This window comes from Coptis chinensis, chromosome 1 (assembly GCF_015680905.1).
Source record: "Coptis chinensis isolate HL-2020 chromosome 1, ASM1568090v1, whole genome shotgun sequence".
Lineage (NCBI taxonomy): Eukaryota > Viridiplantae > Streptophyta > Magnoliopsida > Ranunculales > Ranunculaceae > Coptis > Coptis chinensis.
Genome location: NC_141456.1, coordinates 53,095,199 through 53,167,287, shown reverse-complemented (window position 1 = coordinate 53,167,287; position 72,089 = coordinate 53,095,199). Strand labels below are relative to the sequence as shown.

The window sequence follows — 72,089 nt, the reverse complement described above, 5'->3', positions numbered from 1 at the left end:
ATATAGTTCAACTTCCCCATACTTATTATCACTAGTTCTAAAGCAAATTGGCAAACAATATTCTTGAGCTGATAGTGAGAAATTAATTTCCTAAAGGCTTAGTCCATTGTGGATAACAAATAAAAAACGTGCAAGGAATAAATTTGATTGCAAGGTGAAGAACTTTATTGATGACTGGAGATAATAAATAATGCATAACAAAGCATGAAATAACAATTTTAATGATAGTACTTGCGAAGGTGCTGTGCGTCCCATGGTTTGATAAGAACGTCACCTTCAACAGTGCGTAGGTAGTAAAAACTAGTTCGACCAACCTTGTCGATGATGTATGGTCCTTCCCAATTGGGTCCAAGCTTGTCGTTAGGCTTTGGGATCTCGCACAGAACCAAATCTCCAGATTTGAAAGATCAAATATGGACTCTCTTATCGTATGATCTTTTCAGAATTTGCTGGTTGGCAGCTAAGGGCAATGCGGCAACTTCTCGCTTTTCATCTAGGAGATCCATTTCTCTGCATAACAACTCCTCATTGTCTAGGGTATGCACAATGTCAGACTTTTGAGTGGGAGCTACCAGTTCGGGAGGTATGACAACTTCAGTTTCGTAGGTCAGTGAAAATAGAGACTCACCAGTTGATCGTCTGGGTGTAGTTCGGTATGCTCATAAGACCTTATGTAGCTCCTCAACCCATAAACCTTTTGCGTCATCTAATTTGCACTTCATGTTATCTAAAATAACCCTATTAGAGGCTTCAACCTAGCCATTGCCTTGCGGATACCTTGGAGTTGAAAATAGACGGGTAATGTGAAACTCCTCACAGAGTTTAGTGACCAATCCTCCAGCGAACTGTTGCCCATTATCTGAGATGATAACTTTGGGTATGCCAAACCTGCAGACAATGTTGTTCCAAATGAACTTTCTGACATTCTGCTCTCAAATGAAGACTAGGGGAACTGCTTTTATCCACTTGGTGAAGTAATCCATTGTGACCAGTAAAAATCTGACATTGCCAGGAGCAGGTGGTAGAGGTCCTACAATGTCAGTTCCCTACTGTGCAAATGGCCATGGGCTGGCCAATGGGTGCAGTTCCGTTGTTGGAGCATGGATAAGTGGAGTATATCGTTGACACTTTTCACATTTGTGGGCGAAAACCTGTGCATCCTTTTGCATATAAAGCCAAACATATCCTTGCCTTAGGATCTTGAGAGCTAGTGTTCTGCCCCTAGCGTGGTTGCCACAAATTCCTTCATGAACCTCTCGCATAACCTGTTCAGTGAGGTCTAGGGAGAGACATCTGAGATGAGGTCCCAGAAAGGACTTCTTGTATAGATCATCTTCAACGAGGGTGAATCTCTGTATCTTTGCAAGCAAACACCTAGCTACATTCTTATCATCAGGGAGTATTCCGTCTTTGAGGTAGGACTTGTATGGATCCATCCAATTTGGAGTGGTGGCTGGAATAACACAAACTGTTATAACTATGAGTGCCTGGATGCTGGATTTCTCTTGGAACTCTATAATGATGGAATGAGACTCGTTGTTGCCCAACATCAAGGCAACATACACCAAAGCATCTACGTGCTGATTTTCGGATCGAGGCAACTGATAAAACTGAATGTTTTCAAACTTGCCCTGAAGACCCCTCACTAGTTCTAGGTATTTGGCTATTCGTTCATCCCTGGCCTCATATCCTCCATCAACTTGGAACACAACCAGCTGTGAGTCACTAAAAACTGTGAGGTGTGTTAAGCCCAAGTTGAGAGCCATTGTGAGGCCAGCAAGTGTCACTTCATACTCTGCCTCATTATTAGAGGCGTTCCAACCTAATCAGATGGATTTCTCCAGTCGCATGTTGTCAGGAGTAACTAACACAACTCCCACTCTCGTGCTTCTGCCATTTGAAGATCCATCCGCAAACAGTCACCATCCGGAGCTCAACTCCTATATGTCTGGACTGGTATTTGGAGATTCAAGTAGGATACCATCATCTGAACTAGGGGTGGTTGAGTCGTACCCAGTGTAGGTCATTGGGAAATCTCCCAAGAATTCTGCTAGTGCCTGACCCTTCTCTGAGATTCGTGGGACGAAGATAATGTCATACTCTGACAATTGCATGGACCATTTAGCTAACCTCCTTGACCTGTTTAACCTTTCTAGAACTGATCGTAACTGGTATTTTGTGATTACCCGGATAGTGTGGGACTAGAAGTACGGTTGTAATTTCTCTGATGCAAAAACAAGGGCTAAAGCGACTCTTTCAAGTTTAGGATATCTTGTTTCTGCTAGTAGAAGCGTTCGGCTCAAGAAATAGACAGGTCTTTCAACCTTCTTTTCATCCACACGTATCAATACAGAACCGATACCATAGTCAGATGAATAGAGATAAGGACGCAAGACTTCTCCCTCAACTAGTTTGGAAAGGATTAGTGGTGCCCGCAGGTACGTTTTGAGCTGATCGAATACTTTTTGGCACTCTTCTATCCATGAAAATGAGGTATTCTTTCGCAGTAACTGAAACAGAGATTTGGACTTATCTGAACTCTTGGAGATGAACTTGTTCAGAGCTGCTAGCCTGCCTATAACTTTTTGAACCTCTTTCATATTTTTTGGTGAAGCCATTTCTATGAGCGCCCGAATCTGATCTGGGTTTGCCTCGATTCCTTGCTTAGTAACCAGATACCCTAAAAACTTCCCTGATGGGATAGCGAAAGCACATTTTCGCAAAGTTGAGTTTCATGCGATACTCTAGGAGAACGTTAAATGCACATTTCAAGCGGGTGACATGATCTCCCCGTTTCAGGCTCTTGATCAAGAAATTGTCTATATACACCTCCACAATGTCACCTACCAATCTTTCAAACATTTTGTTCACCAAATGTTGGTACGTGGCCCCTGCATTTTTCAGTCCGAACGGCATGATCTAATAACAGTATAGGCCATCTGATAAAAGGTAAAAACGATAGTTTTACCTACAAATACAATTACGACAAGGTAAGTAAAACTAAAGCTAACTCCTATTCTATATATCAAAGTTTTACACTCTCATGCTATTGCAATAAGTGGAGTAAAGAATTCGTTCCACTACTAGTTCGAATTAACGTTAACGACGATTATCAGTTTTATCAAAGTCAATGAGAGTACGGATTAATGTAATTATGCTAACAACGAGGGAAATAACGTAATCGAAATGTTCTAAATAATAAGATGGCATTTAAAATACTAAGGTTCGAATCTAGATAAAGAATTAGGGGGATTTGATTCCACCTTAATTCGACTTAATAAACTAGCAAGAATTGTCGTAATCCGAATTGCAATGCTTTCGCATAACAATTGGGTCTTTCTAATCTCTAATTGTTCATGGTAATCTCTACCAACTAACAACTAGCATGTGAAGCAATCAAACCCATTCTCATGGTGAACTAACTAATTTCTAGAATGAAATAGATCATTACCAACAATTCTACGCTAATAACAATCAAGTTTCATCAAGGCTTCCTTAAACCCCTCCAATGGAGGTTTTAGCCTTGAATCATTATACAATCATTTCTAACACAAGAACAAATAGAACAACTCATTATTTAATAAATGATTAAACTTTATAAATCTAATTTAACAATAGTCTAAGAATTCAACTGAAATTAAAATTGAATTTAGGAATGAAAGTAAGACATACTAATTATGAATTTAGGACAAACTAAAGCTAAACAAGAATTGAATCATAAATCTAAATTGAATTTAGGACAAACTAAACCACGTTTTGGGCCGAAAAATCGAGCCTAAAATCTCAGTACTTCAGTCCACAAAGGCTTTTCAGTTGGAAATTACTTCAACAGCCCTTTTCGTCTACTTTTGCTCCTCTGATTGGGTCAAGGCTTAGACCATTGGAAAGCTCTTTCCAAGCCGGTCGTTTTGACAAAAGGTAGGCCCAATTCCAAGGTCTGAGTCCAAAGATACAGCCTTCGGAAGTTCTACTGACTTTTGTGTGTTGTTTATGTCCACGTTGACTTTGACTTTGACTGGGCTTTAAAAAGGTTTTTTCTCCTTGAATCTTGGCCTTTTATCATAGAACTTCTTAGCACCCAACCCTTGCTCCTTTATCTCGTAAAAGGGGCGCATTTTTGCACATATTCAACTCTAATGCCTGAAATACATAAGAACACGATAACAATACTAACTCTTACTTATTAATCATATAATTGGTCAAAAAGCAATATTGTTAAGGGGTTAAAACTACAATTTTGGGCTCTTAACAAACCACCCGCAAAGAGCATTTTTCTTGTCCTCAAGCAAATATGAGAAATTAAAATAAGTGACCAAAAATGGAGTTATAACTAATCTCGTTTCGCCGAGTGCGATTGCATTGACCATATGCAACAAGGCCTTAAACCACTAGGAATTCCCTAGTAGACGAGTTATAGCCTCATGAGAGTTTTCCAGTGAAGGTACTCATAAATTTCATTTATACTACAATAACTAAGAAATAAAACTATTGTTTCCTTATTTATTCTCAATATCTATCCATCTCACTATCAAAGAATACAGAATAATCAAGTTGAAACCTAAGCTAATATATGTATAATAATCAATCATCTACGAATAAACATATATACAATGAGTAATGCTATGTAATGCACTAACAGGTCCGCTTCAGAAACTTTGGAATAGTGTCCTTAAGTAGGTCCTCACATAAATGTCAAGACAAAAACACTCTGATTTTTTTGCTCAAGTTTCGCTACTCCAGTGTGCAGTGGGCATACTTTACCTTACAATCTCAATGACACACAAGGAAGCTGAAGTCGATCAACATGTCTGCCACTTACTATCACACTAACCTATTCCTAATTGAGCTAGAGGTCTTTATTAGGTGTTGCGGGGATTAGGTGATGGTTTAAAAATGAAGGAAATGGATATTCAAAAGAACCAGTCTAAGATAATAGAGTTTTCATATTATGTAACTAGGGAAAACCTTGTTCTTACTTTGCTTCTACACTTTGTTTCCATCTTTAGTCATTTTTTTTCCTTTTTCTTTGGCTTTTGACTCCTTTGATTATGTTTTTGGAGTTCTAACTCTTTATTTTATTTTATTTTTTTCTTTCCTTTGGATGGAAACTTTCTTTTCTTATTTGAACCAACTAGCAAATTTTTGATTTCAAAGGTCTTTCTCTTTTTTATTCTTCATCTTTATTCTCAGACTCATTCAAATAATGGGTAGGCTGATTTTTATTTTTATTTTGTTTTGTAAAAGGGTAAACGATTTGCGGGTTATGAAAGGCTAAAGAATGGCTCAGAGGGGCGACTAGCGGAAAATAATTTTATAAGGTTTGAATTTCTGGCTATATCAATCTAAAGAGGACCTAATTTCTCAGTTAGGATATGGTTTAGTGATCAAGCAAGTAGACGTGTGATTTCTCTATCTAGAATTTACTTCTCTCTTGTGTCATTTCTCAAATATATCACTCATATAAGATTTTAGGCTATATTCTCACAGGATTTATAGAATAAGTACTTTAGCCTAGATTTCATAAACTTACTGCCAAACAATTATAGATACTCATGTAATATATTTATAGAAAGATGCAAAGATTATTACCTACATATTAACCTAAGTTTCTAAAAACTATTCTAATGCAAAAGCTAACGTGAGACTTCTAGATTATTAAGAGTACAGAAAGAAAACAATACCAATATTCCTAAGTGTATAGCATAAACTTTTTATTTATATTTTTGATTTTTTTTTTTTACTAGAAAACAAGTACATATTATACATATCTATATCCTAACAGATACCTTAAATTACTCGTGTTTCTATGCCACCCCCAAACAAGAAGCATGCTTTGTCATCAAAGTATTGAAATAAAAAGCGTAGAAAAATACCATGGAAACGCGTGAAATTTTGGAACATCTACAAAACAAGGTTAAAACATACTAATATAGAAAAAGAAAAATAGACGCAACTATATATGAGTTCCACCCGCTATGGGGATAACAAGAATCAAATTGCTTGGGACATAAGCACACACTAACTGAAACTAAAAAAAAACTTACCTTAACTCCAGCGTTTAAGCGTCATCACTTTCCTCTTCATAGGACCAAGGTTCTTTTGCGTCCTGCCACGCTATGATAATTTGCCAAGCCCTTCACCGTGTATTATCAACCCGTGCTAACCTGTCAAGTGTTACTCGGTCTAAGAGGGTGTAAGGAGCAACCAAATGAGGTTACACCTGCCATCCCGACCAAGTCATATCTCGAAATGAACGAACCACATAATTGGTGGGTCTCATGATTTCAACCCTAACCCAATCCGTGAACTGGGTACAGAATTTAGGTAAACAACCGCGCATAATGCGGCAAACCAAAATAGACATAAGAAGATACTTATGCCTCATGCTATGGGCTCTCTTTAGACTAGCCACTAAAACTCTGGGAATGTCATATAGGCGGCGTCCCTCAGCTAAAGCAAGGAAAACGTCACCAGCGGTACTATTTGCAGAAGTAAACTGCCACTCCCCTAAAATATTCATCAAGATGAATAACATGGTGGTGCCTACATTCAGGGACAGACTACCAAGGGCTATGTTTATCGCCCTTGGTGCATTACACGAAACACCCCTCCCCCATAATACTCGTGGAAATACGTATAGTCATAGAGGTATGCATTATCAGTCATATATCCCCACATGTTTGTAGGACTAGGCAAAGGCAATCTCGAAACCAACGCTACCAAAACTTTGTTGAATTCCATTGTCGTGTCATTAATTACAACGAAGATTTTTTTTTTCTCCATCAGGTTGGCAAAAGAAATTAACATTATTGTAGAAATATGCAGTAAGTTGAGGTGAATACGAGTCGTCATCACTTACCAGTAGATGTCGCCATCCTAACTGCAAGATCCTATCGCGGAACCAACCTCCATAGGTCTCGCTTCCCAACAAGTATTCGAAAGACTGCTCAGGTATGACTATAGGAGATATCATCACAATAACTACTCTCTAAAAGTGCTGCAAATAACTCACAAAAAATCAAAAATTTCAGTGGCTACGAGGGCAGGGCGCGGGGTGCGCTCCGTAATGGCTTTTGAAGGGCGCGGGTTGCGCTCCTTTCTAACTCAAGTTCCAGGTGTTTCAGCACTAGGCGCGCTCAGAAGTAGCCTATATAGGGCGCGGGGCGCACTTCGTGTGCTCTTAGGAGGATGAAGTGAAAACAAAAGGAAAAATTTAGAGGTTCAAGGTGAGAGATGCAAGTGAGATGTGTGGGTTGTGAGTGTAGAATGAATCAAGTATATATAAGGTTTTAGTTTCTAAAATAAATATCAACAAGTTGCCAAAATTTTTAAAGCAATTGCTGGAAACAAAATATTTCGAAAACTGATAAGAGCCCAAAACTATAGTTTTAACCCCTTAACCATCATACTTTTAAACCAATTATGTGAGTAATAATTAAGAGTTAATACTGATTAAGTGTTTTTATGCATTTCAGGCTTCAAAGTCTATTATGTGCAGAAATGTGCCACTTTAGCGAGATAAAGGAGCAAAGGTCGGTTGCTAAGGAGTTCTGTGATTAAAGGCCAATTTTCAAGAAGACAAAGCCTCTGTAAAGCCCGGTCAAAAGATGAAAAGTCAAAGTCCACGCGGGCAGAAACAGTGCACAAAGTCAACAGAATTTCCGAAGACCATATCTTTGGACTCAGACCTCGGAATTGGGCCTACCTTACGTCAAAACGACCGACTCGGAAACAGCTTTCCAATGGTCTAAGCCTTGACCCAATCAGAGGAGGAAAGGTGGACGAAAAGTCTATTGAAGCCAACTGCAGCTAAAGAGGCCTTTTTGGACTGAAAGAATTGGGTTTTGGGCCTGATTCTCTGGCCCAAAAGATGGCTCCAAGCCCATGCACGATTTTTGGATCTGAAAAGATATAAAAACAAAAGCTTAGCTCTTGGTTAATGGTAGCTAGTTAGACCTAAAATAATAGATAATTCTAGATCTAGTTTTCATTTAATAAAATTAAGTTTAGTTTAATTCCAATTATTGTTTTAGATTAATCTTTAGAATCATTGTTCTTTATTAGTTTGATAAATAAAATAGTTAGTTTGTCAATTTTGATTCTTGTCATTTACAATTGTTTAGATTTAAATTCCCTTATTACGTAGAAAGCTAGACCTAGATTAGTTAGATTATTAAATTAGTATTTGAATAATAGTTTTATTATTCATTAGATTAATAAAATAGTGTTCTCCATAATCTAGTTTCATTTCCATTAATTGTTTAGTTTCAATTCGTAGATTCAATTATTTGTCAGTATTAGTTTAATTCAATTATTGCATGAGTAGTTTTGAATTGAGTTTAAACAAGTAAAGTTCAAATCTTTATATCATGTCTTGTTTGAATTCCATTGGGAATGATAGCGTGATGATTCTCGGCTAAACCTCCATTTGAGGGGGTTTATCTATATTTTTAGGTCTAATGAGTTTAATCGTTCATTTCGTAGGTAAACTATCATTTTTATGTTTTATCAAATGGCGCCGCTGCCATATTAGTTTCACTTTCGCATTGTTTTCGTAGTATAAGTACTTTTCTTAAAGTCCCATTAAACCCACCCACCCTTGTTTGATTCATACTGTGGTTGTCCGTTTCAGCATTGAAAAGTTTCGCGAAAAAATACACGGAGCGCGACCGCACCCAAAGCGACCGCACTGCCCAAATGCACGGAACCTCGAAAGACCACCCCCATCTCGAAAGAACCCGCCTAAAACACAAGAACTTGAAGTTACATGGATGAGCGACCAGCAAAAGTGAGCACCAGCCCTAAGCTAAATTTTTCCGGATTTCTACAGGTTTGTTTTGAACTTCGATTTTTTAAGTTTTTCAGTGTTCTAACTTGTTATATACACTGAACACGCGTAAACAAGACGCTATTCATAAGCGAAGCAAGGACGCAATCAGGTATTCCTTTCTTCCACACCTCGCATCTCCTGTTAGAGGTTTATACTAGTATATCAGGATTGTTTGGAGTGTTGACGTGTTTAGCTAAGTTAGGTCTTAACCATGTATGAGATTAAGGTCTGGTCGAACAAAAACACCGAACGTAATTACACAACAACATCAACAAACAATTCTATCTAGTATACCACCCACTACACCTCTAGCTCCTATTCCACATACTCTACCTGACACAATGCCCGACGAAGGAGAGACTCCTCTCTCGGACTTTTGTAAAGCCTTGAGCGATAGCCCCAAATCTTGCATCGTTCTAGCAGACCCAGTGGGGGATTTCCGAATCCCCCCAAATATTTTTAATTTGTTACCCGTTTTTCATGGTTTAGACCATGAAAAACCTTATCAAAGACATCGTAGGATTGAACAAGTCCTTACAACATTCCATCATCCTACGGTTGGTGCGGAACAAATTAAACTAAGGGTATTCCCTTTCACCTTAGCCGATAAAGGCGGCGTCTTGGTTAACGCCCAAACGCCTAATTAAATGGACTCGTGAGGCTAAACTTGTTCAGCTGTTTATGGAACATTTTTACCTACCCCTAAAGACGGATGAAATGCTTTCCAAGATTCATTTCTTTCGACAAAATCGTCATGAATCATTTTCAGAGGCTTGGAATCGTTTCACCGATCTCCTTATAGAGTGTCCACATCATAACTTAGCGAAAGACACATTAGTTCGTGCCTTTTTCAAAGGACTTCTACACCACCATAAAGAAGTCCTTGACATAATGAATGGGGGTAGTTTCTTAAGTATAGGAGCCTTGGAGGCTTATTAATTTTTAGAGGATCAAACTAAGCAAAATAACAACTGGGGGTAGTGACGATATCCACCGCTCCGCTAGTTCTTCTAATACAGTTAAGGCCTGCTGGTATGTTTGAAATTAAACACGATCCTGAGCTTAAAACTCTAATCGAATCACTCACTAAAAGGTAGAGGCCATTTTTGTTCAATAAAAGCCTATCCCCGTCATGAATGTAAATTCAAATCCATATAGTTTCTGTTGGAGCCCTGAGCATCCCGACTTCCACTGTCCTATAGCCTATGAACAGGCTTGTTCCATTAATAGTGAACCTAACGCCCCTTGGAGACAAAATCCCAACTTCGGTTGGAGAAATAACCAACACGTCACACCTCTAGGGTACAATAATCAATATGTTAGGCCAACGCACAGTTTTATCCAAGCTCCACCACGACAAGGACAGGGTCAGGGTAATTTTAATAATTACAACAACCAAGTGCAACCTCGACAAGGTCAAGTACAAGGTCAAGGTAGTTATAATAATTATAATGCTAATAGAGGTATCGTCCCGGTAAATAATAACTATCAAAATCCGCCCATAAATAATTCACGCGAGATAGTTCCAAATCCACCACCACCGTGACAACTACACCCACACAAACCGATCGTCTTGACACCTTCATACAACCGAGCCAAAAACTTTTCCAAACCATGGCTCAATCTAACCAACAGCTTCTATAATCCGTTAATAATTTAAGCCAACAGTTGGCCCAAGATAAAGCCCAACCCAAAGGTGTGTTTCCAGGTCACGCAATACCTATTCCTAAAACAACAAACACAGCCTTTGAGGTAACCGATAATACTAGTAATGAATATGAAAATGTATGTGAGCTAAAGGCCATCACCACTCTCCGTTCTGGCAGAGTGGTTGATAACAAAGTAACTATGCCTATAGTTACCCCACCAGTAACCCCTACACCTGCTATTTTACTAGATACCGAAATAGAAACTGAAGAACCTACCACTATAGAGGTACCAGTTATAACACAACCTAAGAAACAGAAAGCCAAGGTTAAACATCTAGGTGATACCATTGCTAAATATAGACAGAAGCCACCGTTTCCACAAAAATTAGCCATGTTAACTAGGGATACTAATTATGAGGAGATTAGGGACATTTTCAAGAATCTAACTATAAACCTTCCCTTCCTCGAAGCTATTAAAAAGCTACCACACCATGCTAAGTTTCTTAAAGAGTTGTGTACTACTAGGCGTAAGACCAATATACCAAAAGACACCTTTTTAACAGAACAATTCCCAACTCTATCTGAACATAATGGAATTGTTAAGTACAAGGACCCTGGTCGATCCCTATTGTCATAATGCACCTTAGGAGATTCTTATACGACGACGACGTTATTAGACACGGGGGCTAGTGTTAACTTACTCCCATTTTATTTGTATAGACAAATAGGTCTAGACGAGATGCAACCTACTAAAATGGCGTTGCAATTAGCTGATCGGTCTATTAAGTATCCTAAAGGTGTGGTCAAAATGTTTGCCGTAAAAATTCAGGATTTCTACTATCCTGGCTGATTTTTTGTAATCCTCGATCGAAGTCGCTAACGACTCTGTCCCCGATCATCTTAGAGGGCGCCCTTTCCGGCAACTGCCAATGCGCTCATTAATTGTCGCGATGGTTCAATGTCCATGTATTTTGGCCATCTTGTCATTTGAAGTAAATGTTTTTAAAACAAAGACACATTTACCTGATTCGTCTATGGATGGAGAGGTTAGCATGATAGAGAGCTTCGCTCGAGATTATTTCAACAACACGTTCCCTGATAATCATATGCTCAAATTTCTTTCCTTTGGAAGTTCAGACTCCAACATTTTCATCCCTACACTAGTCGATACACATATTATGGATGATGACGAGATAGATGACTTTCTCAAAGATATTGTGGACTACCATAGTAATGTGGATATGACCAATCTAGATGAGGAATTCAAGGAGTTTTTTATAGCAGGTGATGATTCACCCTATCAAGAACTACTTTGCACAACATCTACCTCGACTCAATCCTTTCACCCTTTCAAAGGAATCTCGAGTTTGCACCCAATCCTTTTGTTTCTTCTGTGCTTCATAATTTTTTAAATCCACCTAGTAAACAAATACTTCAGAAGAACAAAGCATTTGACATCTTCATTTTCAGACTTGAGACAGTCCCTACCTACACTATGAATGAGTTTTGTGCTAAACCCACATCCTCATTGTCTACATGCTTTCCCTCTACAACTTATCCATATCCACCACATTCTCCACAACCATTCACTTTTCCACACTTATTCACTAGGACACCCACTCGTTCAAAAATGAAAAAGAATGTGAATGCTAGGTTACGTTATAGGGTTATCCGACTTCGTTTTCAGTTCACTAGGTTGCGTCATAGGAAATCTTGGTGCTTGATTGTGTTTGGATATATTTTCTATGATATTTATTTATGGAAAGATCCACAACTATTTCGGTTGTTGATATATGATAAACTGCATGTTCATACATATGTTAGATAAAGTCTCGAGTATCTGACTATAAATTACTCAATTTTTTTTGTGTTTGGTACATTCCTTTCATTTCCAGATATTGGTGAGTGCACCATTAAGGTAACCGGGCCCTCCCTATGGAGTGTGTGGCTGTAAGTACCGGATCCTAAGTCCACGTTTAACATAATTCACGTTTTAAACTCATGCATGTTTTCTCGATTTTTGAGTCATGTTTCACTACTGGGGTGACTTATGTCCTTATTGCTTATTGTTTTTAAATATATTAATCAGTATTTATAAAAAAAAAATATATATATATATATTAAAGAATAAACATAGTAATCTAGGAAGTCTTGGGAATCTGACTTTAAAAAAAAAAAAAAAAAAAAAAAAAAAAAAAATTTTCTAAACTTTGTTGTAAAAAATTTGTTTGGGGGTGAGATGTTCGTATTTCCGTCCTAGAATGTTTTATACCCCATTAGAGTTGTTTAGGTCGTTTAATTTTAATTCAATTCGGGTTGACATATTCTATAAATTTATAGTTCATTCGTTCGCATAACGTATGTCATGCACGCACTTCGAGGCGTTTTCCACTACCTTATATGTCATCCACGGTCAGAATAGAGTGTTTTATGGATCATTGGATTGGAAATTCTCTCCTGATCATTTATATATCTGATTCGCAAAAATCGGACCGGTAACAAAGCGGCAATTTTAGTTTGAAGTTGTGCGAAAAATCGAAAAATTCAAAAATTTCGAATTGGGCTTGGCCCAACCCGCACGCACCGGCAGTGCACCTGCGCCCTTACCTTTGCACCAACAGTCGCGTTCTTCACTTCCAACCCACCATTAACGACCACCAAAGCTTCAAAACCTAAAAAAAAAAAATTAAAAGAAACCTAAACTAACCCACGCCAACCATAAAAAATCCACTTCAAATCTTCTCTAAAACAAAACAACCACCAAATCCACCAACTTACATTACCAAAAACCACCGAAATTTAAAAAATTCAAGATGTTGCGCCACCACCACTGTTTGTTTCATTCAGTCGACTCAAATTCCAACACCACATCCCATTTAAACCCCCACTACAGTCCAAACACTCCAATGGCTCAACAACGTCGAATTTTGCCGGAGCAAGCATTTATTGGCGACCACTTCGCGCCGTTTTATGGTGACAAAATGATTAGTAGAGACTGGAATAGCTTGTGGTACTCGACCGAAGCCTTTTACCACGAAGACTTAGTCAGACGGTTTTACAACACGAGGGAGTTGGAGGGCAGTAGAATTTTTGTTATGGTGGCAAAGAGGAAGGAAGTAACTGCTGGGTTGTTGGCTGAGATTCTAGGCATTCCACCTAGAATCCATTTGGATGTCACGTTACAGGAGTCCTAATATAATGGGGTAGAGCCGTTGATGAACGTGACACTTACCGAAGGGAACTACAATGCAAGCTCGCATTGTGTTCGCTAGGCATCCCTTAGAACCAACCAACTGGCTGCAGCTCAGTGGATTGGTCGGAACGTCCTAAGAAAGGAGAAGGTTAGCGACATCGGTCTAAACTGCCTCCACATTTTATGGATACTCTAGGAGCAGAAGTACGAGTTCTGTATCTTGGAGTTTATGCTTAACATGATTAGGGAAGTAGGGAAGTCTGTTGCACCTCTCCCTGTGTTGATAACCAAGATCATATTGAAGTTGAGGGCAGCTCCAGCGTCTGATAGGATTTACCTCACCCTGCACCGAAATCCTCGTATCTAAAAGGATTGTGTCCAACGAGTTTGGAGGTTGCCTGAGGATAGGGAAGAGGATAAGGAGGATGGTGGAAATGAGAATGCCTCGGAGGATGAGGACTTGACTTGTTTTGATGCTGATGCCTTGGAGAGGTGTTGGTCAGATGCAGAACGCATGGCCGTAATTCATCGTGGCATGCGTTCACTCAACACTATCTGCGAAGACCTCCGGACTCGACATGCTACTATCCATCATAACTTCGAGATCCGATCCCAGAGGGAGGACGAGCGGTGGGAAGAGATGAGGACTGAGCTAGAAGCTCAGCGCCAGTTCCGGGTCGACATGCTTGCACGATTCCCACCTCACGGGGATTCTCCTTCTGAGGACACACCATCGAGGCACGAGCGTCGTCGCCAAAAGACGAATGGTGCTGGCCCATCGGGAGCTCAGGAGCCATCTCCTGAGCGTGTGCCCTCCGCTACCAGTACCGAAGTGGTTAGGGATAGTATAGTTTGATGTTTTTTATTTGCAGTTTTATTATTGTTAGTTATTTTAATGTAAGGTTTAATTCCGTAATTTGGATTTTGTAGTAAAAGGGTATTTAATGCCAATTTTAATATAATGTCGTTATTTTTATTGTGCGTGGTTGTTTAATATTGATCCCACCTTCCCAAATTGTTTGGGGGTGGTGTTATCTATTCGAGCATGATTTTTATATGACATTCGTTTTAGAAGTTATTGCGGAGTCAGGGTGAAAATATGGCCGTTTAGGCATATCTATGAATAAGTATCATGGTAGGATGAAATCTCGCTAAAATAGGTAGATTCTATCATAAATTCAACCTAAAAGATACTAGGTTTGTTTTAGAATCAAGAAAATGAGTTGTTTCCGTTTTCGGGTTTGGAAATTTTAGTATTTCCGGAAACTGCCGTAAATACTTTTTGGCAACTTCCCTATCCGTTTTAGCAACTTAAAACCAATATAAACTTCATTCATTCTACACTCACAACCCACACTACACCTAACTTCCATCACTCACCTTTCACTCCCACGTTTCCCACGTTTCGTCTCATTTTTCGATCTTGAAAGACCTCCGGGCGCACTCGCGCTTCCGAGGAGCACACTCGCGCCCTACACATTTGTCAGAATTTTGTACAGAGCTCACTTTCGCTTCAAGGTAAAAGCGCGACGACTCGCTCGGTTAATCGGAATTCCAAATTATCGAGCGCTCGAGCCCCAAGAGCGCGCGCCTCGCATACTTCTTCGTGGACCAGAAAAATTCCAGTTTTCTACGGGTTGTTCCCGAGTCATTCGCAGCTATTCCAGAGCATCATTTTTAGATGACTTCTCCTACATTGATACCGGAACAGTCTTTCAAAGATTTGTTCCAAAGCACTACTTATGGTGCTTGGTTTCGCGAGGCGATCACATACGTTGGCTGGGAACCGCTTATGGTAAGACCAAATGCACTTTATTCTCCAACACTAGCATCTTATTTTTACGATAACTGCATTTTCTTTGAGAGACCAGATGGAGAACAAGTGTTCTCCATCAACATTGATGACGAACCAATGGAAATTACCAGGTTCTTGCTAGCATTTGTTCTTGGACTTGCTATGCCCGCGAAAATACAAGACCCATGGTGCTATTGGGTAGATAATATGTATGTCTACACTTATGAGTTTTTGCATGAGTCCTATGGGGCAGGCATTTTCCGTATCAAGGACCAAGGGGAATATAACGTCGCCTTTGGTAGCCTGTCCATCAACATAGGAACTGTTATGTTTTGGATCATGCTAAATATTTTAGGGGAATGGCGTTTTTCTTCTGTGAATGATGCCACTTGCAGCGTCTTCCTTGCTTTAGCCATGGGACGTATGTGCCATGACCTTCCCCGAACCTTGATGTCTAGTTTAGCACGAGCTCATAGCATGAGGCATAAGTATCTTCTTATGCCTGTTCTAATTTCACGTATTATGTTATGTTTCTTTCCTGTTTTTTGTACACGTTTCAAGGATTGGATTACGGTCGACACTGTACGACCCACTAATAGTATTATTCGATCTTTCCGTGCAATGACTTGGCAAGGGTGGAGGATACAACCTCATCAGGTTGCACCCTACACCCCGTCAGACCAAGTGACGCTTAATAGGTTAGCAATAATAGATGATAAATGGCGGGAAGCCTGGTAAATTATCATGGCATGGCAGGACGCGAAGGAACCTCACTTCTTTATAGAAGAAAATGATGAGGAAGATGACGAATAAAGTGGGAGATAAGGTAAGTTTTAATTCTAGTTAGTGTCTGCTTACGTCCCAAGCAATTTGATTCTTGTTAACCTCATAATGGGTGGAACTCTTATAGAGTTGCGTCAGTTTTTTATTTCCTATATTAGTACGTTCTAACCTTGTTTTGCAGATGTTCCTGAATTTCACGCGCTTCAATGGTATTTTTCCTACCCTCTTTATTTAAATGCTTTGAGGACAAAGCATGATTCTTGTTTGGGGCATAGAAACAGTGTAATTAAGGCATCTGTTAGGATATAGATAGGTATAATATGCATTTGTTTTCTAGTTAAAATTTCAAAAATTCAAAAATATAAATAAATAAGTTCATGCTATACACTTAGGAATATTGGTATTGTTTTCCTTCTCTATGCTCTTAATAATCTAGAAGTCTCACGTAGCTTTTGCATTAGAATAATTTTTAGAAACTTAAGTTAATATGTAGGTAATAATCTTTGCATCTATCTATAAATATATTACATGAGTATCTATGATTGTTAGCAGTAAATTTCTGAAATCTAGGCTAGAGTACTTATTCTACAAACCCTGTGATAATATAGCCTAAAGCCTTATATGAGTGAAACATTTGAGAAATGACACAAGGGTGAAGTAAAATCCGGATAGAGAAATCACACGTCCACTTGCTTGATCACTATGCCATATCCTAAGCGAGAATTTAGGCCCTCTTTGGATCGATATAGCCAGAAATTCAAACCTATGAATTATTTTCCGCTAGTCGCCCCTCTGATGCCCTTCTTTAGCCTTTCATAAACCACAAATCATTTACCCTATTACAAAAACAAAACAAAATAAAAAAAAAATCAACCTACCCAATCTAGATAAGTCTGAGAATAGAATGAGGAAGAAAGAAGAAGAGAAAAACCTGTGTAAACAAAAGTTAGTTAATTGCTTCCGAAAAAATAAAGAAAAGAAGTTTCCATCCAAAGAACAGAAAAATAAAAATAGAAATAAAATAAAAACTCCAAAAAAAAAAAAAGAATAAAAGGAGTCACAAGCCAAAGAAAAAGGAAAAAAAAATATATGGCTAAGGATGGAAACAAAGTGTGGAAGCAAAAAGTAAATAACAAGGTTTTCTAGTAATATGAAGACTCTATTATCTCGGACTTGTCCTTTTTGAATATCCATTTCCTTCCTTCTTAAACCATCTCCTAATCCCCACAACACCTAATAAAGACCTCTAGCTCAATTAGGAATAGGTTAGTGTGATAGTAAGTGGCGATGTGTTTGATCGACTCGCCTCCTTGTTGTCATTGAGATTGTAAGGTAAAGTGTGCCCATCACAAGACTTGAGTAGCTTAAACTTGAGTGGAAAAATCAGAGTGTTGTATCTTGACAATTATTGTGAGAACCTACTTAAGGACGCTATTCCGAGTTTCAGAAACGAACCTGCTAGGCATTTCATAGTATTACTCATTGTATATATGTTTATTGTAGATGATTGATTATTATGCATATATTAGCTTAGGTTTCGACTTGATTACTCTATATGCATTGCTAGTGAGAGGTATAGTTAATTTAGAGCATGAATAAGGAAACAATAGGTTTATTTCTTAGTCGTTGTAGTATAGAAGAAGTTTGTGAGTACCTTCACTGAAAAACTCTCAAGAGGCTATAACTCGTCCACTAGGGAATTCCTAGTGGTTTAAGGCCTTGTTGCATATGGTCAATGCAATCGCACTCAAAAAACGAGTAGATAGAACTCCATTTTTGGTCACTTATTCTAATTTCTCATCTTTGCTTGAGGACAAGCAAAATGCTGTTTGGGGGTGGTTTGATAACAGCCCAAAACTGTAGTTTTAACCCCTTAACCATCATACTTTTAGACCAATTATGTGAGTAATAATTAAGAGTTAATACTGATTACGTGTTTTTATGCATTTTAGGCTTCAAAGTCCATTATGTGCAGAAATGTGCCACTTTAGCGAGATAAAGGAGCAAAGGTCGGTTGTTAAGGAGTTCTGTGATTAAAGGCCAATTTTCAAGAAGACAAAGCCTCTGTAAAGCCCGGTCAAAAGATGAAAAGTCAAAGTCCACGCAGGCAGAAACAGTGCACAAAGTCAACAGAATTTCCGAAGACCATATCTTTGGACTTAGACCTCGGAATTGGGCCTACCTTACGTCAAAACGACCGGCTCGGAAAGAGCTTTCCAATGGTCTAAGCCTTGACCCAATCAGAGGAGCAAAAGTGGACGAAAAGTCTGTTGAAGCTAACTGCAGCTAAAAAGGCCTTTTTGGACTGAAAGAATTTGGTTTTGGGCCTGATTCTCTGGCCCAAAACATGGCTCCAAGCCCATGCACGATTTTTGGATCTGAAAAGATATAAAAACAAAAGCTTAGCTCTTGGTTAATGGTAGCTAGTTAGACCTAAAACAATAGATAATTCTAGATCTAGTTTTCATTTAATAAAATTAAGTTTAGTTTAATTCCAATTATTGTTTTAGATTAATCTTTAGAATCATTGTTCTTTATTAGTTTGATAAATAAAATAGCTAGTTTGTCAATTTCGATTCTTGTCATTTACAATTGTTTAGATCTAAATTCCCTTATTACGTAGAAAGCTAGACCTAGATTAGTTAGATTATTAAATTAGTATTTGAATCATAGTTTTATTATTCATTAGATTAATAAAATATTGTTCTCCATAATCTAGTTTCATTTCCATTAATTGTTTAGTTTCAATTCGTAGATTCAATTATTTGTCAGTATTAGTTTAATTCAATTATTGCATGAGTAGTTTTGAATTGAGTTTAAACAAGTAAAGTTCAAATCTTTATATCATGTCTTGTTTGAATTCCATTGGGAATGATAGCGTGATGATTCTCGGCTAAACCTCCATTTGAGGGGGTTGAGAAGCCTTGATGAAAGCTTGATCCCGATTATCGTAGAGTCGTCGTAATTTCCTTTCCACTCTAGAAATGATTATTTCATCATGAGAATGGGTGTAATCGTTCACATGCTAGTTATGAATTGGTAGAAATGCCATGTGTAATTAGGGATTAGGAGTAACCCATTTGTTCTCTGAAGCGATTCAATTCGGATTACGATGATTAAATTAGTTAGTAGGATTAAGTCGAGTTAAGATGGAATCAATCCCCCTCAATTCCTTATCATAGAATCGACGTAGCATTCCATAGTTGTTCTAATAGTCGACTAGTTGCATCTTGTGGGTAGTTGTATTGGCATGTAGTCTAGTTGCCATTTCGTAAATCTCTCATTAGACTTTAGTTAAGAGTAATTAGACTAGAAAACACAGCATGCGGAAGGACTAGGAGTGGAACAAATCATCTACTCCATTATATCTCATAGGATTGAGAGTAGAAATCTTTGATAAATATAGGCACATAAGATAGTTTTAGTTTACTTACGTTTTGAGTTTTATCGTTCATTTCGTAGGTAAACTATCATTTTTATGTTTTATCAAAAACCTAAAACGGAAACAACCCAGATTCATTATCCCAAAACAAACCTAATATCTTTTAGATTGAATTTAGAATAGTAACTTCCTAACTCATTGAAATTTCATCCTACCACAATATCTAATCCTAGCCATACCAATATTGGCAACATTCTCAACCAACTCATTGCAAAATTACTTCTAAAATGGTGTATTAGATAAAAGCAATGCTAAAAATAATAATACCACCCCCAAACAATTCGGGAAGGTGGGATTTACGCAAAACTCACCGCATGCTTGGACAAAACCCAATTTAAATTAAAATAGAAATTCAAATAACAATTAACTACAGAATTCAAATTTAACTACTGAATTTAACAACTTGACATCCAATCTACTAAAAACAATAAAAACAACATCAAAACAACAAATTTCCTAAACTACTAGCCACGAGATGAAGATGGGACCTGGGATGAAGATGGGCCCGAGCCATCCGTCCTTCGGCGACGACGCTCATGCCTTACAGACTCCTCTGAGAAAGAACCCCCCATGGGTGGCATGCGTTCTAGAATTTCCACTTGGAACCTACGTTGTGCTTCCATAAATGCCTTCATCTCTACCCAACGCTCATCCTCACGCTGGAAGTTTGTCTCCACAGTCTTCTGCAAGTTCACATGTTCATCATGAATGACAACCTGCCTATTCTGCAAGTCTTCACATATATGGTTCAGGGAACGCAAACCACGATGCAGCACTGACATGCATTCCAATTAAGGATGGAAATACCAACACCCCACCCCCAAACAAATTTTATAGAACAGAGTCTAGAAAATTTGCTTTAAACGTGGGTCTTTTAAAGTAAGATTCTCGAGACTTCCTAAATTACTATTTTTATGGTTTTGATATTTTTATGAACATAATAAGCAATAAAGACGTAAATCACTCCATAGATAAACATGACTCAAAAATCGAGAAAATATGCGATAGTGGAAAGCGTGAATTACGTTAAACGTGGAGTTATGATCCGGTACTTACAGCCACATACTCCATAGAGAGGGCTCGGTTACCTGAATGGTGCACTTACTAATATATGGAAGTGAAAAAAAGTACACCAAAAAATAAAATGAGTCTTTTATAGTCAGATACTCAAGACTATATCTAAAACATATGTATATAATGAACATGCAGTTTACCATATATCAACAACCGAAATAGTTGTGGATCATTCCATAAATAATGATCCTAGGAAACACAGCCAAGCACAATTAAGCACCATGATTTTCCAAAATGAGAGTGAATACTGATGGATCTAGAACCTAACCTAGGATGCAATTTCCAAAATGTGGCCAAGTGAATGATCGTGAATGAATGGATGGTTGTGGAAAATATGGTGGATATGGATAAGTTGTAGAAGTATGGAATGAAAAAAAGGAGCATGTGGGTTTATCACAAAACTCATTGGTGGTTGATAACCGTAAAAATGATAGAATCCTAAATATTAATGCTACAAGAACACTAATACGTAATCCTACCGTTCTTACGTTTAAATCAATTCTTCTTACTCTCAAGTCATAATCATGCAATATAATGAGTAAGGATTTCGTTCCACTCTTAAACCCTCAAGACTTAAATAGAATTCAATTATTCAAACACAAGGAACAGTGAGAGTGATGTGTTTGGTGTTTAAACTAAAACTAATTATAAATTTAAGACAACTAAATCTAAAGATTCTAACTTTATGAAATTTAACAAACAATAATTAAAATCTAACATCAATAACTACGAAATGACTAACAACCAAGAAATGAAATTAGATCTAAGCAATAGATAAATGACAAAAATCGAATTTGATCAATAATAAACTACTTGATTTATCTAATGAAGCAATAACAATATTTTAATACTTTAAATTAAAACAAGGGAAATGAAAAGTAATAAAATGGAGATTCAAAACTAGATCTAGATCTAAAAACTAATCTAGATCTATCTTTTTCTAACCCTAAACTCCATTAACATTAGCTTCCTAACCTAACTGCCATTAACAAAGAGTCAAGCTTTTGTTTTTATACTTCCAGATCCAAAAATCGTGCATGGGCTTGGAGCCATGTTTTGGGCGAAAATCGGCCCCAAAACCAATTTCTTTTTGTCCAAAATGGGTTCCTCAGCTGCAGTTGGCTTCGACAGATGTTTTGTCCACTTCTGCTCCTCTGATTGGTTCAAGGTTTGGTCCATTGGAAAGCTCTTTCCGAGCCGGTCGTTTTGACATAAGGTAGGCCCAATTCCAAGGTCTGAGTCCAAAGATATGGTCTTCGAAGTTCTCATTGCTTTTGTGCACTCAAGCTCAAGGTGGACTTTGACTTTTCATCTTTTGACTAGGCTTTACAAAGGCTTTGTCTTCTTGAATCTTGGCCTTTAATCACCGAACTCCTTAGTAACCAACCATTGCTCCTTTATCTCATCAAAGTGGCACATTCCTCGCTCATAATTGACTTTGAAGCCCGAAATACATAAAAAACACGAATCGATTAACTCTTACTTATTACTCACATAATTTGTCTAAAAGTATGATGCTAAGGGGTTAAAACTACAGTTTTGGGCTCTTATCAACCACCCCCAAACAGCATTTTGCTTGTCCTCAAGCAAAGATGAGAAATTAGAATAAGTGACCAAAAATGGAGTTCTATCTACTCTCGTTTTCACTGAAAGCGATTGCATTGACCATATGCAACAAGGCCTTAAACCACTAGGAATTCCCTAGTGGACGAGTTATAGCCTCGTGAGAGTTTTCCAGTGAAGGTACTCACAAACTTCATCTATACTACAACGACTAAGAAATAAAAATATTATTTTCTCATTCATGCCTCAACTATCTATACATCTCACTAGCAAATACATAAGAATAACCCAAATGAACCCTAAGCTAATATATGCATAATAATCAATCATCTAAAATAAACATATAACAATGAGTAATACTATGAAATGTAATAGCAGGTCCGTTTCTGAAAACTTCGAAATAAGCGTCCTTAAGTAGGTCCTCACATAAATGTCAAGACAAAACCACTCGATTTTTCCACTCAAGTTTCACATTACTCCGAAGCAGTGCGGTGGGGTACACTTTACCTTACAATCTCAATGACAAACAGGAAGCCGAGTCGATCAAACACATCCGCCACTTTACTATCACACTAACCTATTCCTAATTGAGCTAGAGGTCTTTATTAGGTGTCATGGGATTAGGAGATGGTTTCGAATGAAGGAAATGGATATACAAAAGGACAAGTCCGAGATAATAGAGTCTTCATATTATGTAACTTAGAAAAACCTTGTTATTTTCTTTTGCTTCTATACTTTGTTTCCATCATTAGCCATATTTTTCTTTTTCTTTTCTTTGGCTTTTGACTCCCTTTTATTCTATTTTTGGAGTTTTTATTTATTTCTATTTTTCTTTTTCTTTTCTTTTCTTTTCTTTGGATGGAAACTTCTTTTCTTTTTCTGAAGCAACTAACTAATTTTTGTTTACACAGGTTTTTCTCTTCTTCTTTCTTCACTCATTCTATTCTCAGACTTATTCTAGATTGGGTAAGTTGAATTTTTTATTTTGTTTTGTTTTTGTAATGTGGTAAAGGAATTGTGGTTTATGGAAGGCTAAAGAAAGGCTCGGAGGGGGCTTACTTAGCGGAAAATAATTCATAGGTTTGAATTTTTGGCTATATCGATCCAAAAGGGGCCTAAATTCTCGCTTAGGATATGGCATAGTGATCAAGCAAGTGGACGTGTGATTTCTCTATCCGATTTTACTTCTCCCTTGTGTCATTTCTCAAATATTTCGCCATATAAGGCTTTTAGGTTATATTCTCACAGATTTGTGTAGAATAAGTACTCTAGCCTAGATTTCAAAACTTACTACTAACAATCATAGATACTCATGTAATATATTTATAGATAGATGCAAAGATTATTACCTACATATTAACCTAAGTTTCTAACAATTATTCTGATGCAAAAGCTACGTGAGACTTTTAGATTGTTAAGAGCATAGAGAAAGAAAACAACACCAATATTCCTAAGTGTATAGCATAAACTTATTTATTTATATTTTTGAAATTTTTAACTTGAAAACAAATGCATATTATACATATCTATATCCTAACAGATGTCTTAATTACACGTGTTTCTATGCCCCCCCCCCCCAAACAAGAAGCATGCTTTGTCCTCAAAGCATTTAAATAAAGAGAGTAGGAAAAATACCATTGAAGAGTGTGAAATTCAGGAACATCTGCAAAACAAGGTTAAAACATACAAATATAGTAATATAAAAAAAACGCGAACTCTATAAGAGTTCCACCCATTATGGGGTTAACAATTAAATTGCTTGGGACATAAGCGCATTACTAACCTGAAACTAAAAACTTACCTCCACTCCAAATTTACTTTCGTCATCCTCCTCTTCTATAAAGAAGTGAGGTTCCTTTGCATCCCCGCCATGCCATTATAATTTGCCAAGCTTGCCGCCATTTATCATCTACGGATCCTAACCTCGTTAAAAGCCACTTGGTCGGATGGGGTGTAAGGTGCAACCTCGATGAGGTTGTATCCTCCACCCTTTGCCAAGTCATTGCACGGAAAGATCGAATAATAGAATTGGTGGGTCTCACAATGTCGACCCCAACCTAGTCCGTGAAACGGGCACAAAAAATAGGAAGAAACATAGTATAATACGGCAAACTAATATAGGCATAAGAAGATACTTATGCCTCATGCTATGGGCTCGTGCTAAACTAGACATTAAGGTCTTAGGAAGGTCATATAGCAGCGGTCCTCAGCTAAAGCAAGGAAAAACATCGCAAGTGGCATCATTCGCAGAAGAAAAATGCCACTCCCCTAATATGTTTAGCATGATAAAGAACATTACCGTATCACATTAAGGGACAAGCTACCAAGTGCTACGTTATATGTCCCTTGGTCCTCTACACGGAAAAATGCCGACCCATAAGCCTCATGCAAAAAGTCATAAGTGTAGACATGCATATTATCTACCCAATAGCATCATGGGTCTTGTATTTCAGCGGGCATGGCAAGTCCAAGAACAAATGCTAGCAAGAACCATAAGCGGTTCCCAAAATTTACGTGTGTGATCACCTCACAAACCAAGCACCATAAGTAGTGCTTTGAAACAAATCTTTGAAAGACTGTTCTGGTATTATTGTAGGAGATGTCATCTCAAAACTACGCCTGAAACAGCTGCAAAATCACCCGGAACAACCCGCTGAAAACTGGAATTTTTCTGGTCCACGGAAGTCGAGCGCGAGTGCGCTCGATAGAAGCGCTGGCGCTCACCAAGTTTTTAGAATTTTAGTTGTTTGAGCGCTGGTCGCCAAAGCTTCGCAATGCTGGCGCCAGTCTAGTCCAGATGAGGGTATGGTCGCGACTCGAGATGAGGGCGGTCGCGCTGAATAAATTTTCCAAAATGTGAAGGGCGCAGCGGGCTCGATGCGCCGGCCTCCTGAAGGGTTGAAACCGGAGTTTAGATGAAAAGAAAGTAAAACTTGGAGTGGATGGTGCGGGATGATGGTGGAATGTATTGTGGTTTGTTAGTGTAGAAAGAAGGGAGTTTTTATAGGTTTTTAATTGTTAAAACGAATCGGTAAGTTGCCAAAAAGTTTTAAGGCAATTTCCGGAAACAATAAAATTTCCAAACCCGAAAACAGAAACAACTCATATTCTTGATTCTAAAACAACCCTAGTATCTTTTATACTGGATTTAGACTAGTAAGGTCTAAACTCTCTTATATTTCATCCTACCACCACATCTAATTATAGGTATGCCAATTACGACAATATTCTCAACCTTCACTCCAAAACAAACTCTAAAATGGAGGATCTTCTACAAATCATGATAGAATAAATAATACCACCCCCAAACAATTCGAAGGTGGGATTAACAATAAAATCTATGCACAATTTGAAAAGAACCACATTATATTAAAATTGAAATTCAAACAACATTTAACTACCAAATTCAAAGTTAACTACGAATTTAACAACGTAACATCCTATCTACTAAAAATAATAAAAAACAACATCAAAACGACAAACAAGAAGAAATCTAACTACTCTTCAAGGGGAGGAGGTGGGGTAAGAATAGGAATTTGAGTGATCAAGAATGGAAAAACTAAACACCCCTCCCCAAACAAATTTTTGAAAACAGGTTTGTAAAAATTTGTTTTAAAACGGTCTTTTAAAGTCGATTCCCTAGACTTAAAGTGATATATATGTATTTACATGCAGGTTTCCCATATATCAATAATCTAAAAAAGTTGTGGGTCTTTCCACAAATAATTAACATGGAATGCACCATCAAACAGAATTAAGCACCAAGATTTCCTATGATGTAGCTTAGTGGAATGAGAGTAAAGCCTTATAGATCTAAAACCCTAATCGAAAGCATACGTTTCTTCTTTGTCCTCCTACTGAAGGGAATGCCAAGTAAATGAACATGAGAAAATTGATGGTTGTGGAAGATAATGTAGGGATGTGGATAATTTTGAGAAGGAAAAAATGGAAAAAATGAAAAAGTGTGTTGGTGGCTTGTCCTTGGGTGTTACTTCTTCACTAGTTGGTTTTAGATAGTTATGAAGCATAGGAGAAACACCAAGGTCAAGTACAAACTCAATGGTTCTTTGAAAAGGTAGAGGGCGAGGAACATTAAGTGATGGAAGGTGAATGAGTGACATGAGGATGTGAGGTGGGTGAATGGTGTTCAACTAGTGTTCTTAGGTCTATGTCATCGAGGCCTTGAGATATGCAAGACATTCCTCAATAGGTGGGTAAGAAGAATCACCGATAGAGGGCTTAAAAATTCTTCTTCCGTCCATGGCGTCAAGAGATGAATGGATGTCAATAGGAGAACTCAAGGAGTCGAAGGAAATCTTCCTCGATGTTATCTACGCCTAGGGAGTAGAAATTGTGATCCTTATCTTCTTCCATAAGAGGGGTATCTACTAGTGTGGGGACTAAAGTGTCACCGCGACTAATGTGAGGTACAAAACTCTCAATGGACTTCACTTCTCCTTCTATAGGCAAACCTAGTTGTCCCCTGTTTTTGTCTAAACATGTTAACTTCTACGAGAAAAAGAGTCATTGAGCCATCCCGACAATTGATTTGGGGCATTGGCGGTTGCCAAGAAAGGACGCCTAAGATGATGGGAATGGAATCATGAGCAACTTCGTGTTGAGAATAACAAAGTCGGCAGGATAGTAAAAATCCTGAACTTTAACAAGAATATTTTCAACTACACCCTTGGGATACTTAATAGAACGATCGGGCTAACCGCAAAGTCATTTTGGTTGGTTGAAGTATTGTTAGACCCAGTTGTTTATATAAATAAAAAGGGAGTAAGTTAACACTCCCCCCGTGTCTAATAAAGCAGTTGTTATGAAGGTATCACCTAAGGTGCATTGTACAAAGAGGGATCTACCGGTGTCCTTGTACTTAACAATTCCGTTATGTTCGGATAAAAGAGGATATTGTTCAGTTAAGAATGCTTCGTGGGGTATGTTGGTTTTCCTCTTCTTGGTGCACAACTCTTTTAGAAACTTAGCGTGTCCGTGTAGACTTTTTATAGCTTCTAGAAAAGGTAGGTTTATAGTCAAATTTTAAACACTTCCCTAATCTCATCAAAATTCTCGCCCTTTTTAAACACAACTAGTCTTTGGGGATATGGTGCTTTATCGCTATTTTTAGCGTAGGGATAAAAGTTTTATTAGTCTTTGCTTTATCTCTAGGCGCTTTTCCAACTAGGTGTCCATATTGGAACCTCTACAGTGTTGGGTCTTCACTTTCTATTATTGGGTCTTGTAATGTTTTCCCTTTTGGTTGTGGTTTAACTGGTACTTCTACAGTTGTAGGGTCTTTCAGTTTCTATTATAGTATTTGGTATGGTATCATTTTTAGTTTACGGGTGATCTTTAGGCATAGTCACTTGGTTATCAACTACTCCTACGAACGAAGGGTAGTGACCACTGTAGAGGTCCCCTTTGGTTTATATTACCATTACCGTAAATATCGCTTTTATTTCAAAGGCGGTGTTTGTTGACTTAGGATTAGGCAATCGCTTGACTTGGAAACACGCCGGTTTGGTTATTATTTTGGTTAGAAGACATGTCAATAACCTTTTGGCACAAAGACTGCATCATTTGCATCGTTTGTTTCATCATATTAGAGTTTTGATCATGCTAATCTTTCATCAAGTTGGAGTTTTGTTGCATAATTTGATTTTGTTTCTCCAACAAGGTCACTACTACTTTGTCTGTAGATGGTTGTATTGGAATTAAAGCTTGTTGAGTGTTCATGTCTTGATGTTGATAGTTCTGGGTTATGGGTACTAAACCTCTATTCTGGTCACCTAAGTTCCCTTGTCCTTGATATTGAGTTAACTGGTTGAAGTGTGATGGTTGTGGTGGTGTTTGTGCATAGACAAGAGGACAATAGAAGTCGGAATGCTCAAGACTACAAATGCACATTACAACGAACGAGAGTTAATGTTCATGACCGGAGTGGGTTGTTGTTGAACAGAGATGGCATCTACCTTTTAGTGAGGGCATCGATAAGAGTTTTAAGCTTCGGGATCATGTTTAACCTCAAGAGAAGAAGGAGAGGAGCGGGAGGAATCGTTACCTCCCCCAATTGTTGTTCCTCTTAGATTGATCTTCTAAGAATGTATAAGCCTCCAAGGCTCCTTTACTAAGAAAACTACCCCCGGACATGATATCTAGAACCTCCTTATGATAATGTGAAAGCCCCTTTGAAGAAAGAACGAACAAAGCGTGTCTTTCGCAAGATTATGATGGGCATTCAATGAGAAGATCGATTGAAACGATTCCGTGCCTCTGAAAAGGATTCATGAGGATTCCGGGCCGAAGAAATGAATCTTGTGAAGCATTTCATCTGTTTTTAGTGGTGGGTAAAATTGTTCCATGAACAATTGAACAAGTTGAGCCCATGAGTCCACAGAGTTTGGCGCTTGGGCAGTTAACCAAGACGCCGCCTTTGTCGGGCTAGGGTGAAAGGAAACACCCTAAGTTTAACTTGATCCGACTTACGCCAGGATGATGGAATGTAATGAGAACTTGGTCTATCCTATCCTATGAAAAAGGTAAGGCTTCTCGTGGTCTAAACCATGAAAACCGGGTAACAAGTTAAATATATTAGGGGATTCAAAATCCCCCACTAGGTCTGCAAGAACGATGCACCCACTTAGGGCCATCGTTTAGGGCTTTAAAAAATCGAGAGAGGAGTCTCTTGTTCTTTAGCCATTGATGCAGGTAGTGTGTGAAATTCTAGATAGGCGTGTTATATTTATTTCTACGAAAAACAAGCCTGATTATATTAGAATTAAAACTCCTCCCGGCTGTAAGAGGCGAGGAGTGGAAGAAGGAGTACTGAATGCCTCCTTGCTACGCTGCGTTTGAATAGCGTCTTGTATACGCGATTTCAGTGTATTTAACAAGTTAGAAACACTAAATAACTTTAAGGAATAAAAATTTGCATTTTTCTGTGAAAATTGGGCTGTTCACACTGAATTTTCCCTTGAGGGCGCGAGTGGGCGCGAGTTGGGCGCGAGTGCCCTCCGCTTTTTGTCGAATGTCCGTTTTTTGGCGCGGGTCGCGCTCGGTTTGGGCGCGGGTTGCGCTCCAGGGTTTTCAAGTTTTAGGCCTTTTATCGTACTCCAAAAAATCTGAAATTTTTACAGTAATTTGCTAAGACGTCTATCAAGTAGCCTGTAAAATTTCAGATCAATCGGAGCTATGAAAGTCCCTTTACAGCCCTTCAAAGTTTGCGAAACGGTTTTCGGACACAATACAAACAACCGAATGGTTAACACATCAAAAAAATTCCAAAAATTTCCAAATTTTTACTGGAGACTCCTGACAGATCCTAACTGTTCCTGTAAAAAATTTAGAGCAATTGGAGTCCTACAACCTCTCCTTATTGGCTGGTGTTTCAGATATTAAGTGTTTGCAACACTGCAGAAACACACTGGAAACACTCTACTATTTAGGAGGTCAAAACAAATCAAAAACTTGTCAAATTTTTACTAAAAACTTCTGACTTAGGATAGATACTCCTGTAAAAATTATAGAATTTTTATAACTCCCTAAGTAACCTTATTCGTCTGTTTTTCAAGAACATACGGTGTGAAAACTGAAATGCAGCATTGTAAAGATCGTATTTGTTTCACAAGGTAAAACAACTTTGAAAAATCTGAAAATATTCCAGTAAATCAACAACACATTCAATAATATGTATGAAAATTTTCAGAATTTTCGAAAATTTAGAAATACCTTCACCGCAGTGTTTTTCTCAGTGAATCCGCAGCCCCTATGCCTGAAACAGTGAACAGTTCCGAAAATCAAGAAATAAGAATGAAAAATTAAAAGGGTGGGTGGGTAGAGAATGGGGATTGCCCCTTGGATTCAAGCAATTGAATTCTTGTCTTGAACGAGATTAAGATGGCAGCGGCGCCATTTGATAACTCGTAAAAACTATTAAAATTCTAAATATTAATGCTACAAGAACACTAATACGTAATCCTACCGTTCTTACGTTTAAATCAATTCTTCTTACTCTCAAGTCATAATCATGCAATATAATGAGTAAGGATTTCGTTCCACTCTTAAACCCTCAAGACTTAAATAGAATTCAATTATTCAAACACAAGGAACAGTGAGAGTGATGTGTTTGGTGTTTAAACTAAAACTAATTATAAATTTAAGACAACTAAATCTAAAGATTCTAACTTTATGAAATTTAACAAACAATAATTAAAATCTAACATCAATAACTACTTAAATGACTAACAACCAAGAAATGAAATTAGATCTAAGCAATAGATAAATGACAAAATCGAATTTGATCAATAATAAACTACTTGATTTATCTAATGAAGCAATAACAATATTTTAATACTTTAAATTAAAACAAGGGAAATGAAAAGTAATAAAAATGGAGATTCAAAACTAGATCTAGATCTAAAAACTAATCTAGATCTATCTTTTTCTAACCCTAAACTCCATTAACATTAGCTTCCTAACCTAACTGCCATTAACAAAGAGTCAAACTTTTGTTTTTATACTTCCATATCCAAAAATCGTGCATGGGCTTGGAGCCATGTTTTGGGCCGGAAAATCGGGCCCAAAACCCAATTTCTTTAGTCCAAAATGGGCTCCTCAGCTGCAGTTGGCTTCGACAGATGTTTCGTCCACTTCTGCTCCTCTGATTGGGTCAAGGCTTGGTCCATTGGAAAGCTCTTTCCGAGCCGGTCGTTTTGACATAAGGTAGGCCCAATTCCAAGGTCTAAGTCCAAAGATATGGTCTTCGGAAGTTCTGCTGTCTTTGTGCACTATTTCTGCCTGCGTGGACTTTGACTTTTCATCTTTTGACCAGGCTTTATAAAGGCTTTGTCTTTTTGAATCTTGGCCTTTTATCACCGAACTCCTTAGTAACCAACCATTGCTCCTTTATCTCATCAAAGTGGCACATTCCTGCTCATAATTGACTTTGAAGCCTGAAATACATAAAAACACGTAATCAGTATTAACTCTTACTTATTACTCACATAATTGGTCTAAAAGTATGACTACTAAGGGGTTAAAACTACAGTTTTGGGCTCTTATCAGTGGTGTGGGTTGGTATAATCACATAACTAAAAATGAAAGTATCAGGTGGCTCTTTAGATAGTATTTCCTTACTATGAGAGTTTAGAAAATCATGAAGCACAGGAGAAACAAGAGGGTCAAGTGCAAATTCAAGATTCTTTTGAAAAGGTGGAGGGTGGGGAACATTGATGGAAAGTGAATGACTGATAGAATGATGTGAAGTGGGTGAATGGTGCTCAGCTAGAGCTCTCAGGTCTAGATCATTAAAAGCTTGAAGAGATACAAGACATTCTTCAATAGGTGGGTTAGAAGAATCACTAGGATATTGTGTGAAAAATTCTTCTTCTGTCATGGCGTCAATGCTTGAACTTCCAAAGGAAAGGTGTTGTCGAAATAATCTTGAGCTAAGCTCTCGATCATGCTAACCTCTCCATCAGAAGTCGTATCTGGGAATTGTTTCGTCGTTTTAAAAACATTTACTTCAACAGAAAGATGACCAAAGGACAAGAACATCGAACCATAGCGACAATTTATAAGCGTGTTGGCAGTTGCCAAGAAAGGACGCCCTAAGATGATCAGAACAAAGTTGTTAGCGATTTCTGTATCGAGGATAACAAAATCAGCATGATAGTAGAAATCCTAAACCTTAACAAACACATTTTCAACCACACCCTTAGGATACTTAATAGACCGATCTGCTAATTGCAACGTCATTTTAGTAGGTTGCATCTCCTGTAGACCTATTTGTTTATATAAATAATAAGGGAGTAAGTTAACACTTGCCCCTAGGTCTAATAACGCGGTCGTCATGTGGGAATCTCCTAAGGTGCATTGTACAGTAGGACGACCAGGGTCCTTGTACTTAATGATCCCATTATGTTCGGTTAAAGTTGGAAATTTTTCAGTTAAAAAGGCGTCTTTAGGAATATTTGTCTTACGCCTAGTAGTGCACAACTCTTTAAGAAACTTAGCATGGTGAGGTAACTTTTTAATCGCTTCAAGAAAGGGTAGGTTTATCATTAGATTTTTGAAAACCTCCCTAATCTCATCGAAATTCGTATCCTTGGTTAACATGGCTAATCTCAGGAGAAACGGTGGTTTCTCTCTATATTTAGTGTATGGATCAACAGGATGTCTAACCTTGGCTTTTTGTTTCTTAAGTTGTGGTTTAACTGGTACCTCTACAGGGGTAGGATCTTCAGTTATTACTTCAGTATCTAGTACAATATCCAGTGTAGGGACTACTGGTGGGGTAACTACAAGCATAGTTTTGGCGTTATCAACCACTCTGCCAGAACGGAGAGTGGTGATGGCATTTAGCTCGACTACGTTTCTATTTTTATTACTAGTATTACCGTTTACCTCAAAGGCTGTGTTTGTTATTTTAGGATTAGGTATCGCTTGACCTGAAAACACATCTTTTGGTTGTACTTTCTCTTGTGTTAACTACTGTAGGAAAGTTGGATAGACTGTAAAATCTATTGTTAGGTTTGCATGAAGGCATCAAAACGATCCGGTTGTGGATGTGTAGTTGTTACAGGTGGTGTGACAGGAACTATCTCATGTTGATTATTAACAGGTGGGTTGTGATAGTTATTATTAACCGGAACGATACCTCTATTAGCATTATAATTATTATTGTTATAATTATTATAATTACCTTGTCATTGTCTTTGTCTCGGTGGAGCTTGATTGTAATTGTTTGCTGGCCTAACATTTTGATTATTATACCCTGGAGGTGTAACTTGTTGATTATGTCGCCAACCGTAGTTGGGGTTTTGGCGCCAAGGTGCGTTAGGTTCGCTATTAATGGAACAAACATTGTCTGGCTGTGCGGATTGTTGTTCATAGACTAGAGGACAATAGGAGTCAGGATGCGCAGGACTCAAACAGAAATTACATGGAATAGAGTTGATATTCATGATAGGGGTAGGCTTTTGTTGAACGAAAATAACTTCTACCTTTTTAGTGTGGGATTCAATTAAAGTTTTAAGCTCAAGATCGGATTTAACCTCAAACATACTGGTAGCCTTAACTGTTGAAGAAGAACTAGCGGAGCGAGAGAAATCGTCACTACCCCCCCCCCAAGTTATTATTACGTTTTTTGTTTGATCTTCTAAAAATTTATAAGCCTCTGAGGCTCCTTTACTGAGGAAACTACCCCCATTCATTATATTAAGGACTTCTTTATGGTGGTGTAAAAGGCCTTTGAAAAAGGCACGAACTAACGTGTCTTTCGCGAGGTTGTGCTGTGGACACTCTATAAGAAGATCAGTGAAATAATTCCTGGCCTCTGAAAAGGATTCATGAGGATTCTGGCATAAAAAATGAATCTTAGAAAGCATTTCATCTGTCTTCAGTGGTGGGTAAAAATGTTCCATAAATAGTTGAACAAGTTTGGCCCATAAGTCCACAGAATTAGGCGCTTGGGCAGTTAACCAAGACGCCACCTTGTCGGTAACGGCGCCATTTGATAAAAGGTAAAAACGATAGTTTTACCTATGAATACAATTACGACAAGGTAAGTAAAATTAAAGCTAATTCCTATTATATATATCAAAGTTCTACACTCTCGATGCTATGACAATAAGTGGAGTAGAGAATTCGTTCCACTCCTAGTTCTTTAGAATTAATGTTAACGATGATTATCAGTTTTATCAAAGTCAATGAGAGTACGGATTAATGTAATTATGCTAACAACGAGGGAAATAACGTAATCGAAATGTTCTAAATAATAAGATGGCAATTAAAATACTAAGATTCGAATCTAGATAAACAATTATGGGGATTTGATTCCACCTTAATTCGACTTAATAAACTAGCAAGAATTGTCGTAATCCGAATTGCAATGCTTTCGCTAACAATTGGGTCTTTCTAATCCCTAATTGTTCATGGTAATCTCTACCAACTAACAACTAGCATGTGAAGCAATCAAACATATTCTCATGGTGAACTAACTACTTTCTAGAATGGAATAGATCATTAACAACAATTCTACGCTAATAACAATCAAGTTTCATCAAGGCTTCCTCAAACCCCTCTAATGGAGGTTTTAGCATTGAATCATTATACTATCATTTCTAAGACAAGAACAAATATAACAACTCATTATTGAATAAATGATTAAACTTTATAAATCTAATTTAACAATAGTCTAAGAATTTAACTGAAATTAAAACTGAATTTAGGAAATGAAAGTAAGACAAACTAATTATGAATTTAGGACAAACTAAAGCTAAAGAAGAATTGAATCATAAAACTAAATTGAAATGAAAAACTAGTTCTTTATTGTAAAACTAAATCTGATTCTAAAATTAAACTCATTCCTTGTTCTAAAACTAATTAAATGAATGTAAAAACTAGATCTAAAACTAAGTTATTAGATAATTTCTAAGTAAAAACTCTATCTCTTAAGAGCTAAGTCTTTGTCTCTCATATGGAGGAGACAAGATTCACAAATTTGTGCATGGGCTAAGGAGCCATGTTTTAGGCCGAAAAATCGAGCCCAAAACCTCAGTACTTCAGTCCACAAAGGATTTTCAGCTGGAAATGACTTCAATAGCCTTTTTCGTCCACTTCTGCTCCTCTGATTGGGTCAAAACTTGGACCATTGGAAATCTCTTTCCAAACCGGTCGTTTTGACATAAGGCCCAATTTTGAGGTCTCAGTCCAAAGATATAGCCTTTTGGAAGTTCTGCTGACTTTTGTGCACTGTTTCTACCCGCGTTGACATTGACAGCTTTGACCAGGCTTTAAAAAGGTTTTTTCTCCTTGAATCTTGGCCTTTTATCATAGAACTTCTTAGCAACCAACCCTTTCTCCTTTATCTTGTAAAAGGGACGCATTTCTGCACATATTTGACTTCAATGCCTGAAATACATAAGAACACGATAATATTACTAACTCTTACTTATTAATCACATAATTGGACAAAAACGCTATTGTTAAAGGGGTTAAAACTACAGTTTTAGGCTCTTATCACCATCCTCAGTTGTGAAACTTGCATACTTGAGGTCTTCCTCATGCAATGGGATCTGGTTGTAGCTAGATGACCCATCTGTGAAAGATAACAGTTCATGTCCAGCCGTTGCATCTACCAATTTGCCAATCCACAATAGAGGGTAACCGTCTTTTGGACATGCACGGTTTAGATTCGTGAAGTCGATATATATTCTCCATGACCCATTCTTCTTATGTACTGGGACAATATTAGAAATCTAGGTGGCGAAATTGATTTTCCTGACAAAATTAGCTGCCTTTAGTTTTTCAACTTCGGCTTTTACCATGTTGGATCTGTCAGCACCTATCTTTCTCGATTTCTGCTTGAACACTACTACATCATTGCAGACATTGAGCTGGTGGCATGCCAATTCCTGACATTTCTTTGAATGACAAAGAAAACACATCTTTGTGTTCTCGAAGGAAATGTACTAGAGCTTGACACTCTTCAGAACTCAACAAGGTATCGATGAAAGTGGCTTTTGGCGAGCTGCCTCCCATAATTTCCACTTCCTCTAACGTCTCCAGTGAGGGGGGATCCTCCCTATCTCTTGGGACTAGGTCTGGGAGAGGTGGATCCAACTGTAATTGCTATTTGGCGAGTTGCCCCACCTCCATTGGTTCAAAAGGGAGTGGGGACTGCTTCGTCGCCAGAACATAGCATGCTTTGGCAACCAGATCTCCTCTGATTGTCTCAGTTGTCCCGTTATACGAGAACTTCAGACATTGGTAATAGGTGCTGGGGATAGCTTGGAGTCTGTGTAGCCAGGTCCTGCCCAAGATCATGTGATAGGGTGTGTTTGCTTTTACCAAAACAAAATTTATGATGAGAGTTACCGGACTAGTAGCTACAGGTAGTTGGATCTCCCCAACTGTTAGGGCTTTGTCCTCGCTGAATCCATATAGGTTGGAGTTAGTGGCGACCATCTCAGAATCAGGAATTTGCAGCTTTTTGATGGCATCGTAGTATAACATATCCGTCTGAGCTGCCTGGATCAACCAATATGCAATGCAAATTATAATCTCCAAAAGAAAGTGTCAGAACAAGTGAATCCTCATGTGGGCTTTGGATGCTATAACAGTCAGCCTCACTAAAGAGGATAAGCGGATCTTTGTGGGGTACCGCGTTGACCTACGCACCCATAGTCAGTTTGCTGTTCATGATCCTCATTTGCTTGGTGATGCACATTTGATATCATGCACTCTTTTCAGTGACCTGCCCACTTCATTTGCTTGCCTTTCTGGAAATCATATTTATTTGGAGGCGGCCATTGAGTGGTCCAAGACTGGGATCCTAAATTGACGTCTTTGATCTCCTCGGGGCTGTCTTTCGCGTTCACAATTGCTCGGTGTGCTACAAACTGCTTCAAATACCCCCTTTCAATTAGATCTTGTAGTTCATTTTTCAAGGTCCTGCAGGCTCTGGTGTTGTGGCCCTTACTCTTATGGAACTTGCAGTAGGTCCTTTCGTATCTAGTACCCAGGGAGCCTGGCTTAAGTAGAGCTGGCCATTTGAGGTAACTCTGATTCTTGATCGAGTCCAGAACCTCATCTGGCATTTTGTTCAAAGTGGCGAAGTTTTTGTCCATCGAGGGAAGAGCTTCTTCAGCTCCTTCCACACATGGCTTCTTCTGTGTTTTTCCATCTGCACTACTTGCTATATTCTGGTACTGTCCTCTGGGTATTCGTCCCTTTGATGGGGATTCAGCCCTTCGGTGGCCACGATGACGGTCTCTCTTCGGTTTTTGAAGGGAAGAGTTCCATTCTCGAGGGCTACAGGAGCTGTCCGATTAGCCTTTTTTACTTCCTAACGTCTGTTCAAGACATCCTCCTCCCACCCCGCATGAATCTCAACCCTGTCTAGGAGTTCCTCTAAATCATGAGGTGGTTTCCTAGAGAGGGATCCGAATAAGGCGTTGTTTTCATCCAACCCTTGTTTGAAAGCTATTATGGCAGTCTGTTTGTTGCAATACTCTATCTGGATTGAAATTTCCATGAATCGTTGCATGTAAAACCTTAATGTTTCTCTGTCCTTTTTCTTGATGTTGAACAATGCGTCGATCTACTTTGGTTATGATGCTTGTTGCATGAGTACCTGTCTATGAAGTAACTAAACATTTCTTTTGAGGACCTGATCTACCGCTCAGGCAACCTGTGGTACCACTGGAGTGTAGATCCAGACAGGGAAGCTTTGAACTCTTGGCACATGACGTGGTCATACCTTTCATGTTGTCCCATAGTTGCTCGATATCTAAATACGTGATCCACTGGATCTGACTTGCCATTGAAGACACTAAACTTTGGTTGCTGGTAACCATGGGGGTAAGGCTTTCTCATTATTCGAGATGCGAAAGGAGATCTACCTGCCCCTATTATGGAGGATTGAACAAGGGAATCTTGCATTTTCTCCCCTGACTTGCCATCCGATGCATCTGACGGATCAGGTCATTCTTCTCAGACTCCCATACAATTTCTTTGGTAGAATGCTTCTTGATATGAGCTCTTTTTCAATGTCGAGGGTCGACATCACGATCCTGGTCAGTTGACTTTAGTTCAGATGTTGTATTCGAGTCCTCATCTGGGTTACTGTATTCCAACTCAAATGTCTCGCGTCGAACTAGACCCCCACACCTTGGGTTCTTTGCACGACCACCTCCTGGAAGGTCGTCATCATCAAGATCGATGAGTGGCTCCTTCCCTTTGTCGGATTGATACAAATGCCTCAGCAGCTGTACTTCTCGTTCAAGATTGCTTCTTTGTTGTTCCAGAGCCTGTACTGCTTGACTGGCCTGAACAGACTCTAGGTTGGTGAGGACAACATTCTCACCATCTTGACGCTCTTTTTGAGCATTATTCCTGGGACCGCACTGGGAGCAGCTGATCCGTTGATGTTGGTCATAGGTCTTTAAAGGGGGTTATTAGCATCACAGTGACCAACATTTCCCCCCCCCCTTCAAGTATCTTGTGCTCTTCTTCTCTCACAGCGACGTTACGCGTGGTTGCGTCACCTTTTGTTTTCTTTGTTCCTGCCATCACAATGGTAAGAGTTTTTAAACTAAATTAGTCGTTTGGAACGAATGTTTACCTGCTATCATCCCCACAGACGGCGCCACAAGATGTAGGGGAATTTCTAAGTATCCCCTGATCTTTCTCTATGGCTTGTGATCTAAAAGCTTTTATTGAGTAGAGAAGTGATGAGATAATTATGAATTCAGGGTTGAACCGCCTGGCGACTGCCTACGTATTTCCTTGTTTATTTAGGAGAATCAAACCTATCTTGCATAGTTCCTAAGAGCGAATCCCTATGGTTTATATAGGAAGAGATTTGAGAGTCCTAGGGTTAGGGCTGTCCTCACTGCTTGTGAGTTCTCTTCCATCTTTGGACTCTACCTTCCTATTAGGAATTCTCTCTTTATGGAAGTCTTAATCTAGACCATATCTTATGAGAGGTAGGTTTCCTTGCTGATCATAATGTCTCATCGTATATGGAAATATTATATCTAAAAGGTACCTCTTAAAGATATGTCATCATGATTCCTTCCTGATCATCAAAGATCGCCCTCTTCGGTTTCCTTCTGTTCAGGAACTGTCCATATCAGTTCCTAACGACTTGGAGAACTGTTATGTTTAGAGGCGATCAGTCACGTGCCTGGCACATGTCCACTAAACACTCGTGCTAAGCACGAGATTACTTATTCACAGACCTGATCCAATGGTCCTCGTCTCATTCTAGACATCTATAGTTTTAGGTTATTTCCCATACACGTGTCATCTATCCAATAATGGGAAATCCCCCTTATAGTAATCGATAAACTTGCTTACCAAAATGAGCACGTCCTAGAAATCAGCAACCTATGCCAACTCTTTGACACTCAGATGAGTCAAACGTGGATATAACCTATCATAGAGTATATCCAGCTAGGCAAGACACCAACAGATCGCGCCAAGGCCAGACAGGTTCAATACCAGTTAGGTCGTTACTGCATATTAAACGGCAAACTTTTCAGAAAATCCACCGGAGGGCCACATCTGAGGTGCATAAGCCCAGAACAGGGTCAGATAATTTTCACAGAGATCCACGAGGGAGAATGCGGGAATCACACTGGAGGTCGCTCTTTGGCCAAGAATGCAGATCGACGCCAAGAAGTATGTACTAAAATGCATTAAATGCCAAACATTTGGCCACAACATCATCCAGCTAGCTCGACAACTCATCAACATCGCCAGCCCTTGGCCATTTCATATGTGGGGCTTGGACATCATGGGTTCATTCATCCCACAGAAAAGCACATGCTTTCAATTTGTCCTAGCGGCAATTGATTACTTCACCAAATGGGTGGAAGCGATCCTCTTAGCTCATGTTAAAGAATCTCATGTCAGAAGCTTCATCTAGACTAATATCGTTACCAGATTTGGCCTCCCCCACACATTGGTAATGGACAATGGGTCCCAGTTCAAGGGGAAAACAGTTAAGGAATTTTTAGCCAAGTGGAAGATCATTCACGCGTTCTCCACCCCCCAGTACGCTCAAAGCAATGGTCAAGCAGAAGCCAGTAACAAAGCAATTCTAGAGAAGTTAAAAAAGAAGATTGAAAAGAACAAAAGCTAGTGGCTAATGTAGCTAGAAAACATTCTATGGGCTCATAGAACGACAGCTCATTCTAGTACAGGTGAGTCACCGATCTCACTAAGCTACGGTACTGAGGCCGTCATTCCTATCGAGCTGACAATTACAATGACTCGATCTGAGATCGTCGAATCTGGCAAGAACAATTCCATTCTTGCTCGAGAGGTCGACTTATTTGAAGAACGTCGCGACCAAGCAGCCATTCGAGTGGCATCCTACCACCAAACTCTGAGAAAGACATACAACAAGCGAGTAAACCTTTAAAGTTTCCAACCTGGTGACCTAGTCTTGAAAAGGACTAAGGATGACTCAAAACTGGCACCAACATGGGAGGGCCCTTACATAGTGGAACGAGTCATAGGCAATGGAGCATATTGGATCAAAACCCAAGACGGACAGACATTACCACGTCCTTGGAATACTTTCTTGTTAAAGAAATTTTATCAATAAAACATTCCATTTGCATGAGTTCTTACTCTTACCACTATACACATAGTTCTTGTTTGCATCAATGCACATCAGTCTCTTATTGTTAACAAACACATGCACAGCTCGCTCTTCAAGAGCTAAACGCCTACTCGAACTAAAATGCTCTCCAGAGCTAAAATGTTCTCCATAATAAAATGATCACTTAAGCTCAGGGCTACATAGCTCACACACTTCCCACTAGTTGGAGACCTACATTTCTAGGGTCAACCCAGTGCAGAACGCTCTCTAAGAGCCAAACGATTACTTGAACTTAAATGCTCTCCAGAGCTTAAACATTCTCCATAATAAAACGCTTACTCAAGCTCCGGGCTACATAGCTCACACACTTCTCACTAGTTGGAGACTTACACTTCTAGGGTTAACTCAGTGCAGAATACTTTCAAAGAATAAACGCGCTCACTCGAGCCCAAAACGCTCTCTAGATTAAGAACGATCTTCATAGTAGTACGCTCAATCGAGCTCAAATGCCTCAAGGCATCCTAAGTCTTCCTAGACGACAGGACTTACATGTTTAGGTCAAATTCCTACTGAGATGTTAAAACAACATGCAACAAGCATTCAAGCAAAAGCAAGACAAAGCAAACATGTATTTCATAAGTGCAAAATACGAACTGCCTGAACATACTCAGAAAACTAGTTCTTTAAAGTCTACCGAACTGCCACTTATGTGGAAACCAGTTTGTTTAGATATAAAAAATAAAGCGGTAAATAAAGTGAATTGCCCAGGTTAACCCAGGTTATCAGCTCTTAATGTATCTGGCCAATACCACAACAAACATAAAAGGCAAACTGCCAAGGCAAGCCCAGGAAACTATCTCTAATGTTTCAGGCTCACAACCAATCAAAAGACTCTTACTCATACAAATTTCCTAAACAATGTGTTCAAAAGTTTCAACTTGAAGCGGATCTAGTTCAGTATAGGAGACAAGATCGGTCGAGGTCACAGTAGGAGGGACTACAAGGTTCATTCCCATTTTATCATCAGCAGGAGGTTCAGCAATAGAAGTAGCAACAACAGACACCATGGCAAGAGCGGCATCAACATCTACGGTTGAGGAGACCTCCCTCCCACCTACAACTATACGAGCATGCTCCTCCTTGAGTCGCTCATGCTTCTGCTCCAACCCTTCTAATTCGACGCACATTGAATCGTACGCCTCCTTCACTTGTAATGTGACCGCTTTACATTTCTGAGCGAAGTCGTTGACTGTGGCCAGCTTCCCCTTTAGGTCGCTCAACTCGTTAACCGTGACCGTTCTCTCCAAAGTCACAGAAAAGGAGTCAAGCTTTCAGATCCGTCAGCTCTTTCTGCTGAGCCTGCTGCACATCCCATACATTTGCCAGCTCGACTTTCTCCATCTCAACAATCTGGGCTGCCGTCTTCAGTTTTTGGTAGTTAGGAAGCTGCACCCATTTACAAACGATTACACACCCAAACACAACATGTACAAATGAACATAATCAATCAAGTTGTAAAAAAATTTAATAAAAAATAAAAAATTGGCACTTACCAAACAGAGGGCCAGGTCCATCGCTCTTAGATTCTCTGTTAGGTCCTTAGAATCCAAGTCCTTCCTGTCCCCGTCCAACGTCATCCCTTCCAGTAAGCAGGACGCTATATGTGCGGATTTATAGCTACAATCTGACCTCTTCACAGTCGTCTTTCTCCTAGTTCTCTTATTCACATAGACTAGGTTGCACTCCAGATTATCCTTACCCGTACTAGGACGATCCTTCCCAACCCCCTTCCCTGCCGCCTTCTTTTTCCCTTTACCACAAAAAATGCCCCCTATAGCGGTGGTTGACCCAATTTCAGCGTCCCTAAGACCTAGAACGCTGAAATCGACCTGGGCCCTCAATTTGGAGACACGAGCTATCTTTCCACAACTTCGGTCACCAGGCCACTAGAAGCCCTAGAACTGCTCCCAAGAATGTGCTCAGCCACTTTAGCGACCTTCACAGCTCTCGTATCAGGCTCCTTAGCCTTCTTCTTCAGTGAACTCTTCTGTTCATGAGGAATGAAGGAGATGTCCTCCAGATCGAAGGGGGAGCTCTCCTATCCTCTCCCCCTTAGGACAGCCCCAAATCTTTCCACTTCAGGTCGCTTCACCGACCCACCACCACCAGCACCACCTCCAGGTGGTACCTGCCCTGACCGGCTCTTGTTCATATCTTCCTTATTGACAATACCACTATTTTCACGCTCCATGGTTGATTCACTTGACGATCTTACTATGTCCTGACCTCTTGACCTCTTTTTCTGTTGCTTCCTCTTGGCTCTGATCCCTCGTCCTCCCCTTTCAACAAAGTAGCTCGCTACTTCAGGTAGCTTCTTTCGCTTATCAGAACAAGTAAGACGAGCAAACTTCTCAACCACAACACGATCAGTTCTTCTGGCAATAGTGACCTCTGCAACACAAACAATTCAAATGTCAGTTCGGTATAGCATATACTTATAAGTATACAACACAGAGGCATGATACAACAAACAACCTAGTACGTACCAGAAAAATTACAAACCCTAGTGTGGACACTAAACCCCAAAGCATAATAGTTCCAAGTATCAACAGCGACCTCTTCTCCCAAGGTTCGTTACTAACCCCATCCAGAACGCTAGACTTCCCAGTCAAAGTTTGTAAGCTAAAGTTGTTAGCCCTAGATCGCTTCATAGGAAAATGCTCAGCAGCATCAGCGACCTCAATGTGGTGCTCACCATTTTCATTCAAAAGGTCGAAGACTCTAAGCAAAGGCCATGTGTTTCCAATGAGCTGGCATGACGCTTTCTTGCAGAAATTCAAAAATTCACATATCAGCCTAGATAACGGTAACCTCATCCCCGCTCTCAGTTGCCCCTCACAGATAACTACCCCATAGTCCCGGGGGACTAACGCATTACTAAAGACGTCAGCTTCCTCTCCTAGTTCGTGTATTTCTAGGTCACTCACATGAATATCGTACGCACGCCTCAATTCTCCAAAGCTTCTCAGAGCTTGCTTATCTACTACCCTAGGCAGTAAACCACTAGGGGATGATGAAACCCTATCACCAAAACTACTCAAAACTAGAACCACAGAATCATAACCAACCTCTTATACTTCCTCACTCAATGACACCACTTGAATCTCCTCAGATTGAGTGTCGTCTGAATCAGACCTACTTCCTCTTCTTATACAAATTATCAACAACAAATAACTACAACTAAGCCTCAGGACCCAATGATAAACGTAAAATTGAATAGTTTTACCTACGAAATAAAGCGATGAAACTCTAAACGTAAGTAAAACTAAACGATATTTTAAGTGCCTATGTTTATCAAAGAATTCTACTCTCAATCCTATGAGATATAGTGGAGTAGAGTGATTCGTTCCACTCCTAGTCCTTCCGCATGTTAATGTTTTCTTAGTATAAGTATTCTAACTCTAAAGTCTAATGAGAGATTTACGAAAAGGCAACTAGACTACGATGCAACTACCCACAAGATGCACTAGTCTATATCGTAACAACTATGGGAATGCTACGCTCATTCGATGATAAGGAGTTAGAGGGGATTGATTCCACCTTAACTCGACTTAATCTTATTAACGAATTTAATCGTCAGAATCCGAATCGAATCGCCAAGCAGAACAATTGGTTCTTCCTAATCCCTAATTACACATGACATTCCTACCAATTCATAACTAGCATGTGAACGATTAAACCCATTCTCATGGTGAACTAATCGTTTCTAGAGTGGAAAGGAAATTACGACGATTCTATGATAGTCGGAATCAAGCTTTCATCAAGGCTTCTCAACCCCCTCTAATGGAGGTTTAGCCGAGAATCATTACGCAATCATTTCCGATTAAATTTAAACTAAACATAATATAAGGAATTACAATTTACTAATCTAATTTAAACAATAATTAAAATCTAATTAATAACTAAGAATTGAATAACAAGTAATAAATGAAATTAGATCTAACACAAATGTAAATGACAAGAATCGAAATTTAACAACTAGCTATTTTATTAATCAAACTAATTAAGAGTAATGATTCTAATAGTTTAATCTAAAACAAGAGTTTGATTTGAAATTAAACTTAATTAAAAACAATTAAATAAAAACTAGATCTAGAAGCTATTTTAATGGCTACTTTTTACTCTAACCTATCTACCATTAACTATCTACCATTAACCATCTATCATTAACCATCTACCATTAACCAAGAGTTAAGCTTTTGTTTTTATCCTTTTCAGATCCAAAAATCGTGCATGGGCTTGGAGCCATGTTTCAAAACCCAATTCTTTCAGTCCAAAAAGGCCTCTTCAACTATAGTTGGCTTCAACAGACTTTTCATCCACTTTTGCTCCTCTGATTGGGTCAAGGCTTAGACCATTGGCAAGCTCTGTCCGAGCCGGTCGTTTTGACATAAGGTAGGCCCCATTCCGAGGTCTGAGTCCAAAGATACGGCATTTGGAAGTTCTGCTGACTTTGTGTGTTGTTTCTGCCCGCATCGACTTTTCATCTTTTGACCGAGCTTTAGAAAGCCTTTGTCTTCTTGAATCTTGGCCTTTAATCATGGAACTCCTTAGTAACCGACCTTTGCTCCTCTATCTCGCTAAAGTGCCACATTTCTGCACATAATGGACTTTGAAGCCTGAAATGCATAAAAACACGTAATCAGTGTTAACTCTTAATTATTACTCACATAATTGGTCTAAAAGTATGACTGTTAAAGGGTTAAAACTACAGTTTTGGGCTCTTATCAAACCACCCCCAAACAGCATTTTGCTTGTCCTCAAGCAAAGATGAGAAATTAGAATAAGTGACCAAAAATGGAGTTCTATCTACTCGCTTTACTGAGTCGATTGCATTGACCATATGCAACAAGGCCTTAAACAACTAGGAATTCCCTAGTGGACGAGTTATAGCCTCATGAGAGTTTTCCAGTGAAGGTACTCACAAACTTCATCTATACTACAACGACTAAGAAAGAAAACTATTGTTTCCTTATTCATGCTCCAAATTATCTATACATCTCACTAGCTATGAACATGAATAACCAAGTCAAAAACCTAAGCTAATATATGCATAATAATCAATCATCTACAATAAACATATATACAATGAGTAATACTATGAAATGCAATAGCAGGTCCGTTTCTGAAACTCGGAATAGCGTCCTTAAGTAGGTTCTCACAATAATAGTCAAGATACAACACTCTAATTTTTCCACTCAAGTTTTAAGCTACTCTAGTCTTGCTGGTGGGCACACTTTACCTTACAATCTCAATGACAACAAGGAAGCCAGAGTCGATCAAACACATCTGCCACTTACTATCACACTAACCTATTTCTAATTGAGCTAGAGGTTTTTATTAGGTGTTACAGGGATTAGGAGATGGTTTAAGAAGGAAGGAAATGGATATTCAAAAAGGACAAGTCTGAGATAATAGAGTCTTCATATTATGTAACTAGAGAAAACCTTGTTATTTACTTTTGCTTCTACACTTTGTTTCCATCCTTAGCCATATTTTTTTTTTCTTTTTTTTTTTTTTTTCTTTGGCTTTTGACTCCTTTTATTCTATTTTTTTTTTTGAGTTTTTATTTATTTCCATTTTTAATTTTCTTTTCTTTGGATGGAAACTTTTTTTCTTTATTTCCTGAAGCAACTAACTAATTTTTATTTACACAGGTTTTTCTCTTCTTCTTTCTTCCTCATTCTATTCTCAGACTTATTCTAAATTGGGTAGGTTGATTTATTTTTTTTATTTTGTTTTTGTTTTTGTAACAGGGTAAAGGGATTGTGGTTTATGAAAGGCTAAAGAAAGGCTCAGAGGGGCGACTAGTGGAAAATAATTCATAGGTTTGAATTTTTGGCTATATCGATCCAAAGAGGGCCTAAATTCTCGCTTAGGATATGGCATAGTGATCAAGCAAGTGGACGTGTGATATCTCTTTCCGGATTTTACTTCTCCCTTGTGTCATTTCTCAAATGTTTTGCTCATATAAGGCTTTAGGCTATATTCTCACAGGATTTGTAGAATAAGTACTCTATCCTAGATTTCAGAAACTTACTGCTAACAATCATAGATACTCATGTAATATATTTATAGATAGATGCAAAGATTATTACCTATATATTAACCTAAGTTTCTAACAATTATTCTGATGCAAAAGCTACGTGAGACTTCTAGATTGTTAAGAGCATAGAGAAAGAAAATAATACCAATATTCCTAAGTGTATAGCATAACTTATTTATTTATATTTTTGAATTTTTTAAAATTTTAACTAGAAAACAAATGCATATTATATCTATCTATATCCTAACAAATGCCTTAATTACACGTGTTTCTATGCCCCCCCCCCCAAACAAAAAGCATGGTTTGTCCTCAAAGCATTTAAATAAAGAGGATAGAAAAATACCATGGAAACGCGTGAAATTCTGGAACATCTGCAAAACAAAGTTAGAACGTACAAATATAGGAAATAAAAACTCCACACAACTCTATACGAGTTCTACCCATTATGGGGTTAACAAGAATGAAATTGCTTAGGACATAAGCGCACACTAACTAGAATGAAAACTTACCTTATCTCCCGCGATTACTCATTATCTTCCTCATTCTCTTCTTCCATAAAGAAGTGAGGTTCCTTCAAGGCCCCGCCATGCCATGACAATTTGCCGGCTTCCCGCCATTTATCATCTATTATTGCTAACCTATTAAAGCCACTTGGTCCGACGGGGTGTAGGGTGCAACCTGATGAGGTTGTATCCTCCACCCTTGCCAAGTCATTACGCACGGAAAGATCGAATAATACTATTGGTGGGTCGCATGCGATTAATCGATCGTAATCCAATCCGCGGAAACGGTACAAAAAATGGAAAGAAACATAGCATAATACGAGAAATTAGAACAGGCATAAGAAGGTACTTATGCCTCATGCTATGGGATCTAGCTAAACTAGACATCAAGGTTCGGGGAAGGTCATGACACATACGTCCCGTGGCTAAAGCAAGGAAGACGCTGCAAGTGGCATCATTCACAGAGAAAAACGCCATTCCCCTACAATATTTAGCATGATCCAAAACATAACAGTTCCTATATTCATGGACAGGCTACCAAAGGCGACGTTATATTCCCCTTGGTCATCTATATGGAAATTGCCTGCGCCATACGACTCATGCAAAAACTCGTAAGTGTAGACATACATATTATTTACCCAATAGCACCATGGGTCTTGTATTTCAGCGGGCATAGCAAGTCCAAGAACAAATGCTAGCAAGAACCTGGTAATTTCCATTGGTTCATTATCAATGTTGATGGAGAACACTTGTTCTCCATCTGGTCTTTCAAAGAAAATGCAGTTATCGTAAAAATAAGATGCTAGTGTTGGAGAATAAAGTGCATCGAGGTCTTACCATAAGCGCTCCCCAACCAACGATGTGATCGCCACAAAACCAAGCACCATAAGTAGTGCTTTGGAACAAATCTTCGAAAAGACTGTTCGATATCAATGTTGGAGATGTCATCTCAAACTTATGCTCGAATAGCTGCGAATGATCCGGATACTTCCCGCGCTAAAACCGGAAATTTTTCGTCCATGGAAGTCGGTGCGCGCTCGAAAAGCCTCGAATAGTTGGAATTTCCAGTGTTTGAGCTGGTCGCGCGCGCCAGCTTGAGCGAAAAGCCGCTCGCCAAAATTCAGAAAAAATATGCAGAGCGCAGCCGCCGCTTCGAGTTCTTGAAACTCGGAAAATGAGTCGAAACGTGGGAATCGTGGGAGTGAAAGGTGAGTGATGGAGTTTAGGTGTAGTGTGAGTTATGAGTTTAGAATGTATGAAGTTTATATAGGTTTTAAGTTGCTAAAACGGATCGGGAAGTTGCCAAAACTAATTACGGCAGTTTCCGGAAATCCTAAAATTTCCAAACCCGAAAACGGAAACAACTCAATTTCTTGATTCTAATTCAAACCTAGTATCTTTTAGGTTGAATTTATGATAGAATCTACCTATTTAATCGAGATTTCATCCTACCCTTATACTTATTCCTAGATATGCCTAAACGGCCATCTTTTCACCTTGACTCCGCAATAAATTCTAACACGAGGGTTATATAAAAATCATGCTGGAATAGATAAAACCACCCCCAAACAATTTGGAAAGGTGGGATCAATATGAGACAACCACGCATAATAAAAATAACCGCATTATATTAAAATTTTCATTCGAAGTATATTTCACTACAAAATTCAAATTACGGAAATAAAACTTACATTAAAATAAATAACAATAATGAAACTACAAATAAACATAAAAACATCGAACAATGCTATCCCTAACCACTCCGGTACTGGTAGCGGAGTGCACACGGTCCGGAGATCACTCCTGGGCTCCTGATGGGCAAGCACCATCCGTCCTTCGGCGACGACGCTCGTGCCTCGATGGTGTGTCCTCAGAAGGAGAATCCCCGTGAGGTGGGAATTATGTAAGCATCTCGCCCGAATCGGCGGCCGAGCTTCTAGCTCGCCCTCATCTGTTCCCACCTCTCATCCTCTCTCTCGCGGTAATGGATCTCGGTTATGATGCATCGCTGCCTCGTCGAGTCCGGAGGTCTTCGCAGATAGTGTTGAGCTTAACGCGATGCCACGATGAATCACAGCCATGCGTTACGGTTCCACCAACACCTCTCCAAGGCATCCGCATCAAAACAAGTCACATCCTCCTCATCCTCCGAGGCATTCTCGTTTCCCCATCCTCCTCTTCGCTCTCTATCCTCAGCCAACCTCCAAACTCGTTGGACACACTCCTTTATAGATGCGAGGGTTACGGTGTAGGGTGATGTAAGTCCTATCGATCGCCTCGAGTCTGCTCTCAACTTCAAAGATGATCTTCGTTATCAACACGGGGAGAGGTGCAACGACTTCCCTACTCCCCTAATCATGCTAAGTAAAACTCCAAGATGCAAACTCGTGACTTCTGCCTCCCTGAGTATCCATAAGATGTGGAGGCAGTTCAGGCCGATGTCGCCGACCTTCTCCTTCCCCAGGACGTTCCGACCAATCCACTGATCTGCAGCCAGCTGTTTGGTCCTAAGGGAAGCCTGACGAACACATTGCGACCTCGCATTGTAGTTCCCTTCAAGAATCGCTCTCATTCATCAATGGCTCTACCCCATTATGTTGGGACTCCCAACGCGTGACATCCAGATGGATTCTGTAGGCGAATGCCTAGAATCTCACCTAACAAGCCAAGAGTCACTTCCTTCCTCCTCTTCGCCACCACAACAAAAATCCTAGTCCCTTCCAACTCCCTCAGATTGAAACCGTCGGACTAAGTCCTCGTGGTAATAGGCTTCATCGAAAGTACCACAAGCTATTTCAGCTCTCATCGATCATTTCACACCGTAAAACGGCGCGAAGTGGTCGCCAAGAAAAGCTTGCTCGTAAAATTCAAGCGTTGTTGAGCCATTGGTGTTTGGAATGTAGTGGGGTTTAAAATGGAATGTGGTGGTGGGATTTGAATCGACCGAAGCAAACAAAAACAGTGGTGGTGGTGGTGGTGGAGTGGTGGATGCGGCAAAGACCAAAATTTGGAATTTTTGGTTGGTTTTGCTTATTTAATTTGGTGGAGGTGGTGGTGGAAAGCTTTTAGATTAGATTTAAAATCGATTTGAACTGGGGGCGTAGGTTAATTAGGTTTTCTTTTTATTTTTTATTTTTTTTTAGGTTTTGTTTGAAGCTTTGGGCGTTAATGGCGGTTTGTGGAAGATGATCACGACTATTGGGCTAAGGTAAGGGCGCGAGTGCGCTGCCTGTGGGCGCAGATTCGGCCCAAGCCCAAATCGAAATTTGTGATTTTTTTCAATTTTTCGCGAAACTTCAAATCAAAATTGCCGCTTCGTTACAGGTCCGATTTTTGCGAATGAGATATGGAAATGATCAGGAGAGAATTTCCAATCCAATGATCCATAAAACACTCTATTCCGACCATGGATGACATATAAGATAGTGGAAAATGCCTCCAAGTGCGTGCATGACGTACGTTATGCGAACAATTGAACTCTAAATTCATGGATTATGTCAACCCGAATCGTAATACAATTAAACGGCCTAAGCAACTGTAATGGGACATAAACATTCTAGGACGAAAACACGAACACCCCACCCCCAAACAAAATTTTTTACAACGGAGCTTAGAAAATTTGTTTTTAGTAGTGGGTCTTTTAAAGTCAGATTCCCGAGACTTCCTATATTACTATGTTTATTCTTTAATATATATATATATATATATATATATATATATATATATATATATATATATATATATATATATATATATATATATAATTTTAAAAAGAAAACAATAAACAAGAAAGACATAATTCACCCCATAGAGAAACATGACTAAAAAATCCGAGAAAACATGCAAGAGTGGAAAACGTGAATTATGTTTAAACGTGGACTTAGAATCTGGTACTTACAGCCACACACTCCATAGGGAGGGCCCGATTACCTTAATGGTGCACTCACCAATATATGGAAATGAAAGGAAATGCACCAAACACAAAAGTTGAGTCGTTTATAGTCAGATACTCGAGACTTATCTAAACATATGTATGAACATGCAGTTTATCATATATCAACAACCGAAATAGTTGTGGATCATTCCATAAATAAATATCACAGAAAACATATCCAAACACAATCAAGCACCAAGATTTCCTATGACGCAACCTAGTAAAATGAAAGCTTAAATCGATAACCTTATTATGTAACCTAGCATGCACCTTCTTTTTCATTTTTGAATGAGTGGGTGTTCTAGTGAATAAGTGTGGAAGAGTGAATGGTTGTGGAGAATATGGTCGATATGGGTAAGTTGTAGAAGGAAAACATGGAAAAAATGAGGATGTGGGTTTAGCACAAAACTCATTCATAGTGTAGGTAGGGACTGTCTCCAGTCTGAAAATGAAGGTGTCAAATGCTTTTGTCTTCTGAAGTATTTGTTTACTAGGTGAATTTAAAAAATTATGAAGCACAGAAGAAACAAAAGGATCGAGCGTAAACTTGAGATTCCTTTGAAAGGGTGGAAGGAGGGGAGTCGAGGTGGGTGTTGTGCAAAGTAGTTCTTGATAGGGTGAATCATCACCTGCTCTAAGAAACTCATCGAATTGCTCATCTAGATTGGTCATATCCTCATTACTATGATAGTCCTCTACATCTTTGAGAAAGTCATCTATCTCATCCTCATCCGTAATATGTGTATCGATTAGTGTAGGGATGGAAATGTTGGAGTCTGAACTTCCAAAGGAAAGAAATTTGGGCATATGATTATCAGGGAACGTGTTGTTGAAATAATCTCGAGCAAAGCTCTCGATCATGTTTACCTCTCCATCCATAGATCGAATCGGGTAACTGGTGTCTTTGTTTTAAAAACATTGACTTCAACAAAGAAGATGGCCAAAAGACATGGACATTGAACCATCGCGCAATTAATGAGCGCGATTGGCAGCCGCCGTGAAAGGACGCCCTAAGATGACCGACAGAGTCGCTAATCGACTTCGTGGTCGAGGATGACAAAATCAGCCGGATAGTAAAAATCCTGAACTTTTACCGTAACATTTTCGACGACACCCTTAGGATACTTAATAGACCGATCAGCTAATTGTAACGCCATTTTAGTGGGTTGCATCTCGCCTAGACCTATTTGTCTATACAAATAAAATGGGAGTAAGTTAACACTAGCCCCCAAGTCTAATAACGCGTCGTCGTATAAGAATCTCCTAAGGTGCATTGTATGCGGTAGGGATCTACCGCCAAGTCCTTGTACTTAACAATTCCATTATGTTCAGATAGAGTTGAGAATTGTTCTGTTAAAAAGGCGTCTTTTGGTATATTGGTCTTACGCCTAGTAATACACAATTCCTTAAGAAACTTAGCATGGTGTGGTAGCTTTTTTATAGCTTCGAGGAAGGGAAGGTTTATAGTTAGATTCTTGAAAACATCCCTAATCTCCTCATAATTTGTATCCCTAGTTAACACGGCTAATTTTTGTGGAAACGGTGGTTTCTGTTTGTATTTAGCAATGGTATCACCGGATGTTTAACCGCGGCTTTACGCTTTTTAGGTTGTGTTGTAAATCGTACCTCTACAAGGGTAGGCTCTTCAGTTTCTATTTCGGTATCTAGTAATATAGCAGGTGTAGGGGCTACTGGTGGGGTAACTATAGAATAGTTACTTTGTTATCAACCACTCTGCCAAAATGGAGAGTGGTGATGGCCTTTAGCTCACCTACATTTTCATATTCATTACTAGTATTATCGGTTACCTCAAAGGCTGTATTTGTTGTTTTAGGATTAGGTATTTCGTGACCTGGAAACACACCTTTGGGCTTTATCTTGGGCCAACTATTTTGTTAAATTATTAACGGATTGTAGAAGCTGTTGGTTAGATTAAGCCATGGTTTGGAAAAGTTTTTGGCTCACTTGTATGAAGGTGTCCAGACGATCCGGTTGTGTGGGTGTAGTAGTCACGGGTGGTGTGACTGGAACTATTTCACGTGAATAATTTATGGGTTGATTTTGATAGTTATTATTTACCGGAACGATACCTCTATTAGCATTATAATTATTATAACTACCTTGACTTTATGCTTGACCTTGTCGAGGTTGCGCTTGGTTGTTATAATTATTAAAATTACCCTGACCATGTCCTTGTCGTGGTGGAGCTTGGTTAAAACTTTGTGTTGGCCTAACATATTGATTATTATTGTACCTCGAGGCGGTGTGACGGTTGGTTATTTCTCCAACCGAAGTTAGGATTTTGTCTCCAAGGGCTTAGGTTCACTATTAATGGAACAAGCCCTGTTCATAGGCTATAGGACGCTGGGAGTCGGGATGCTCGTGGCTCCAACAGAAACTACATGGATTTGAATTTACATTCATCACGGGGGATAGGCTTTTGTTGAACAAAATGGCCTCTACCTTTTTAAGTGAGTGATTCGATTAGAGTTTTAAGCTCGGCATCGTGTTTAATTTCAAACATACCGGGCGGCCTTAATCAGTATTTGATGAACTAGCGGAGCGGGATATCATCACTACCCCCCAGTTGTTATTTCGCTTTAGTTTGATCCTCTAAAATTTATAAGCCTCCGAGGCTCCTTTACTTAAGAAACTACCCCCATTCATTATGTCTAGGACTTCTTTATGGTGGTGTAAAAGTCCTTTGAAAAGGCACGAACTAACGTGTCTTTAAGCTAAATTATGATGTGGACACTCTATAAGGAGATCGGTGAAACGATTCCAAGCATCCTGAAAATGATTCATGAGGATTTTGTCGAAAGAAATGAATCTTGGAAAGCATCTCATCCGTCTTTAGGGGTGGGTAAAATGTTCCATAAACAAATTTGAACAAGTTTAGCCCACGAGTCCACGTAATTAGGTGTTTGGGCAGTTAACCAAGACGCCGCCTTATCGGGCTAAGGTGAAAGGGAATACCCTGAGTTTAATTTGTTCCGCACCAACCGTAGGATGGTGGAATGTTGTTAGGACTTGTTCAATCCTACGCGATAAGCCGATAAGGTTTTTCATGGTCTAATCCATGAAAAACGGGTAACAAATTAAAATATTTGGGGATTCGAAATCCCACCGGGTCCGCTAGAACGATGCAAGATTTGGGGCTATCGCCAAGGCTTTGTAGATGTCGAGAGAGAGTCTCTTCTTCTTCATCGGGCATTGTCGGTCGTGATGTGTGTGAAATAGTAGCTAGAGGTGTAGTGGGTGGTATACTAGATAGACTTGTTTGTTGACGTTGTTGTGTAATTACGTTCGGTGTTTTTGTTCGGCCAGACCTTAATCTCATACAAGGCTAAAACCAAATTTAGCTAAACACATCAACACTCCAAACAATTCTGATATACTAGTATAAACCTCTAACAGGAGATGCGAGGTGCGGAAGAAAGGAATACCTTATTGCATCCTTGCTTCGCTTATGAATAGCGTCTTGCTTACGCATGTTTAGTGTATATAACAAGTTAGAACACTGAAAAATTTGAAAAATCAAAGTTCGAGTCAAAACTGCAGAATTCCGGAAAAATTAACAAAGGGCGCGGGTCGCGCTCGCATAGGGCGCGGTCGCGCTCCGGGTAATTTTCAAACTACAGTGTTTTTAAGGCGGGTCACGCTCAGTGTTCAGGCTATAGGGCGCGGGTCGCGCTCGCATAGGGCGCGGGCGCGCTTAGTGTAATTTCTCGCTGAAATTTTCAACGATGAAACGGAAAGCCACAGTATGAATCAAACACGGGTGGGTGGGTGAAATGGGACTTTTAAGAAAAGTACTTACACTACGAAAACAATGCGAAAGTGCAACTAAGATGGCAGCGGCGCCATTTGATAAACGTAAAATTGCATAGTCTTACCTACGAAATAAAGCGATGAAACTCTAAACGAAAGTAAAACTACACACTATCTTATGTGCCTATGTTTATCAAAGAATTCTACTCTCAATCCTATGAGATATAGTGGAGTAGAGTGATTCGTTCCACTCCTAGTCCTTCCGCATGTTAATGTTTTCTTAGTATAAGTATTCTAACTCTAAAGTCTAATGAGAGATTTACGAAAAGGCAACTAGACTACGATGCAACTACCCACAAGATGCACTAGTCGACTATCAGAACAACTATGGGAATGCTACGTTGATTTGATGATAAGGAGTTAGAGGGGGATTGATTCCACCTTAACTCGACTTAATCCTATTAACGACAATTAATCGTCAGAATCGAATCGAATCGCTTAGCGAAACAATTGGTTCTTCCTAATCCCTAATTACACATGGCAAACCTACCAATTCATAACTAGCATGTGAACGATTAAACCCATTCTCATGGTGAACTAATCGTTTCTAGAGTGGAAAAGAAATTACGACGATTCTACGATAGTCGGTATCAAGCTTTCATCAAGGCTTCTCAACCCCCTCTAATGGAGGTTTAGCCGAGAATCATTACGCAATCATTTCCGATTAAATTTAAACTAAACATAATATAAGGAATTGCAATTTACTAATCTAATTTAAACAATAATTAAAATCTAATTAATAACTAAGAATTGAATAACAAGTAATAAATGAAATTAGATCTAACACAAATGTAAATGACAAGAATCGAAATTTAACAACTAGCTATTTTATTAATCAAACTAATTAAGAGTAATGATTCTAATAGTTTAATCTAAAACAAGAGTTGGATTTGAAATTAAACTTAATTAAAAACAATTAAATAAAAACTAGATCTAGAAGCTATTTTAATGGCTACTTTTTACTCTAACCTATCTACCATTAACTATCTACCATTAACCATCTATCATTAACCATCTACCATTAACCATCTATCATTAACCATCTACCATTAACCAAGAGTTAAGCTTTTGTTTTTATCCTTTTTAGATCCAAAAATCGTGTATGGGCTTGGAGCCATGTTTTGGGCCAGAGAATCAGGCCCAAAACCCAAAAAGGCCTCTTCAGCTGCAGTTGGCTTCAACAGACTTTTCATCCACTTCTGTTCCTCTGATTGGGGCAAGGCTTAAATCATTGGAAAGCTCTTTCCGACCCGGTCGTTTTGACATAAGGTAGGCCCTATTCTGAGGTCTGAGTCCAAAGATACGGCCTTCGGAAGTTCTGCTGACTTTGTGTGCTGCATCTGCCCGCGTCGACTTTTCAACTTTTGACCGGGCTTTAGAAAGGCTTTGTCTTCTTGAATCTTGGCCTTTAATCACGGAACTCCTTAGTAACCGACCTTTGCTCCTCTATCTCGCTAAAGTGGCACATTTATGCACATAATAGACTTTGAAGCCTGAAATGCATAAAACACGTAATCAATGTTAACTCTTAATTATTACTCACATAATTGGTCTAAAAGTATGACTGTTAAAGGGTTAAAACTACAGTTTTGGGCTCTTATCACCCAACAAAAAACAAAAAGAAAAGAAAGAAAAGCACAAAGCAAAAATGGCAGAAACTAACCTTAGCCTCTCGAACTCAAGGGATGCAAATGAGGAAGTCTTTAATTCTCCAAGCGTATATCACAAGCCACCGGTTCATTTTCCAAAGAAGAGCAATCATTCTATTTAACCCTAACGTGCCACGTCTCCCCACAAAACGAGGCAGTTCAGTTGCAACCTTTCAAATCATCCATCCCACGTGCCATTCACGTGCCAACTTAAATCTCTTACCAGATCGTTATCTAATACTTAACAACCTATTGAGAGGGGGCTGTGTGAGGGAGTAATATACACTTACAGTGAATATTAAGCATGTGCCCAGTAGACCAGGACGATCACACTCATCCACACATCCAGGTCGCTGATGATCAGTTCATACAGATTAAGTGACCTCATCAACACCCTGAACGCTTCTCTCAGAACATCCACGTCCAGAGCGTTAAGCGTCCAGAACACTAACATTAGCCAGTACCCCAACGGCTAGTAGCGTATGCCACAACTGGCATCAACAAGACCAGAGCTTCAGGCGCGCATACCATTACTCCACCGCAGGACGCCTTTAAGGCTCATTAAATGTCATCAAGTCCAGAACTTGACCTGGCGCGGGAGAGGAGGCGAGGACATCTTTGCCTATATAAAGAAGAGGAGGAACTATATCTGACCTGATTCAAGTTCCTCCAGAGAGAGCTTGATACGTAAGCAATTCGTCCACACGAACTCGGTCAAATCCAATATACCAACCCTTTCTTTCCCAAATTGCCTACGTTTGTAACATCCCCATAAAATCAGCTTTTAGTTCATTATGTAGGTAGGTAGGATTGCGTATATCAATTATGTATGTCATATTTATGTATGTCAACGTAGCCAGCCCGATATATATATTTATTTATATATATCACATCCCCATAAAATTCTAACCCTGAGCTACAGTCCAGCAACAGTACTATAATATTTGTTTATTCTGTGATTTGTGACTCTTGGTCACACTTTTTAAGACGGTTTTGTTCATGTTATTTTCCTATATTTACAATAATACCCTTGCTGTCTTTAATTATTTAGTTTGGGCATAAAAACATGTGCGTCAGCACATCCTTCAAGCTAGTATATATATATATATATATATATATATAGATTTTTCACAAAAATTCGGCTCATTTGTAAATCTCTAACCTAATTAAAAATTGTTGACAACTTTAAAAAAAATTTAACAGCCCAGATTTTTCGATTTTGCAATCATCTTTTAACATTGTTAAACATCATCAAATGAGCTGAAATTTTATGGAGGTGATCTCACTACACCAAAAGGGTGATTTTGTAACGCACTCATTTTTCACTTAGTAACGTTTTTTAACCGTTACACAATTATTAACGTTTATAAAGCGTTAGTATGTCACTTTATCCGTTACTTAAAATTCAGATAATTATCGAAATTAATTAGTCACGGTTGGCTAACACATGGATACCGTCAGAAATAAAATAAAAAAGACAAAAATAAAAAGAATAATAAGAAATAGTCTAAAACAAAAGGTTAGAATCCCGCACTCCTCTCTCTCATTTTCAGAGGGGCGAAGTGGTTGGTTAAAACCATGACTTCCTCATCTAGAACGAAGGTAAGTTTTTTTTTTCTTCTTTTGTTAGTTCTTACTCTCCTTCTTCTTCTTCAATTCTTCTTCTCTTTGTAGGGATTGGAAAACATAGGTTTTTATTTTCGTGCGTTCCTCTTTAATTCTCTTCTTTACTTTTTGTGCTTATATACCAAGGGTTTAATTGGATTTCAGATTTCAGGTTGAGAACGAGTTAGGTTCTCAATGCGCTCAACCTTTCTGATTTGGAAAACTAATTTCGGTAAGGGAACCAATTGTTTTCTAGCTGATCCATTGGTATGAATAACACTAACATGACTTTTATCCCTCATCTACTTTCTTCATCTTCTACTTCTTTTTGATTTTGAAGTTGCAGAGCTTAAATTTAAGGCAAAAAAAAAAAAAACAAAATGGGAAGGGGGAAGTTCAAAGGGAAGCCAACTGGGAAAAGGAACTTTTCTACTCATGAAGAGATGGGTAATAATAACTCTTCTTTCTCTCTTTTTCATTTCTATTTTGCAATAAATTATGCTTTAAAGATTGGTTCTTTGAAGCTTTTCAATCTATTTATGTAAAAGGGTATACATGAATTTTACTCATATTGGAGTTTTAGTAATTTCAAGTGGAACTATGAACTTATTGTATACATTGTGACTAGTTTATAAGGTTGTGAGTCTAAATTTATAAAAGGGTATGCTAAATATCGAAACTTTTTGTCATCATTTCTTCGATTTGATCATATGATTCGTTTTTTAATATGAGGGGTTTCAAAAAAGTCTTGTGGACCTTAATGGTTATTATGAGTAAAGTTTTGGTTGAAGAGAAGAGAGAGCTTTCCGTCAGTGAAAGGAATCAATATAGTTATTGTATAAGTATAACTTAGAAGAAATGACTTGTTCAGATTGTTATCTTACTGGTCCAAATCCCCAATTCTTGAAGCAGCTTATACGCGTCTAATTTTACTTTATCAATTTGTGTGTTTGTTTGTACTAGATCTTGTATATGTTAGATTTTAGAGATAAAATGGTTTAGAGGTGGATTTTTACTGGGTACGTTTGAAAAAGGATTTTGAGAAAGAGTTGACATCTCTTGGGAGAAACAGAGAATAAGGGTGCATGAATTTAACATACGAAAGTATGGAACATTGGTGGGATGCTTGGAAGACTCTAATTTTACAGTGAGTATGGTTGAATGGGCATTTTGAAGCTTGGGGCTCTGTTTTGCAGCTCACCTTTGAATTTCCACAACTTAATCATCCTCATGGTTATGTTGTTATTCAATGTTATGTATATTGAGGTCATAGCTCTGTTCTTGTAGCTCTGTACTAGACTTTTTATATACACCTGTATCAGTGTTTAACCTGTATCAGTGTTTAACTATGTATATTGAGGTTCCACCCTATGTGAAAATTATCATAGAACATGGATTTTTTGTTGTTGTTGCTATTGTTATTTATGTAGAAAAATAAAAACAAAGAAGCTCTCCCAATTTCCATATTAGACATTCGAGTATGTTTACTTGCATCCATATATCAGAAGAAGGTTTCTAAGAACGGAAAGGGGCATTTGATGCTATTAAAGTATTGAACTTAGTAGGAAGAGCAAGAACTTCATGAAGAGATTTCAAAGTTGAATATCATTCCCATTTGAAATTTTGATCTATATGCTGACTTGACATTTTGATCTATATGCCATCTTCCTTAGTATTCTTGAATTTTAATTCGTCCTTGACATTTTTACTGTCTTGTTCTTTTGTTGTTATTTGCAGGTGAGTGTTCCATGCAGCAGCTTATACGACACAACCAGAATCTTGTAGACATTGCACTAACCTTTGGTTCAGGAACATGGCAGCCGTGTCTTTGCAATCGCTTTTCCGGCAAGAACTCCAGGTTATCACTTTATAAGAGAATCTCAAGTATACACAACCTTTATCTTGACATAAAGAGTTCAAATTGATGGATTAGATTCTTTATTAAACTAAAGTCAACTCTTTGTAATTACTTATTTACTTTTGGTTTCTAAGCAGCATTGTATCAGCCGTCATAATCCATAACTTATCTATGCTTTTTCCAGACATTGTCATTCTGTTTCAGCATACTTTTTCATGATCACTCTTTCATTTTGTCAAATCTTGTCTTTACAACTGTCAATCTGGTTACTTTGTTTGTAAAAGATAACTTTAAAAGTCATTTCAAGTCACACACACGTTTATCGAAAAAAAACACAACAAACACCAATGTTATATCTTAAGTCTTAACTTCAAGCTTATTTTCAAACTTTCGATTCAATGGAAGGAGGGGATAATTTGGATGCACAAATTGAATCTTTATTGAATGTAGAGAAACAAAGTAGACTTGTTGAGAATGTTTCGCTACTAAGAAAGTCGCATTGATATCATTCAAATCTATTCGGAGCATGTGCTTGAAAACTCTTAATGAACGGATCCTCATTTTGTCCAAACGAAGAGGCCAAATTTAAACAGTATTATTGCTATGGTCCAAAGAAGCTATGCAATATATAGATGACACGCCTGATATTGAAGCTCGCGTAGAATTAATCAAAACGCTAAACAGTGTATCTGCTGGGAAGATTTATGTTGAACTGGAGCGTGCACGATTGATAAAAAAACTGGCGAAGATCAAGGAATCTCAGGGCCTTATTGCTGAGGCTGCTGACTTGATGCATGAAATTGCTGTGGAAACATTTGGAGCAATGGCAAAGACAGAAAAAATAGCGTTTATCCTTGAACAAGTTCGTCTGTGTTTAGACCGCCAAGATTATGTGCGTGCTCAAATTCTCTCAAGGAAGATTAGCCCAAGAGTTTTTGATGCTGATACCTCAAAGGAAAAGAAAAAACCCAAGGAAGGCGATAATGTAGTTGAAGAGGCCCCTGCTGATATACCTTCGTTGCTAGAATTGAAGCGCATATACTATGAACTTATGATAAGGTACTACTCGCACAACAACGATTACCTTGAAATATGTCGTTGCTACAAGGCGATATATGATATTTCATCTGTGAAAGAAGATCCATCCAAATGGGTACCGGTTCTTAGGAAGATTTGTTGGTATCTAGTGTTGGCACCACATGATCCCATGCAATCAAGCCTTCTTAATTCTACTTTGGAAGATAAGAATTTTTCTGAAATCCCCAATTTCGGGGAGTTATTAAAACAGCTAGTGACAATGGAGGTGATCCAGTGGACAGCTCTTTGGGAGACATGCCGAAATGAATTTGAAAATGAGAAGAACATGCTTGGAGGCTCCTTGGGTGACAAAGCCACTGAAGATCTAAGGCAAAGAATTATTGAACATAAAATTCTGGTCGTGTCGAAGTATTACGCGAGGCTTACTCTGCAGAGACTTGCAAAACTCTTGTGCCTTACTATCGAGGAAACTGAAAAGCACCTCTCTGACATGGTTGTCTTGAAGTCTTTGGTAGCAAAGGTTGACAGGCCTATGGGTACCGGCCCGCTCTGCACACAACAAAGGACAAAGAACGGTTCTCAACTCATGGGCGATGAATTTGGAGAAGTTGCTTGATCTTGTCGAGAAGAGTTGCCACCAAATTCACAAAGAAACCATGATTCACAAAGCAGCCCTAAAAGTTCAGTAAAGTTTAGATGTCTGTTATGTTTCAAATAGTAAATTTGAAATCATATACATGTTGATACATTATATGTGAAAAAAAAAAAAAAAAAACTTCAAGCTTATTTGGTTTGTTATTCTGTTTTTTTAGAGACAAAGCTTTCCTGTACTAGATCATAGGATTGATCAACCATCTTCTATTGCCAAGGAAGCTAGCATCACAAGTCGCCGTAAGTTCTCTTGTTGTAGGATTTAATTAACATTCGTTTACATTAATTCTTTTAACATATTCCAATAATAACTTCTAGTGATCTATTTGCTTTAGGTCTATTTGGTTGTATCAGTCACTACCCTTGTTGAAACATTCTTTCACCTGATCATTAATAACAAATCTTTACTTGTGTGAGAAAAAATTATAGTGATCCTTATGGCAGTAAATTGAACTTTAATTAGTGACTGATTTGTTCGTTATAAGTAATGACAAATTTTTGTTGGTGTTGTTGTATTATTGACTTATGATTATATGTCTCTATGCAGCTCCTGGAAAGAGGCCAAGGGTGCCTTTTGCATATAATCAATTTATTAAGTAATTAAACATTACAAAATTTCTTGAATATTTCTAATAACATGGTGAGGTTGCTTTAAAATTAATCAATTTATTACTTGTGCACATTTATATGGAGTGCAGAGAGGAAATTCAGAGAATTAAGGCTAATAATCCAGATATAAGTCACAGACAAGCATTCAGCGCAGCTGCCAAAAATGTAAGACGGAAAATCGAACATACCAAGATGCTTTTTTGCTTAATAAGTCAAACTGAACTGATTGTGCTGACTTTTGATTTTCCTATTTTCAGTGGGCACACTTTCCCCATATTCAGTTTGGATTGATGTTGGAGGCAAATAATAAAGCTGAAATAAATGAGGTAAGAACATCTCCGTTAAGAAAGTATTGATGTTCATCCAGTTCATGTGCTACTGTGCTTTGATTGTGAAATAATTTCATGTAAATAAGAGAAGATTAGATGGGTTTCAATATCAAGATATTGAGGTATGTTTTTCTGAAACTGAAAAGTTTTAGCACATATCACTTTATGTGTTTAAGTGAACTTTAGGTTTGTTATTGATAATTCAATAGATTTGTTCCTCAATATGAATGCAATGGATGCGATATATATTACCCAGATGTTAATGTCTTGTTCTTATTAGATTAATGTTGTTTGGGAGACATAATATTCATCTTGAATTTGATTAAGGTTGGTACTTGGCATATATGCACATTTGTATGAGCACTTTTACTTCTTTATGCTACTAAAGATATAAGTACACGTTAGTATTTCTCATCCCCTCTAGTCAAGCCAATTATATAAATGCAGAAGTGACTAATGCATTTGGTTGTTGTTTATGAAGTGAAGTAAGGTTAGAACTTTAGATATATGTCAAAGTAAGGAAGAATAAGCAATATAGGACAAGGAATTGTTGATAAATATTTTCTTGGCCGTTAGCAATTTTATTGGTGCTAGTTTGTAAACACTTAGTGGGTCTTGCTTTGTTGGCAAATGCTAACTTGTTTGGTGCGATTGAATTATATATTTGTTTGGTTGGTTATATATTATTACTAGCCCACGGTCTTGATTTCGATTTTCCTAATGTACGATTCTTATCATCGGAGGTAATGCAGGAAGAAGGTGACCTTTTTGCACACCTGGTGATTGTAGTGTACAAGGTGTCCTATTAGCAGGTGCACTCACTATTTTCTCTTTTTTTCTTTTATACCCGTTTTAGATCTTGATATGTTTTAGTAGGTTCTTGAGCTTAGGGTCAATGTTCTTCCTAAAGTTGTAAATGTTCATCATATGTTTTTACACAACTTAAAATATTACACAGTAGGTTTTTGAGCAGTTGAGCTTTTTATTAGTTGACACCCAGGATCATTTATTGCTGGCTGGGATGCTTTTTTTATGTTCTTAGTTGTAATAGACTTTTCACTTTAGTGAATATTTGGTACTGTTACAACACTAAATAGTATGTTTATAGCATTATGCACTCATATAGGTTTTGTCTTGCAAAAAATCATTTGACTGGAAAGTTTTTTTAGGTACTTGGGTAATATTTGGAATTAGACTTGAAATTAGCATTCACTAAATTCAGGTATGAATGTTTCTTTCATTTTGCCTGTCTTACGTATTTTAATTTATGTTATTCTCAGGACTCAAGATTTATGGAGTGTCGAGGCCTAGATAGTCGAAGAAGAAGATGATGAGTTCCCTGACAAATCTAAAATGTTTATTTCCTTGTGAATCAAATTTCCGCATGTTCTTTATATGTATGACTTTTTGGTTGCGATTTGTAGTAATATAAAGGAGTACGTACTTGATTGGATGTATTTGTGAGGTTTTCTGTGTATTGGTAACTTTTGTGGAATTTTCAAAAAAAAAATTGCGCAGGTGATTGGTGAAGGTGGTAAATGTGTGGTAGGAGAAATTAATTTTTTTTCAATATGAAATTGTTTTGTAATGGCAAAAAAGCGTTACTAAGCTCTTAATTAAGTAACACTTATAAAGTAGGAAAAACGTTAGAAATGGGTGCAAAAACCGTTAGTAAATTATTCAATTAGCAACACATACTACACAAAAAAAACGTTACTAATTTCTTATAACCGTTACTAATGTCTTCATTAAGCTACGTGTACAAACCGTTAGAAATTGAAGAAAACCGTTACTATTGTTGACAATATTTAATGTGATTGAGTCTAGAAAACCGTTAGTAATTAATTTTAGTAATGTTAAATAACCGTTACTAAAAAGAATTTGTAACGGTTAAAAACCGTAAGTAAATAACTTAACATATTAATAACGCCCAAACAGTTACGGAAATAAACCGTTACAAAAAATTTTAGTAATGGTTTTGCGCTGTTAAGAATATCCTGTTTTGGTATAGTGTTTTCAAGGTTTGTTGGACATATCCACAATAAATTAGGTTCTAGTTCATCTTATGGGTGAAGTTGTGGGCCATGGTATATTGATCCCTCCCCCATATATATACTAGTGAATGCCCGTGCCAGTCGGCACTCTAGACACATTGCTTTCGAATAACACCCCAAGAGACCATCTCTATAGTAGCACTGGATCAATGATATAACCATTTCCAACAGTTTTATACTTCATAATCATTTCATGTGCATACTTAAGTGAGCTTATGCAATTCTATACATTTCATTTCTCACCAACTCATTACACATACCCCTTACACATTCATTAATTCAACACATCAGAATGAGAATGAGGAAAATAAGGGAAGAATGTCTTCAAAAATAAATAAATAAATAAAAAAAAAAAAAAAAAATCTAACAGTCTCTGTATTTTCAACATTTCAAAAACCTAAATTCTATCATAACCTAAAAATCAAAACAATATAATCCTCATAGATCGATCAACCATACCAAGATATATAACTTCATATTTATATATAACACAAATTACTTCTAAAACTATAAGACAACTCATTAAACATTAAAGAAAACTCCGCATAATTTTTCACCTGGGGCTAATTCTACTAATTCCGTTGCACTCAGATGAAACCTGACAACAAAAGCCAAAGGTCAGAGGGTGGTCTTCATGTTGCACAAACTTCATCTTCATTTCATGTTCCGGAAAACTCAATGCATTCATGCCATACCCAAATTTGGGGAGCATATAGGGAATGACTTTGTTGGACTGCTGAATAGATCTACAGAGGATGACCATAGTTCTACATCACCAAGACTTTCACGTCCAAATATAGGTTCATCATTTCTGCAAAATCATCACTTAAAAATGATATAACAAACGATTTGCATGATAAGCCCAGAAGATCCAATCCAATGTTAATAGGTCTTGAGAAGTAGTAATTAAATTACGCATCAAGAAACCAAGATATATGTCGTATTACCTAAACATGTTGTCAAGATCATCAAAGATTCCAATGTTTTCCCAACTATATTCAAGAAATCCACCATTCTCTTTCTCGTCACACTCATCTCCAAACAACCCAAGCCTGTTATCTAATTGAGAAACCTCTGTCGATAAAAAATAGAAATTTGAAGATGAAGTAATCTTAAGGAGCGAGTAGTATCAACACATCAATAAGGTATGAACAAACTATTACCTCTTCCCGAATCAAATTAGGGCATTTCAGTTCCAATAACTTGCATATTGGTATAATTTTTGGAATTTCTTCCATACTCCCCATCACATTAACCTGGCCAGGAGTAAATTTCCAATCCTGGAGCTGGAAGTGCTTCATTTGTATTACATTGAGTGCTGCTTTCCACTTTAAGTTCAGAGATGTAACTTTTAGGTCATTTTCGGTCTGCAAGCTTAACAGAGATGTAGCCCATGGTTTCCCTTCATTTCCCTTCATTTATGTGTAACTTCACTGGCCTCACGCCCTCACGCCCTCACCCCATGATGTCCCCAAGCTAAAATCAAGAAAAAAAAACACATAACAGAAAACAAAGGTAACTTATATTTTACACAATATAATACGTTAAAAATCATAACGTACATCTTGCAAATAAAACATGAGAACTAAATAATCGTATATGTTGTCTATGGTTCTTTGCTTGTGTTTACTCAATTTATAATGTGGCCTTCCACATAAACGTTTGAATACGAAGTGTTGGATATTGGATAGTTCACTATATTTTCCACCAATTTTTTTCTCCTTAATTTAGTTTTCAATATGAAATCGGTAGACTGGTTTCCAACCTCATCAATCCAAGTGCATTCTTGTGAACAATTGATTGGCAATTTCAGTAATTATTTATAACTTATTTATACAATAACACATTTCTCTACACTCCCATTAAGTAGGCAACTGATTCTCACTGTTTACTAATCACTGATCACTACCAATCTCACTCTAACTCGGAAGACGGACCAGCTAATTTAATACTATGTTTAATGATTCTGCACACACCCTCTAAAAAAAGGCCACAACATACAACAGTAATAATAATCAAATACATAAGAAAAAATCCCACATAACAAATAAAGGCAACAAAGCAGTCAATATATACGTTCAATAAAGTGATTCATTTTCAACGACCAACCAAGCCAGTATATACCATTGCTAGCGAAACAAACACGCTCAAGAGAATTGGTGGTTTCTAGTCTGAACTAAATAATTTTGTTACCAAGTTTCATCAAAAACTTGCTAATGGCATTAATAACAGGAAGTGGATTATCTAGATGAACACTTCGATGTAAGTAGAATATAAAAAGATTAAAAAAAAAAGGTAACCAACCAGTAACCAACCGACAATGCCCGTAGACTTTAGCAACAAAAGTAAGACTACCAGTGGAACGAAGTAAGAAATTGTCTTCACCTGCTTCTGAACAGTCGATTTAAATTAATCACTTCCTCTTAAATAAAATATATGCACACACACAATAAATTCATATTAGAAATTGAAAGCTAGAGTTTTTTTTTTGCTTACTACTCTGGTTTCGTAGATGTTGAATTTGTCGAGAGATGATGAGATTTCGGAAGCACACAATCGAATTTAGATCTCTCGCAAGTTTTAATAATGAGCGATCTTTAATAAGATTTAACCCAAAAAAAATCGAAATTAATAATGTGCTCTGACTCGAACTCGCGACTGGGCGCGTTTCAAAAAGTAAATTCGAACCCTTATCTCGAGGTTGATGAGGTATACAGCATCGGTTGGATGGTGATAGAAATTATCTGGACCGTCTGTTATTATAATTTTGTCCTGTAGCGGAAAAAAAAACCCTATCTTATTATATATATATATATATATATACGCTAAATCTACCGTGCGCGAGATGTACTGAAACTAATGGTGCGGCCGTTTTCTAGCCACACATTTGCGAGGGTAGAACCAGAACAAACTGGGTGAACAAGTCAATGCAACAAAAAAGTCACATAAACTACTATTCCGGGTCAACAAGTTAATCCAACCAAAAAGTAACAAAAAGTACATAACATTCGAGTATGATATATATAGAGTCATATCTATCAGTGATTCGAGTGCTAATATGACATATATAGTGTCATATATGAGATAACATTATCAGTCATATAAAAAGTGAGATAACATTCGAGTAAGACATATATAGTGTCATATCTATCTGTGATTGTTGGTACCGAACGTATAAAACTCTAATTGACATATATTATAAAAAGTAACATAACATTCGAGTATGACATATATAGTGTCATATCTATCAGTGAGTATCTAAAATTACATGACATAACTCCTAGGAGGTCGGAAGATCTAAAATTATTGTGAATATACCTGCTGGTTCCTACTCGTATGATGAGGACTTGCCTGATTAGTACTAATTACAGTAATGAGATTAAGAAACCAATTCTTGATTGTAATGCGTGGGGAGAAAGGGACTATGAACATCTCATTATTCATAGCTACCGAACTATGAACAATTCTACTTTCCGGTATGTTTCTCAGATATCGCACGCATTACTTAACAATCAATGTTCATAGTCATGAGCTATGAATATTCTTTGTTCATACCACAATTCGACTATGAACAATGATTGTTCATAGTTCGGTAGCTATGAACAGTCAATGCTATGAACAATGAGTGTTCATACCACAATTGACTATGAACAATGATTGTTCATAGTCGTGAGCTATGAACATTCTTTGTTCATACCACAATTAGACTATGAACATAACAGAAGGTTGGAGCGCTTGCAAAGGAATATGTCATATGTTAACATAACATTCTAGTATGACAAATATAGTGTTATATCTATCTGTGATTCTTATGATATACTACCAAACGAATATATTATAAAAACTGACATAACATTCGAGTATGACATATATAGTGTCATATCTATCACATTCACATAACATTTGAGTATGACATATAGTATCATATATATCGCTGATTGTAGAACTTATGACATACTACCAACTGTATAAAACTCATACTAGTATATATTATAAAAAGTAACATAATATTCGAAAGTATGACATATATCTAATTGTGATTGCTTTACCCAACGCTTATGAGACCCAACGATAAAACTCTTATTGACATACTATCCTCTTAAACAATTATTTTATTGTACCATCCATAAAGTATGATATACTACATCCTATATGACATTTTTTTATAACATATATCCATGCTTTTTACAATGCAATACCGGGTAGTAGGTCACGTACTCTGTACTCTATGAAATATTAACTTATGAGTAATACTCGTCACACCCCGATTGTCTCTCTACACACGGAAAATTTATTCCAAAAAAAAACTGGTGCTGCTCTCTCTCTCTCCACACCCCATTTTTTGTTAATATGACCATTATAACCTTAAATAACTCTCAACTCTCTCCACACCCCATTTTTTGTTAATATGACCATTATAACCTTAAATAACTCTCTCCACACCCCATTGTAATTCAAACGAGCTCTTCACCATTGCTTACTACTCCACCTAACACTCCTACCACTCATGCTCTCTGAAATTTCTCCCCCTCCCTCTGTTGTTCTCTTAGGTTAGTCTTGAGTCACCCACAAAATTGTTGTTATTCCCACCAAATTTTCACTTTAAGAATGGACTCATGTGCTGGAAGTAATGTTCAAGATAAATTCTCCCGCCAAAATCAAAATGATAACTTTGATTAGTGTTAAAAGTGACATGGAGTCAGCTTTAACACTACCGCAATCAAATTATTATTCGATGATGAACTTTACAACAAATGTTGAAATTAGCTATCCCGATATGACCGAATCATTTACAACAATTGAGGTAATAATGTAATTTGAAAGCTTGTATTTTTATTTATTTTATCAATAACTTAGCAAAAACAATTTTTGTCAATAGTATCTAAGATCAAGGGTTTACGCAGGTCTTCAAGATCGCCACTTTCGTTGATCCGATGGTGTTCGACAGGTTGGTATGACCATTGAGTTGTGGTTGTGATATCAAGGTCCGATAATTCGGACTTGGGCTAAGACCTAGAGTTTTCTTGAGTTCGCGAAAGGAGTGGAAAATTTAGACCATCCGTAAAGCCGAATATATTGAACAAAAAAACAAAGAATATAGGCAATCCAGTTCAAGAAATGTGGTCATCCATTTGTGTTGAAAGAGGAATTACTTAAACGAAGGTGGATGGATACCGAAAGTGTTATGTGTGGAACTCATAATCATACTATTGGGGAGCATCTTATTGGTCGCATTCGGCCGGAAGGTTAAAAGTCAAGAAAAAAATTGATTGTTCAGATTTGTCTTTGAGTGGTGTTAAACCGCGTGAAATTTTACCCCTCTTGAAACAGAGAGATGACAATAATTTGTCAAACAAAAGCACTTTATACAATTATCGTCACAAGAATCAGTTGGTTTGGTTGAGTGGAAGAAACCAAATGCAAGAATTTCTAAGAAATTTAGAAGAATTTGGGTACACAGAGTTTCATAGGGATAATTCAGTAACAGGTGAATGTAGAGATTTGTTGTTTGCACATCCCCAATCAATTCATTTGGCAAACTGTTTTCCCGAGGTCATTGTCATGGATTGCACGTACAAGACGAATGTCTTCAAGATGCCATTGTTTGAAGTTGTTGGGTTCACATCCACGATGAAGACATTCTGTATTGCTTTTGGGTATTTGGAGATTGAGAAAGAAGGTTCTTACCTATGGGTTTTGAAGAGGTTGTGTGATATTTTGGACTACAAAGCTACTTCTGTAAAGATAATTACGACTGATTGTGAGTTGGCACTTATGAATGCGATAGCTATAGTGTTTCTGGGCTGCACACTTCTTGTGTCGAAGTTCACATCGAGGAACATCGAGACAAAGGCCAAAAACATTTGAGAAATTTGTTGAGTATGAACAATTTATGTTTATGTTCAAAACAGTGATAACAAACTCGCATCGGTTGAGTACTTGGAACACCTACGTTGTTTTAAACTTGAGTACGGAGATCATTATGGTGTTGTGGAATACATAGAAGACCGCTGGCTTTCAAGTACAAAGAAAGGTTTGTCTCGGCTTGGATAGATCTCCATATGCATTTTGGTACTTCGAAAGCAAGAACCGAATTGAAAGTATGCATTCCTCTTTGAAGAGGCATTTATGCTCTAGCAATAATGGTAACTTCTCACCAAACTTTAATTTGATTAATAATCTCCTCGACAAACCAAGTGACGAAATTGAAAGTTCTTTTAATAGGAACTTGAATCTCTGTGATCATCGTTACAAACAAAACATATATGTGCAACTTAGAGGGTACATTTCTAGAGATGCATTGGATTTGATAGCAAAAGAGCTAATAAGGTCTGTTAGAGTTGGGACAGATGAAATTCGTTGTCGTTGTGTTTACAAGAGTATGTATGGGCTTCCTTGTGCGCATGAGTTATGTGAAATTGTTCTAATTGGTAGGGGAAGCATCCCCTTATCTTTGATACACCCTAGGTGGAGAGATACACCCTAGGTGGAGACAACTTAGTAGCACTCCGATTGATCTTCCTAATGGGTCCTTTGATATTCAGCCTGAGCTTGCACAGATTCAGAAGAAGTTTCATTAAACTTCTCGATGAACAAAAGGTTTTGATGCTGAAAAAGTGTGTAGAACTAGGTGATCCAAAGGCAACTTTCAGGCGAGAGCCTCGGGTCAACACCAATGTGAGGGGTAGGCCACCTGGAATAAAAATTGGTGTGAAGACTTTTAAAGATAAAAGGGACACAAATAGAGAGCCTTCAGCTTTCGAGTCTGCACAAACAAACAACAGGAACAAATTGTAACTCAAGAAAGCAAGAATAGTAAAGCCAAGAAGTTGGTACCATGCAAAAGAAAACCAAGAAGAACTCATATTCAAGTGTTTGTAGATTTACCTGAAATTGGGTCTAAATGGGATGATGGGCTACGTGACTTAAATCCATTGATACGAGACTTCATTTTGGATTGGCAAGATGTTGAACCGAATGGACATTGTGGATTTAGCGCGATTGCACGATGCTTAGGGTCTAATGGAGGTGATGCATGGATTATTGTGAGGGCTCTTATGTTGACAGAGTTAATTTCCCATGAGGCAGATTATACTTCAATGATGGGTGGAGAAGAACGAAAAAAAGTGATCAAGACAAATCTACGATGTACAGTTCCATATACGATGAACCCCAAAGAATGGTTTGAACTTCCTTCAATGGGATTTTTAGCCGCTAATACTTTTCAGTGTGTCCTTGTCGTCATTGGAGAGAAAGAATGTATGTCATACTTTCCTTTGTGGACTCGCCCCCGATCCAACTTGTGTCCGTGATAGGCAATAGGCCACATTGAGGAGGCACACATTTTGTGAAACTCGTGGCTTGAAGATGATAGTCCTATTCCGCCACTTGCTCCGTGGTGGGGAGTCATTTGCATGGACGTAAGCTTGGGATTGGGCAACTATAATGGAACCAAGGATCGTGAAGTGGTATAA

At 38.1% G+C, this 72,089-nt stretch overlaps 1 pseudogene across 1 annotated transcript; it reads left to right on the top strand.

Moving 5' to 3' along the window:
- The first annotated feature begins 60,311 nt into the window (after positions 1–60,311).
- LOC147524528 (26S proteasome non-ATPase regulatory subunit 12 homolog A-like) lies at positions 60,312–64,017 on the top strand (annotated as a pseudogene). The gene is made up of 6 exons (XR_015219599.1): positions 60,312–61,651; positions 61,784–61,862; positions 62,170–62,396; positions 62,489–62,557; positions 63,313–63,372; positions 63,841–64,017. The product of XR_015219599.1 is annotated as a 26S proteasome non-ATPase regulatory subunit 12 homolog A-like (transcript).
- The last annotated feature ends 8,072 nt before the right edge of the window (positions 64,018–72,089 follow it).